This window comes from Coccinella septempunctata, chromosome 3, assembly GCF_907165205.1.
Source record: "Coccinella septempunctata chromosome 3, icCocSept1.1, whole genome shotgun sequence".
NCBI classification, from domain to species: Eukaryota; Metazoa; Arthropoda; class Insecta; order Coleoptera; family Coccinellidae; genus Coccinella; species Coccinella septempunctata.
In genome coordinates this window covers 12,821,619-12,889,519 of record NC_058191.1, presented here as the reverse complement: position 1 = coordinate 12,889,519, position 67,901 = coordinate 12,821,619, and the positions used below count along the sequence as shown (strand labels likewise).

General features: G+C 36.6%; 6 protein-coding genes and 3 long non-coding RNA genes across 9 annotated transcripts; 1 reads left to right on the top strand and 8 right to left on the bottom strand.

Moving 5' to 3' along the window:
* Positions 1–12,152: 12,152 nt before the first annotated feature.
* On the bottom strand, positions 12,153–15,722 carry LOC123308949 (histone H2B-like). Its single transcript, XM_044891780.1, has 2 exons — positions 15,672–15,722; positions 12,153–12,612 (listed from the first exon to the last, which is right to left on the bottom strand). Exons 1-2 carry the CDS (start codon positions 15,720–15,722, stop codon positions 12,202–12,204), a joined length of 462 nt encoding a protein of 153 aa, XP_044747715.1. The 3' UTR covers positions 12,153–12,201.
* Positions 14,766–15,511, bottom strand: LOC123308946 (histone H1B-like). Its single transcript, XM_044891778.1, has one exon. It carries the CDS (start codon positions 15,486–15,488, stop codon positions 14,823–14,825), a length of 666 nt encoding a protein of 221 aa, XP_044747713.1. The 5' UTR covers positions 15,489–15,511; the 3' UTR covers positions 14,766–14,822.
* Positions 15,723–24,094: 8,372 nt separating the features above from the next.
* LOC123308951 (histone H3) lies at positions 24,095–24,631 on the bottom strand. Its single transcript, XM_044891783.1, has one exon. The coding sequence runs from the start codon at positions 24,548–24,550 to the stop codon at positions 24,140–24,142; it is 411 nt and encodes a 136-aa protein (XP_044747718.1). The 5' UTR covers positions 24,551–24,631; the 3' UTR covers positions 24,095–24,139.
* Positions 24,632–24,788: 157 nt separating this feature from the next.
* On the top strand, positions 24,789–25,181 carry LOC123308960 (histone H4). Its single transcript, XM_044891793.1, has one exon. It carries the CDS (start codon positions 24,821–24,823, stop codon positions 25,130–25,132), a length of 312 nt encoding a protein of 103 aa, XP_044747728.1. The 5' UTR covers positions 24,789–24,820; the 3' UTR covers positions 25,133–25,181.
* A 1,112-nt stretch (positions 25,182–26,293) lies between these two features.
* On the bottom strand, positions 26,294–26,783 carry LOC123308953 (histone H2A). The gene has a single exon (XM_044891785.1). It carries the CDS (start codon positions 26,719–26,721, stop codon positions 26,347–26,349), a length of 375 nt encoding a protein of 124 aa, XP_044747720.1. The 5' UTR covers positions 26,722–26,783; the 3' UTR covers positions 26,294–26,346.
* An 8,111-nt stretch (positions 26,784–34,894) lies between these two features.
* LOC123308964 lies at positions 34,895–35,586 on the bottom strand. Its single transcript, XR_006537200.1, has 2 exons — positions 35,400–35,586; positions 34,895–35,337 (listed from the first exon to the last, which is right to left on the bottom strand). It is a non-coding gene; the product is annotated as an uncharacterized LOC123308964 (long non-coding RNA).
* An 18,246-nt stretch (positions 35,587–53,832) lies between these two features.
* On the bottom strand, positions 53,833–54,219 carry LOC123308969. Its single transcript, XR_006537205.1, has 2 exons — positions 54,173–54,219; positions 53,833–54,109 (listed from the first exon to the last, which is right to left on the bottom strand). It is a non-coding gene; the product is annotated as an uncharacterized LOC123308969 (long non-coding RNA).
* Positions 54,220–55,672: 1,453 nt separating this feature from the next.
* Positions 55,673–56,668, bottom strand: LOC123308967. The gene is made up of 3 exons (XR_006537203.1): positions 56,465–56,668; positions 56,267–56,385; positions 55,673–56,195 (listed from the first exon to the last, which is right to left on the bottom strand). It is a non-coding gene; the product is annotated as an uncharacterized LOC123308967 (long non-coding RNA).
* A 6,496-nt stretch (positions 56,669–63,164) lies between these two features.
* LOC123308957 (histone H2B-like) lies at positions 63,165–63,588 on the bottom strand. The gene has a single exon (XM_044891789.1). The coding sequence runs from the start codon at positions 63,555–63,557 to the stop codon at positions 63,186–63,188; it is 372 nt and encodes a 123-aa protein (XP_044747724.1). The 5' UTR covers positions 63,558–63,588; the 3' UTR covers positions 63,165–63,185.
* Positions 63,589–67,901: the final 4,313 nt, after the last annotated feature.

Genomic DNA, 67,901 nt, shown 5'->3' with positions numbered 1-67,901 from the left:
CCGTTAATACATTGTTGATCCAGAATTTGATTATATCATATTTCAAGGCTAATTTTAGGCTAATTTATTACCCTAGTGAGAAATTTTTTGCACACCAATTATTGGAGAAATTGGGAGTTTCGTTATCCCAACCCGTCGCTAGCCGGACAAAACCGTTAATACATTGTTGATCCAGAATCTGATCACACCATGCTTTCAAGATAATTCATTACCCTAGTGAGAAATTTTTTGCTCTCCAATTATCGGAGAAATTGGGGGTTTCGTTAACCCAACCCGTTGCAAGCCGGACAAAACCGTTAATACATTGTTTGTCCAGAATCTGATTATATCATATTTCAAGGCTAATTTATTACCCTAGTGAGAAATTTTTTGCTCACCAATTATTGGAGAAATTGGGGGTTTCGTTAACCCAACCCGTCGCAAGCCGGAGAAAACTGTTAATACATTGTTTATCCAGAATCTGATTATATCATATTTCAAGGCTAATTTTAGGCTAATTTATTACCTCAGTGAGAAATTTTTTGCTCTCCAATTATTGGAGAAATTGGGGGTTTCGTTAACCCAACCCGTCGCAAGCCGGACAAAACCGTTAATACATTGTTTATCCAGAATCTGATTATATTATATTTCAAGGCTAATTTTAGGCTAATTTATTACCCTAGTGAGAAATTTTTTGCTCACCAATTATTGGAGAAATTCGGGGTTTCGTTATCCCAACCTGTCACTAGCCGGACAAAAACGTTAATACATTGTTTATCCAGAATCTGATTAAATCATATTTCAAGGCTAATTTTAGGCTAATTTATCACCCTAGTGAGAAATTTTTTGCTCACCAATTATTGGAGAAATTGGGGGTTTCGTTATCCCAACCCGTCGCTAGCCGGACCAAACCGTTAATACATTGTTGATCCAGAATCTGATCACACCATACTTTCAGGCTAATTTATTACCCTAGTGGGAATTTTTCTGCTCTCCAATTATCGGAGAAATTGGGGGTTTCGTTAACCTAACCCGTCGCAAGCCGGACAAAACCGTTAATACATTGTTTATCCAGAATCTGATTATATCATATTTCAAGGCTAATTTTAGGCTAATTTATTACCCTAGTGAGAAATTTTTTGCTCACCAATTATTGGAGAAATTGGGGGTTTCGTTATCCCAACCCGTCGCTAGCCGGACAAAACCGTTAATACATTGTTTATCCAGAATCTGATCACACCATACTTTCAGGCTAATTTATTACCCTAGTGAGAAATTTTTTGCTCTCCAATTATCGGAGAAATTGGGGGTTTCGTTAACCTAACCCGTCGCAAGCCGGACAAAACCGTTTATACATTGTTTATCCAGAATCCGATTATATCATATTTCAAGGCTAATTTTAGGCTAATTTATTACCCTAGTGAGAAATTTTTTGCTCTCCAATTATTGGAGAAATTGAGTGTTTCGTTAACCCAACCCGTCACTAGCCGGACAAAAACGTTAATACATTGTTTATCCAGAATCTGATTATATAATATTTCAAGGCTAATTTTAAGCTGATTTATTACCCTAGTGAGAAATTTTTTGCTCACCAATTATTGGAGAAATTGGGGGTTTCGTTAACCCAACCCGTCACTAGCCGGACAAAAACGTTAATACATTGTTTATCCAGAATCTGATTATATCATATTTCAAGGCTAATTTGAGGCTAATTTATTACCCTAGTGAGAAATTTACCAATTATTGGAGAAATTGGGGGTTTCGTTATCCCAACCCGTCACTAGCCGGACAAAAACGTTAATACATTGTTTATCCAGAATCTGATTATATCATATATCAAGGCTAATTTTAAGCTGATTTATTACCCTAGTGAGAAATTTTTTGCTCACCAATTATTTCAGAAATTGGGGGTTTCGTTAACCCAACCCGTCACTAGCCGGACAAAAACGTTAATACATTGTTTATCCAGAATCTGATTATATCATATTTCAAGGCTAATTTGAGGCTAATTTATTACCCTAGTGAGAAATTTACCAATTATTGGAGAAATTGGGGGTTTCGTTATCCCAACCCGTCACTAGCCGGACAAAAACGTTAATACATTGTTTATCCAGAATCTGATCATATCATATTACAAGGCTAATTTTAGGCTAACTTATTACCCTAGTGAGATATTTTTTGCTCTCCAATTATTGGAGAAATTGGGGGTTTCGTTAACCCAACCCGTCGCAAGCCGGACGAAACCGTTAATACATTGTTTGTCCAGAATCTGATTATATCATATTTCAAGGCTAATTTATTACCCTAGTGAGAAATTTTTTGCTCACCAATTATTGGAGAAATTGGGGGTTTCGTTAACCTAACCCGTCGCTAGCCGGACAAAACCGTTAATACATTGTTGATCCAGAATTTGATTATATCATATTTCAAGGCTAATTTTAGGCTAATTTATTACCCTAGTGAGAAATTTTTTGCACACCAATTATTGGAGAAATTGGGGGTTTCGATATCCCAACCCGTCACTAGCCGGACAAAACCGTTAATACATTGTTGATCCAGAATCTGATCACACCATGCTTTCAGGATAATTCATTACCCTAGTGAGAAATTTTTTGCTCTCCAATTATCGGAGAAATTGGGGGTTTCGTTAACCCAACCCGTTGCAAGCCGGACAAAACCGTTAATACATTGTTTGTCCAGAATCTGATTATATCATATTTCAAGGCTAATTTATTACCCTAGTGAGAAATTTTTTGCTCACCAATTATTGGAGAAATTGGGGGTTTCGTTAACCTAACCCGTCGCTAGCCGGACAAAACCGTTAATACATTGTTGATCCAGAATTTGATTATATCATATTTCAAGGCTAATTTTAGGCTAATTTATTACCCTAGTGAGAAATTTTTTGCACACCAATTATTGGAGAAATTGGGGGTTTCGTTATCCCAACCCGTCGCTAGCCGGACAAAACCGTTAATACATTGTTGATCCAGAATCTGATCACACCATGCTTTCAAGATAATTCATTACCCTAGTGAGAAATTTTTTGCTCTCCAATTATCGGAGGAATTAGGGGTTTCGTTAACCCAACCCGTCGCAAGCCGGACAAAACCGTTAATACATTGTTTATCCAGAATCTGATTATATCATATTTCAAGGCTAATTTTAGGCTAATTTATTACCTCAGTGAGAAATTTTTTGCTCTCCAATTATTGGAGAAATTGGGTGTTCCGTCTACCCAACCCGTCGCTAGCCGTACAAAACCGTTAATACATTGTTTATCCAGAATCTGATTATATCATATTTCAAGGCTAATTTTAGGCTAATTTATTACCTCAGTGAGAAATTTTTTGCTCTCCAATTATTGGAGAAATTGGGAGTTTCGTCTACCCAACCCGTCGCTAGCCGTACAAAACCGTAAATACATTGTTTATACCGTAAATACATTGTTTATCCAGAATCTGATTATATCATATTTCAAGGCTAATTTTAAGCTGATTTATTACCCTAGTGAGAAATTTTTTGCTCTCCAATTATTGGAGAAATTGAGGGTTTCGTTAACCCAACCCGTCACTAGCCGGACAAAAACGTTAATACATTGTTTATCCAGAATCTGAGTATATCATATTTCAAGGCTAATTTTAGGCTAATTTATTACCCTAGTGAGAAATTTTTTGCTCACCAATTATTGGAGAAATTGGGGGTTTCGTTATCCCAACCCGTCGCTAGCCGGACAAAACCGTTAATACATTGTTTATCCAGAATCTGATTATATCATATTTCAAGTCTAATTTTAGGCTAACTTATTACCCTAGTGAGAAATTTTTTGCTCTCCAATTATTGGAGAAATTGAGGGTTTCGTTAACCCAACCCGTCGCAGGCCGGACAAAACCGTTAATACATTGTTTATCCAGAATCTGATAATATCATATTTACGGGCTAATTTTAGGCTATTTTATTACCCTAGTGAGAAATTTTTTGCTCACCAATTATTGGAGAAATTGGGGGTTTCGTTATCCCAACCCGTCACTAGCCGGACAAAAACGTTAATACATTGTTTATCCAGAATCTGATTACATCATATTTCAAGGCTTATTTTAGGCTGATTTATTACCCTAGTGAGAAATTTTTTGCTCTCCAATTATCGGAGAAATTGGGGGTTTCGTTAACCTAACCCGTCGCAAGCCGGACAAAAACGTTAATACATTGTTTATCCAGAATCTGATTATATCATATTTCAAGGCTTATTTAAGGCTAATTTATTACCCTAGTGAGAAATTTTTTGCTCACCAATTATTGGAGAAATTGGGAGTTTCGTTATTCCAACCCGCCGCAAGCCGGACAAAACCGTTAATACATTGTTTATCCAGAATCTGAGTATATCATATTTCAAGGCTTTTTTTAGGCTAATTTATTATCCTAGTGAGAAATTTTTTGCTCACCAATTATTGGAGAAATTGGGAGTTTCGTTATTCCAACCCGTCGCTAGCCGGACAAAACCGTTAATACATTGTTTATCCAGAATCTGATTATATCATATTTCAAGGCTAATTTTAGGCTAATTTATTACCCTAGTGAGAAATTTTTTGCTCTCCAATTATTGGAGAAATTGAGGGTTTCGTTAACCCAACCCGTCACTAGCCGGACAAAAACGTTAATACATTGTTTATCCAGAATCTGAGTCTATCATATTTCAAGGCTATTTTTAGGCTAATTCATCATCCTAGTGAGAAATTTTTTGCTCACCAATTATTGGAGAAATTGGGAGTTTCGTTATTCCAACCCGCCGCAAGCCGGACAAAACCGTTAATACATTGTTTATCCAGAATCTGATTATATCATATTTCAAGGCTAATTTCAGGCTAATTTATTACCTCAGTGAGAAATTTTTTGCTCTCCAATTATTGGAGAAATTGGGAGTTCCGTCTACCCAACCCGTCGCTAGCCATACAAAACCGTTAATACATTGTTTATCCAGAATCTGATTATATCATATTTCAAGTCTAATTTTAGGCTAACTTATTACCCTAGTGAGAAATTTTTTGCTCTCCAATTATTGGAGAAATTGGGGGTTTCGTTAACCCAACCCGTCGCAGGCCGGACAAAACCGTTAATACATTGTTTATCCAGAATCTGATAATATCATATTTACGGGCTAATTTTAGGCTATTTTATTACCCTAGTGAGAAATTTTTTGCTCACCAATTATTGGAGAAATTGGGAGTTTCGTTATTCCAACCCGTCGCTAGCCGGACAAAACCGTTAATACATTGTTTATCCAGAATCTGATTATATCATATTTCAAGTCTAATTTTAGGCTAACTTATTACCCTAGTGAGAAATTTTTTGCTCTCCAATTATTGGAGAAATTGGGGGTTTCGTTAACCCAACCCGTCGCAGGCCGGACAAAACCGTTAATACATTGTTTATCCAGAATCTGATAATATCATATTTACGGGCTAATTTTAGGCTATTTTATTACCCTAGTGAGAAATTTTTTGCTCACCAATTATTGGAGAAATTGGGGGTTTCGTTATCCCAACCCGTCACTAGCCGGACAAAAACGTTAATACATTGTTTATCCAGAATCTGATTACATCATATTTCAAGGCTAATTTTAGGCTGATTTATTACCCTAGTGAGAAATTTTTTGCTCTCCAATTATCGGAGAAATTGGGGGTTTCGTTAACCTAACCCGTCGCAAGCCGGACAAAAACGTTAATACATTGTTTATCCAGAATCTGATTATATCATATTTCAAGGCTTATTTAAGGCTAATTTATTACCCTAGTGAGAAATTTTTTGCTCACCAATTATTGGAGAAATTGGGAGTTTCGTTATTCCAACCCGCCGCAAGCCGGACAAAACCGTTAATACATTGTTTATCCAGAATCTGAGTATATCATATTTCAAGGCTAATTTTAGGCTAATTTATTACCCTAGTGAGAAATTTTTTGCTCTCCAATTATTGGAGAAATTGAGGGTTTCGTTAACCCAACCCGTCACTAGCCGGACAAAAACGTTAATACATTGTTTATCCAGAATCTGAGTCTATCATATTTCAAGGCTATTTTTAGGCTTATTCATCATCCTAGTGAGAAATTTTTTGCTCACCAATTATTGGAGAAATTGGGAGTTTCGTTATTCCAACCCGCCGCAAGCCGGACAAAACCGTTAATACATTGTTTATCCAGAATCTGATTATATCATATTTCAAGGCTAATTTCAGGCTAATTTATTACCTCAGTGAGAAATTTTTTGCTCTCCAATTATTGGAGAAATTGGGAGTTCCGTCTACCCAACCCGTCGCTAGCCATACAAAACCGTTAATACATTGTTTATCCAGAATCTGATTATATCATATTTCAAGTCTAATTTTAGGCTAACTTATTACCCTAGTGAGAAATTTTTGCTCTCCAATTATTGGAGAAATTGGGGGTTTCGTTATCCCAACCCGTCACTAGCCGGACAAAAACGTTAATACATTGTTTATCCAGAATCTGATTACATCATATTTCAAGGCTAATTTTAGGCTGATTTATTACCCTAGTGAGAAATTTTTTGCTCACCAGTTATTGGAGAAATTGAGGGTTTCGTTCATCCAACCCGTCACTAGCCGGACAAAAACGTTAATACATTGTTTATCCAGAATCTGAGTATATCATATTTCAAGGCTAATTTTAAGCTGATTTATTACCCTAGTGAGAAATTTTTTGCTCACCAATTATTGGAGAAATTGGGGGTTTCGTTAACCCAACCCGTCACTAGCCGGACAAAAACGTTAATACATTGTTTATCCAGAATCTGAGTATATCATATTTCAAGGCTATTTTTAGGCTAATTTATTATCCTAGTGAGAAATTTTTTGCTCACCAATTATTGGAGAAATTGGGAGTTTCGTTATCCCAACCCGTCGCTAGCCGGACAAAACCGTTAATACATTGTTGATCCAGAATCTGATCACACCATGCTTTCAGGATAATTCATTACCCTAGTGAGAAATTTTTTGCTCTCCAATTATCGGAGAAATTGAGGGTTTCGTTAACCCAACCCGTCGCAAGCCGGACAAAACCGTTAATACATTGTTTATCCAGAATCTGATTATATCATATTTCAAGGCTTATTTTAGGCTAATTTATTACCTTAGTGAGAAATTTTTTGCTCTCAAATTATTGGAGAAATTGAGGGTTTCGTTAACCCAACCCTTCACTAGCCGGACAAAAACGTTTATCCAGAATCAGAGTATATCATATTTCAAGGCTAATTTTGGGCTTATTTATTACCCTAGTGAGAAATTTTTTGCTCACCAATTATTGGAGAAATTAGGGGTTTCGTTATTCCAACCCGTCGCTAGCCGGACAAAACCGTTAATACATTGTTTATCCAGAATCTGATCACACCATACTTTCAGGCTAATTTATTACCCTAGTGAGAAATTTTTTGCTCTACAATTATTTGAGAAATTGAGGGTTTCGTTAACCCAACCCGTCGCAAGCCGGACAAAACCGTTAATACATTGTTTATCCAGAATCTGATTATATCATATTTCAAGGCTTATTTTAGGCTAATTTATTACCTTAGTGAGAAATTTTTTGCTCTCCAATTATTGGAGAAATTGAGGGTTTCGTTAACCCAACCCGTCACTAGCCGGACAAAAACGTTAATACATTGTTTATCCAGAATCAGAGTATATCATATTTCAAGGCTAATTTTGGGCTTATTTATTACCCTAGTGAGAAATTTTTTGCTCACCAATTATTGGAGAAATTAGGGGTTTCGTTATCCCAACCCGTCGCTAGCCGGACAAAACCGTTAATATAATTCATTGTTTATCCAGAATCTGATCACACCATACTTTCAGGCTAATTTATTACCCTAGTGAGAAATTTTTTGCTCTTCAATTATTGGAGAAATTGGGGGTTTCGTTAACCCAACCCGTCGCAAGCCGGACAAAACCGTTAATACATTGTTTATCCAGAATCTGATTATATCATATTTCAAGGCTAATTTTAGGCTAATTTATTACCTCAGTGAGAAATGTTTTGCTTTCCAATTATTGGAGAAATTGGGAGTTCCGTCTATCCAACCCGTCGCTAGCCAGACAAAACCGTTAATACATCGTTTATCCAGAATCTGATCACACCATACTTTCAGGTTAATTTATTACCCTAGTGAGAAATTTTTTGCTTCACAATTATTGGAGAAATTGAGGGTTTCGTTAACCCAACCCGTCGCAAGCCGGACAAAACCGTTAATACATTGTTTATCCAGAATCTGATTATATCATATTTCAAGGCTAATTTAAGGCTAATTTATTACCTCAGTGAGAAATTTTTTGCTCTCCAATTATTGGAGAAATTGGGAGTTCCGTCTACCCGACCTGTCGCTAGCCGGACAAAACCGATAATCCATTGTATATCCAGAATTTGATTACATCATATTCCTTCCAACGTTAAGCTAATTTATTACCCGAATAAAAAAAAATTTCTCCTCCAATTGTGGGAGAAATTGCAAGATCTGAAAGTTCAAAGTAATGCCACCAAGATTAAATCGATAATCAATTGTTTTTGAAATATATGATTACATAATAATTTTAGGCCCATTTATGCTCTCATCATAAAAACAAGTACCTATAATCGAATAAAAAAAATTGAACGAATATTAGTATCATTTAGATTGCGTTTAATGATCCAATTAGAAATAAAGAGCACAATTTTTGCTTTCGGCAACTATTCCTCGGAAAATACAACAGATAAGTTCATGGAAAGTTTGTGAATAAATTGATTTGAATAAAAACAATTGAGCACATTTGTAGCCAACACAATATTCTGATTTCTTGTTGGTTCAATATCGGTAAAAATATTTCATTGATCAATATTGATCAAAAGGTTGAAAAATAGACATTACAATCAGCATACTATGAGTAATTTTTCAACTGAGGATAATTTTTAGGAAGCATATTTATATTTTGTCCCAATGGAAAAGCTAGCATTCTGGGCATTTATTTTCTCTTCTAATCTAAAATGCTTCTTGGGTATTATTTTATCTAGATGAGAAAAGAATTGACATACATTTATTGATTTGAAATGAATAATTCAACTCTGATATAATAAATCGATTAATACATTCGAAGTTACTATACCTGTGAAATTTCACTTTATCTGTCTTTTCAACTCATTTCGTACTATTAATTGCACCCTACGAGGACACCATTATTACACCATTCATAATAGAAAAGGGATACGACATTCAAAGTTGATCTAAAATTGATGAGAAAATTCTGAAAATTTCGATAAATACAAAGTGCAAACGAATGTTTTGCCCATACTAGCTCTATCTTCTTTCGGCCGCACCCCCTCTCTCTCTACGCCGTGTCCATGTGTTTAATATGTCTATGCCGTCTACCCGACCTGTCGCTAGCCGGACAAAAACGATAATCGATTGTTCATCTAAAATCTGAAGCTAATAAAACATTTAGCAGAAATCTGACAATACCATAATTTTAGGCTTTCATTTGAACCTACTGCGGATTTCCCTAGAATGGGTTTTTAAAAAAAAAAAGGTTCTGCTAGCTTTACCGTCAAGCTAGCAGAACCAAACCGCTAATACAATATTTATCCAGAATTTGATCACACCATCCTTTCAGGCTAATTTATTACCCTAGTGAGAAATTTTTTGCTCTCCAATTATTGGAGATATTGAGGGTTTCGTTAACCCAACCCGTCGCTAGCCGTACAACACCGATAATACATTGTTCATCCAGAATCTGATTATATCATGTTTCAAGGCTAATTTTAGACTAATTTATTATTATTATTATTATATTTATTATTATATTATTTTGCTCTCCAACTATTGGAGAAATTGGGCGTTTCGTTAACCCAACTCGTCGCTAGCCGGACAAAACCGATAATCGATTGTTCATCTAAAATCTGATTACATCATTTTTTCGGGCTAATCTTGAGCTAATTCATTAACCTAGTGTCTATTTTTTTGCCCCCGTTTCTCCAATAATTGGAGAGCAAAAAATTTCTCACTAGGGTATTAAATTAGCCAAAAATTAGCCTAAAAGGATGGTGTGCTCAGATTCTGGATAACTATTGTATTAGCGGTTTGGTTCTGCTAGCTTGACGGTAAAGCTAGCAGAACCTTTTTTTTTTTTTTTAAAAACTCATTCAGGGAAATATGCAGTAGGTTCAGATGAGAACCTAAAATTATTATGTAATCGTATATTTCAAAGACAATTGATTATTTATCGTTTCAATCTTGGTGGCATTACTTTGAACTTTCAGATCTCGCAATTTCTCCCACAATTGGAGGAGAAATTTTTTTTGTTTGGGTAATAAATTAGCTTAAGGTTAGCCTGAAAATATGATGTAATCAAATTCTGGATAAACAATGGATTATCGGTTTAGTCCGGCTAGCGACGGGTTGGGTTGACGAAACCCCCAATTTCTCCAATAATTGGAGAGCAAAAAATTTCCCACTAGGGTAATAAATTAGCCAAAAATTAGCATTAAAGGATGGTGTGCTCAGATTCTGGATAACTATTGTATAATCGGTTGGGTTCTGCTAGCTTGACGGTAAAGCTAGCAGAACCTTTTTTTTCAAAAACTCATTCAGGGAAATATGCAGTAGGTTCAAATGAGATCTTTAAATGGGCCTAAAATTATTTTGTAATCATATATTTCAAAAACAATTGATTATCGATTTAATCATGGTGGCATTACTTTGAACTAAAATTAGCTTAAAATTATGGCCGCAAAAAAAATCCAAAATTCGAAAGTGGTTCTGCTAGCTTAATGGGGGCAATTTTGTTAAGCTCTCTGATATCTATGCATAATCTGCTTTTTCTCTCTTCATCCTTTTTGTAGGCTAATGTGACCGGTGCTGCGAACGGGCTATAGGATTCCTAAATAATTTCTTTTTTTAAGAGTTCTGCAATTTGTGATTCGATTTCTGTTTTATCTTCTATGGTACACCTATACGGTCTTTTGTTACAATATTTTTCTATTTGTAAATCAATTCTTGCCTCATAATCTTCAACAAAGTCATATATCAGGTAATTGGATTTCAATAAATAAACGACTTTTAACAACGCCGACGTTTCGGAGGTCAAGTTTCTCCTTTCTCAAGGCTGAAAATATACATGAATTTACAAGTGAAAATTTTTAATCATACAATGGTTTCCACATTTACCTAGTTGAAAACTAGGTAACTTAACTCAAGTATGTGGATTGTAGGTTAAGAAATTACAAAATTAGATTTATTGAAATCGGTAGGTTCACGTCCTTGGGTTGACATGCTGAATTGTTTCACAGGAGTAGGACTGGTAATAAAACGACCAAGTGGAACTAAGCCAACGTTTCGTCCATATATTTGGACTTCCTCAAGGCTACAGAGATAAATACAAAAAAAATGTCATCAGTAAAAGCACTACGTTAATGTATAAATAAAAACACAAAAGAGTGACAACAACGTGAAAAACAAAATGAAACAACAATCTTACCAAGTTCGTTAGATCAAATATATAATGGATGTTACAATTGGTTGCAGAGATACTTTGCTGAACAGAATAAAACTAAGGCACATCGAAATATACATTTATTCGAAGAAGGTTTTGTTATTGCGATCAATCTCACCGTCTGGAGGGACTGTCATGAGAGTCGTGTTTCGAATATTTCGCCAACTCGCGTCGTATGTTCGCGCACTTAAGGAACGCAGAATTCGCCGTATTAGCTTTAAAGAAGTTAATAAGGGTTAGGATTATGTAATTATATACATATAAAACTCACCACATCAGAATACTTGTGAGAATGACATACAGATGTTATAAAAAATATTCCGTGAATCCAAAGCAACATTCAAATTCGGAACGATCGCACAAATGAGTCCACTGGTAACATTAGTGGTCCAGGCGAGGCGTGCCGAATTTTGTTTTGTATTCACGGAATTTTTACCGAAGATTTAAAGTGGAATCAATTTCTCAAAAATAGCGTTGAATAAATTCGAACCAAATCTTGAAACCACAAAGTTTTCGAATTGAGACGCCTTTGTTGTATTTCAGATAATGTTAGACTGAAGGAAATCAACTTACATAGAGCGGAGCAATTTGCCGATCAAATCTGAGGAAAATAGCAACAGACAAGTTACTAATTATTAGGAAGAATTAATTGGTGGTTCTGAAAAGAACCTATTGGGTTAGAACGTATGTGTTCCACTTCATTTTGAACTGGTGTACTTGGTGACTGCTTTGGTGCCTTCGCTGACTGCGTGCTTAGCCAGCTCGCCAGGTAAGAGAAGCCGTACCGCAGTCTGAATTTCCCTGCTAGTAATCGTAGAACGTTTATTGTAGTGAGCCAGTCTGCTTGCTTCAGCAGCGATACGTTCGAAGATATCATTCACAAAACTGTTCATGATACTCATGGCTTTGCTAGAAATACCGGTATCGGGATGCACTTGTTTCAATACCTTGTAAATGTAGATGGCGTAACTTTCTTTCCTCTTCCGTTTCTTCTTCTTGTCACCCTTGGAAATATTTTTCTGGGCCTTGCCCGCCTTTTTAGCTGCTTTTCCGCTAGTTTTCGGAGGCATGACTGTCGATAAATTGATGAAAAATAGTGTTCTCTTACCGATACAAATTATGAGATAGGAAAATCTTACATCTTTGGCTCCGCCCCTGAGTTATATACATTATATATATTTGATAATTTTTTACTCAATACCTACCATTTGAAAATTCAATTAAGCTAAAATGTTCGTAGATACTAAAATTTCAATGAATCTGTTTTCAAATGATATTCAATTAACAGATTTCTGCAGAATGCAGAGGATTTTCTGCGAATTCAGCAATAACAGTACCTAATATAAACTGGACCTGTACTTAATTACCCTCGTACCCTTTTTCACAAATGTTTCATTCTATAACACAGATGCCATAAAACTGAAATCTTCAACTTTGTCGTCATCCTCTATAACAGTTACGGTTCTTTTTATGGGGCGGCTTCTTTCAAAGAGGTTAATCTTTGCTTCTTTGACGCCTCCTGCCGAATATCTGGAATATTGTTGGGACTTATTCGATCCTCAACACATGATAATTGTTATTTTCATATTCAGTTTCTTTATAACTGAACTACAGTACAGAAATTATGAATAAGATGAAATTTCCAAAATGACCTTCATAAATATCAAAATGCAATTAAAATTAGCTTAACCCAAAATTTTTGGTATGTTATCTGGAAACATGCTCCGGAAACCACCCCAGTTCAATATTCCAATACAACAATTTTGGCTTTTCCAAACTAGTTGGTTTATAGTAAGGTGACCAGACGTCCGTCATTGTGACGGACAGTCCGTCAATCGTTCAAGAAGTCTGTCACTGGAAAACGTCCGTCATAATCTTGTATTCAATTCAGCATTTTTCTCAAGAATATTCGAGATGGATAATGAAAAAAGTAAGTGATCTTTCAAAAGAATTTCCATTCCTTAAAAAAAAAACAAAACTTGATTCTGAAGTCCAATGTACGAATGTTTGGGTCAATTAACCCTCTAATACCCAACTCCGCCTTCAGACTGGTTGCATATATGTGGATACAAAATTATTCCCTGTGAGCAGTTTAGTTCAACTGCCCATGTCCGCCTTCAGTATAGGTTCATTTTGTGAGAACAGGTGTTAATGTAAATCAGTTTACTATTTGCGAAAGAAAGATGTAGATTACACATAAGCTAACTTGAAACTATACGGAAATAATTTTAAAAAGGAAAAAAAAAATTGGGCATTAGAGGGTTAAGCACTGCATTTGGAGAAAGAAGAGATATTGTACGGCATGTTTCAAGTTACTGATCAAATACTTCAGACATTCAAATTTGGTTGGTTCATAGTACTATGGTCTCTAGAAATCTTATAAAAGCAAAAAGTTTCATTTTTAAGTTTAGACTCAACGATTAGTGTATGTGTTACTTCGAGTTGAGTAGACACGTGAAATAGGTACCTTGTACCGTGAACTATACTTAGGGTTGACACCTTTCCCGGAATCACGGGATTCTCCAGGTATTTAGCCCTAAAAATTCGAATCTCCCGGCCCCCGGAAGGAATTTCAAATACACATGATTCTCCCGGAATATCAACTTTCTCGAATATTATAATCTTCAATTTTGTCTCTTTCGACATGTGGCTTCTTCTTCCTATCAGAGGGTAGAGTCTATTCGGCGCTGCTTTCGTTTTGTCGATTGCTTGTTTGATATGACTTCCTTGATATTCTATCCGGTGATTCTATCCGAGATCGTACTACCCATCGTATTTTAGCCTCTAACCAAAGCTTAAAAATCACACATAATTTTGTAAATGGCATGCGCAGGTTGAATTACAGTTCGTTGCTTCCATATGAATGCAGATGTTCATGGTCAATTAGTCAAATAACGAGTTCAATTTCGAAAGAACCGTTCAATCTGAACCGAACCTCGGAATGAGGTTCGCAATTTTTCAATTGCGATGACTATGTTGAGTACTTCGGAACCGAGAGAACATTTATGAAGATATTTAATTTCTGCGGCGTATTGATTTTTTGATCAAAATCGCTATCATTCGATAGCTTGAGTGAAATCTTGAATATTCTGAATCTGAAATTATTCGGCAAAATTCCCGACCGTCAAGTGATTTTTAGAATTCGCGACTTATATTTAATTTTCCGAAAAAAATTACCTACCGTGTTCGATGGAAACATCTTTTCTGACATCGTTTCTCTAGCGAGTGAAAATCTATAAAAGTAATATTTGATAAAAAATTCTAGAGGCCCTGAAAAGGACCGGTTTAAAATTTATTTCCTTCCAAAATTAGATTCGTTTTACTTTTTCTTTTTGGGAGACGTAACTTTCTTCGGAGCCGTTACTGATTTGACCGTTTTTGGTTTCGGTGCTTTGGGCTTCTTCGTCGGCGATTTGATTGCCTTCTTAGCTTTAGAGGGAGATTTCGTTAATTTTGGCTTCTTCTTTTCTGTAGCAACAGCCGCTCTCTTTTTCGACCTACTCGCTGTAGATGTAGACCTGGCAAGTGATTTGTTCTTCTTGTCGGCTGCCGTTGTAGGTGATGCATTCTTATTTGCTCTATCGGCCGACTTGACCGATTTTTTCGCAACTTTCTTCGACGCGTTTGTTGTAGATCCGCCAGCGGCCAATTTGAAAGAACCAGACGCTCCTTTTCCTTTGGTCTGAATCAAGGAACCGGACTGTACAGCGGACTTAAGATATTTTCTTATGAACGGTGCAAGTTTTTCAGAATCGACCTTGTAATTCGAACCGATGTATTTCTTGATAGCTTGCAACGAGGATCCGCTCCTTTCTTTCAATCCTTTGATGGCACTGTTAACCATATCGGAAGTTGGAGGATGGCTGGGTTTGACATGTTTCGACTTTGCCGAGGTTTTTTTCTCGGCTTTTTTTAGCGTCTTACCAACAGCACTAGCGGGCGTAGTTGCCTGTCGCACTTCAGACTCGGAGGTTGCTGATGACATTGTATGACCTTAACACTTTTGGTTTGGATCACTTCGGGTAGAGGGATCTATATTAACGAAGTTGACGGAAATTTGACGGGTGATTGGCTCGTAAATTATTGCTAGGGACTTGAAATTGCAAGTTTTCTGCGTAATCTCACGGAATTTGAAGTTTTTTATTTGTACTAATTATTGGGTTCATCATTGCATCGTATTTCGGAGGAATGCGATATGGGAAATAGGCCGATATGCCATTTTTGACGGACCGAAACGATTCTTCCCAGACTTGCCGAAGTCGCTCTTGTCATGGTTCCTGGATATTCTCATCATAAGTTGTTATTTCGAAATTTGATTCTCCTTGATCGAACAGTCCATGATAAATAGAACATATTCTTTTATTCATTGACCATCAAAATCCGCATTTTTACTGGAAGTAGCGAAATGTTATTCGACAAAAAAATTTCTAATACTTTGTCGAATCGAGCACTGTATTTCTATCGAGAGAATTCGAAAACTATATGAGATTCTAGGATTGAACGCCCCCACTAAACGAAAAAGATCAAGAAATCGCCTAGATCAACTTAAACCACTTCGGAGCCAGCTCAAACCTCTCCGAAGCCAGCCCTAAACAAAACTTCAGGAAATTGCAACAAAAGATGCCAAAGAAATCAGGGGTGGAAAGAAAATATAAAAGGGGAAAACCATCAAGAGAATTTCATTAAAGGTGAATATTGGCACAAGGAACATGAAATTAAAACACTTATTCTCTCAGCGACGTTTCGGAAATTTTATTTCCTTCATCAGGCTACTACAAAAGGTAATTGTTACCAAGCATTCAGGTGGAGTCAAAAAACAACGAAAAGGTTGTAAAAAAGTGGTCAAAATATAAAAACTAAATTATGAATAAAATGTGAATAACCCAATGACTGAAAAGAAGGAATCAAATTTTTTTCGCGATAAATTATGTAAAAGCGAAACATCGAATAAAAACTGACATACATTCGTATTATAAATATCATCTCTTTAATAGATCTTCTTAGAAGATTTTGTTCTCTACATAGCACTTGAAGATTATCTATTATCCTATCTGAATTATCGAACTGAAATTCAACATGTGCATCTGAATTCGAAAACTGTGTACAGTTTCGAGATTTGGGTCGAATTGATCCAACATTTCCTTAGAAATTGAAATCGAACTTTGTCGGATCGACCTCTGAAATCTATCAGAAGCGACGAACTAAAATTCAACATATGCGTCACAATTCGAAAACTATGTATAGTTTCAAGATTTGGCTTGGATTAATCCCACAATTCCTTGTGAATTGAAATCATACTTTGTCGAATCGACCACTGAAATCTCAATTCCTATCAGAACTATCAAACTGAAATTCAACACGTACATCTCAATTCGAAAACTGTGTACAGTTTCGAGATTTGGGTCGATTTGATCCAATAGTTCCTTAGGAATTGAAAGCATACCTACTTTGTTGAATCGACCACCGAAATCTCCATTCCTATCAGAACTATCGAACTGAAATTCAATATATTCAATATCTCAATTCGAATACTATACACAGTTTCAAGATTTGTCTCGAATTGATCCAACAGTTTTTGGGAAATTGATTTCACACTTTGCCGAATTGATCACTGAAATCTCAATTCCGATACAAAAATGTTTCAATGACAAAAAGGAAATAAAGCAACCAACAAAGCTCTGTGATTTGCCCAAATCTTCAAGAACAGAATCAAAACAAATCCTCTTTCTGAGAGGTGTTGTTGCATCATTGCAGTGTCGAGTGAGAGCTTGACCAGAGCAGACGTATTTCATAGTGCTGTAAAAGTGAAAGTGCCCACTAGCAAAGCTACGGAATTTTTTATTCCGTCTGTGAAGTTTGGGTAGGTTCTATACGTGTATGTGTTATCGGAAGTTTAATTCGTTAAAATTTTCAAAGTTGGTATTCATCTGCCAGAGTCCAGGTCTAGATCGGTGGTTCTGCAGAAAGCATCAGGTGAGCTTATTTTTCGTATCTGTTTCCTGATTTTTCTCGCGTAGAAAAATCTCTGGTGAGTCGTTTTGTTTTTATGCATGAGATATTTTTTTTTCTTGAAAAATTTTATTTCAAATTTCTTTGAGTAGTATAGTAATTATAAATTAGATTTTAAAATTTCTGACCTTTCGGACTGCGATTCCGTAATGGAAGAAGACCCGTTAGAAATCGCTAATATCGTGTCCGAACACGCTATTTTGAGACAGGAGAACGCAAGTTCAAAAGCGAGAGTGAATGAGCTAGATAGATGCATATCTAGCTTAGTGGCTGAGATTAAAAATCTCCGGGAGAGTCGAGTTGCAGGAGGGTAATAAGGAAAGTCCTAACTCCAAAGCACTCAAACGTGACGTGTCCAAAAATGTCCGAGAAGTGACCTTACCGGTTCAAAAGCAGAAGATTGAGGTGGTCAAAACCCCTAAAAACAAAATTTCCCCACCCTCCAAAAGAGTGAGAGCTCAATAAGAAGAGAGTCGTGACACCCCCAGCCTCCAGTGGAGGAGAAAAGAGAGAAGGTCTCCCCAGTTACCCTCAGAGAAACGTCAGAATGGACGTCAATTTCTAACGGGTCAGTGCGAAACGGCATTAATTTTAGCATAGCGACAGCAGTAAAGGACGGAATTATGATCGTCCCACAAACCCCCCAAGATCCCCGCAGGATGACCGAATTCCTCCAAAAAATCAATAGAGTTTTACACTCTCCAACGAGAAGAGGAGAAGGAAATTTACGCGGTAGTGAGATACCTACCGATATATGCAGATATTCCTACGATCCTTGAGAACCTCAAGGATCAAGGAATCGTTGATGCCGAGGTCATAAGGTTGACCTCGAACATTTCTTAAAAGCCAATGCCCTTACTACTGGTGAAAACTCAGAATAAGGGCATCTTCGAAATCAACAGGCTGTACAACATGAATTGTGTTGTCGAACCAAAGAGAAAGACAGCAGGGCCTGGATAGTGCTATCGCTGTCAACGGTATGGACATGCCCAGAGCAAATGCGAATTCCCATGGAGTTAGGTGAAATGCTCCGGTAATCACAGCTCCAAGGAGTGTACGCTTACCAGGAAGAATGACGAACGTAATGCTTCTTCCTTCCGAAAAACCTCCTCAGCACGATGATGCAGAATCTGGAGAAAGAGATTGAGAAGAAGATGCAGCAAATTATTGAGAAATCGCAGGAATGGAATAGTAGAGTGGAAAATACCAACGGGAGAAGACTGAAGATTTATGCTGAAAAACTTAATGCAGTTGTGATACGACCTGATATACCGACCTACATACCAAGAGTAAATGGACTACCTGATGTACTGGACATTGTCGTAATGAAAGACATCACTGAAGAAATCAGCATTGATACAATAGAAGACCACAATCCCATAGAAGAATTCATAGTGGGACATGGCCCAAGAACCGAAGAAGAGACACAAACCAATGATCGCACAGACTGGGAGAAATATAAGAATTCACTTCCGGATAAAATCACGTAAATTCCTCAAACAAACACCCAGGATGAATTAGATGAAGCAGTTGAAAAATTGGAAAATCGAATAAAAGAAGCCTACGAAGAAAGCACCAATCTCTTGGTAAAACCAGTTAACATGGAAATACCCCAAGGGATATAAAGGAACTTATAAAAAAGAACTCAGACTCAGAAAAATCTACAGAACAACAAAAAGATAAGAAGACAAGAAGAAATACCGAATACTACCCGAAGAGATGGAAAACTGCAGAAATGATAGTTTTCAACAAGCCTGTAATGGAACGGAAATTTCCCCAAAATTATAGACCAATCAGCACTAGGAAAAATCGTCGAGAGGGTTATCGCTAAAAGGCTGAATGAGGAAACAGAAATGTTGAAGTTAATTCCACCCGAACAATTTGGATTTCGACGAGAACATTCGACTGAACTCCAATTGCTACGGCTCATAGAATACCGCACCGAAGGAATGCAGGCCGAGCAGGCCACAGGATTAGTTCTGATGGATATCGAGAGATATTTTGATAGAGTATGGAACGAAGGCATTATCTACAACATGAAAAAAGCAGGATATTCGACCAAGCTAAGCAAGATTCTCAGGAAGTATCTGAGGAATAGAAACTTTAATGTGAAGATAGATGGAGCAACCCCTCAAACCAGACAATTGGAAGCGGGAGTGCCTCAAGGATCGGTACTTGGACCTCTGCTTTACGTAATATACGTTTATGATATCCCGAAGAATGCTAGAAATATGCTCACCTTGTACGCAGATGACACAGGAATAGCGTGCAGACATCGACGCTCAGAGATCATACACCAGAGACTGCAGGAAGCCATAGATGAAATACTCAAATGGTGCATCAAATGGAAAATCCAAATCAATGGAAGAAAGACTCAAGCAATTTTACTGCAAAAGAGAAGATTGAGGATGGAAGAAAACCTTGAAGTTGATGGAGAAGAGGTTGAATGGAAAAATGAAGTAACATACCTAGGAGTGAAGCTTGACAGAGGACTAACTTGGAAAAAAAAACCACATCAAATGTGCAGTTGATAAATCAAAAGGCGCAATGAGTAGACTTTATCCAATCATAGGCAGAAGAGGTCATGTGAATAAGGACATCAATTTGACGATGATTGAAACTATCGCGCGACCACAACTCACTTATCGATCGGCGGCATGGGGCTTCGCAGCCAAGACGCACATCAAGAGAATACAGGCCACTGAGAATAAACTCCTTAGAATGGCGATGGATGAACCCTGGTTTGTTAGGAACAAACAAATCTACAAGGACTTGGAATGGGAACCAGTTACAGAATTTATGAAGAGAAAGGCGGAAAGGATATTCGACAAAGCCAAACAACATCAAAATGAGGAACTACAAAGATTAGTCGACTACGATCCAACGGAAGAAGCTAGAAGGTCAAGAACCTACCACCGAAGACTGAGAGATCAGTTAAGGATTTAAATGTAACCAAAGAAGAGCTTAACGTATAAAAGCTATAGGCAGCATACAACTATCAACACGACTATGATCGTGTGAGAGTCCAGAAACCATAAGAGTCAACTGGTCAATAGGCAAAATGCCCGGAACCTACGAAGAAGCAGTTAAGGGTTTTTAGTGGGTCTCGAGCTCAAGAGAGTGAGAAACCCCACACTTGTTCCCCCTCAGGAGAGGGCGGTTCGTCTGATTTGCAGATTATCTCCCTGCTACACCAAACAAAAATTTTTTTTGTGATCTTCCTCCTTCATGGACTTAGTCCTCAAAGCCCTCTAATAATATATATCTAGTTTTTTATCGTAATCTAATCGTTTCTTCAGAGAAATTTCGTCCATCAAAATCACACATTCCTTTTCGAATATTTCCATAGTTCTCACCTTATATTTAACTTTTTTTAAAAAGATAATTATATAGATAAACAATATTATAATGATATAGTTTTTACTGCAGGGTTCAACTCTTTCAATGCTTTCGCCAATTGGTTATTTATGGGCGATTGGATGCTGGATATTCTCGATTGAATTCTTCGAAGTTTTTGTTGAAGGACACGCAACTTCTCGTTTTTCTTGATAAGAAGAGCTTCCAGAATTTTATTTTCTCTTATGAGTTGCTTCAGTCTGCTTAGGCTTCTTAACTTTCCTTGATGTGTTTTTTACGAGTGGTGCCTTTGTAATTTTGACATCTAAAGGTGAAATAATAAATTTTTATTGCTTTATACATGGCTCAAATAAGGCCGGCGAAGCACAATTTTGGAAGAATATTTGCATAAAATATGCCTTTGATAACAACAGAGTTGATGATGTATTTTACCGAATATTTCCGAACTACTCTGAACCAGACTATTCCGGATTATTTCTATTGTATTTTCTTGAGAAATTCATATAATTCGAAGGAAAGAAAACAAATACAAGTAAAAGACGAGAATCTTCTTAAGTACGTCTGTGAATAAATGTCAAAAACTTTGAGACTCGATTCCTCGATGAAAATAACTAAGGGTACATCCTATAATATTTTTCCGAAATCACCCACCGTTCCAAAACACTAGAGAAGGTGTTGACGATATAATTTAACTCTGTACATAATAATAAGATACATAATGTGAAGCACTATGTTATTATCGATTATTATTATCGTGTTCTTATTCACCACCTGATTTTTCTGCAATAAGTTTTTTGTATGATTCTTTATTCAATTCTGAAGAAAATTTTTTCTGGAAAATTTCGATACATATTATCATTGAGAATACTCAAAGATATTATTTCGTTTGAAAAAGCAAGCTTTGCCAGGGATGTTATTCTTCTTACAGAATATTTGGAATGGTGATTACGGCCTTCTCGACAAGAGAGCAATAAAGTTTCAACTTTTATGACACTTTATGGCCCACCGGTTCAAAAAGGTCCGGTAACAATCGAGCAGATTGGAATATCTTGATGCTGCCTTATTTGTTTGTTCTTGTTAGAGGTGAAGAATTATTCTGTTTTAATTGCTTGATGTCTTATATGAAGTGATTCAAAATTCAAGGTTATATGATTGTTTAGTAATCCGTTCGAATATAGGATTGTTCTCATCCTCTTCGGTGAAACTTTCAACTCAAAAATTCTATAGAGAAAGAAAGTAAACCTTTGAAAATTGTGTATTAATTGAATACTCAAAGCTATGAATGAAATTATCTTATGATCCTAAAATCGATATCAATTGGAATTTCTGATGAACAATCTGAAAAAAGGTATCATTTTATTTTCGAATTTTGAAAGTAACTAAAAAGTAGAATTTTTGTCACGAAAATAACCTTAATTTGCTTCAGAGTAAGATTTTTTGTCTTGAATTGATTGTACAAAACACATTGTTGAATATACGGGGTGTTGAACGATTCGATAGGTCCAATAATTTTAGGGGTATATTTCCTCAATCATTTTAGTGCAAAAACTTCATATAAAAATAGGTACGCAAAAGCTTAGTTACGGACGATTTTCAAATTTTGTGCGGGTATCAAAAAACATTGAATTTCTCTTCAATAATTGTTCAGTTATGCGATTTCCAGTCAACTTTTTCCTTACCGAATATATCGAAGAACTAACAACAGAGAATCAATCATTGAATGGTCGAAAATAATTCAAAATTCGATGAGTTGCTCATAACTGAATTATGGATTCGAAACAAATCGATATCGAATTTTCAATAAAGAAGTGTTTATTCCACGTTCAGCTTTGTGCTGAACCAGGCACAAAAATGTTTCATTCCAGCTCTGTCGGTCCCAAAAATTCTGACCACTTGGGCTGAAGAAAGCAGATTTCTTCTAGAATAAAATGCCCCAAAATTTCTCGACTGACTCAGCATCATATACTTCTCTTAATATCCAATAGGCACCGCCACTTTACGGCGGTAAAGTTTCGGCTTCAATCTGACGAACTGGGTTGTTCCTCTAAGGGGGTTAATACTCAAGGCTGGTACATACAGTCCGACACCCAAAACGTTATTTTCACGTAAATTTTAGGAGGATGTTATAAATCTTGTATGTATTGAATTTTCTGCAAGAGTCGAGTACCACCCGTCCTTTTGTTATTATAAAATTAACCCTCGTAAAAACTGGTCGCCTGTTTGGCCATAAAGCTCAATGCAGGAGCTAAGTGAATTGTAATTGGCTACTCAGAAATGGATGGGTGGAGTTTGATGAGAGGCGGGTGAATTAATCTCATTTCCTTCAAAAATCCAGGATAATTGAAAAAAATTCAAATTTTTTTTTCGTTATCATGAAGGTCTTTTTAAGAAAATACTCATGTTGATTATTTCGAACCATCACTTTTGCATTCGAACTTATACTCGTATATAAATATGTACCACCATTTTCAAACTGAGTTTAACAGAAAAATATTAATTTTTTTTTCAAAAACGAAACGTGAGTCTCTTTGTTCATTCCTTCTGATTATACATGTTAAAAATGAGATGAATTCATCCCTCCGTTTTTGAATTAAGATGGATATGAATTGTGAAGCATAGGGCAAATGAAAGTGTTGTACAACCTTGAACTGTCAGTAAGGACTCATACAACAGGTATGAGTTCCGCGTACACTTAGCCATGAATTGTTATGAATAGACCGATTTATAGGAACCTAAAATTTGAAACCATTTCAAGATTTCATTCGAATTGATTCAACAGTTGGTGGTTTTATAATTTGTCGAATCGAGAATCGGCAATGTTTCAATCTCGAAAGCTAGGAAATTTCCCGATATTGAAATCTATTGAGAATCGGCAAACTACAATTCGGAAAATTTTTAAGAATTCGTCTGATGAAGGATTCTGATGTGACTCCGAAACATTACGAAATCTCATCAAAAATTCCCTTTTCCGTTCAGTGTCAGTCAGGCAATAATTTCTAGCATTTGAATTGCTCGCGACACATGAGTGCGTGAGCAAATCGATTACATATTACAACAGATTGTGTGACAGAGACTCCGAAAAAAAATCAGAAAAAGATTTAAAGAAATTGCTTTCACACTTTGTCGAATCGACCACTGAAATTTCCATCCGTATCGGAAGTATCGAACTGTATGAGCATGGCGATCGAAGTATCGTACGAGTAAAAAAAAATCATCTTCGAGTTTTGTGGTTCTGAAAAGAACCGATATGTAAGATTCCCAAATCGAAATTTAGGCACGTTCACCCCTGATACGTCTAGCAAGTTGAATGTCCTTCGGCATGATAGTTACTCTTTTGGCGTGGATCGCACACAAGTTGGTATCCTCGAAGAGTCCAACCAAATAAGCTTCGCTAGCTTCTTGAAGTGCCATTACGGCGGAACTTTGAAATCTGAGATCAGTTTTGAAATCCTGAGCGATCTCACGTACCAACCTCTGGAAGGGCAATTTACGGATCAGCAACTCGGTACTCTTCTGATAACGTCGTATCTCACGTAAAGCAACGGTTCCCGGACGGTAACGGTGAGGTTTCTTCACACCGCCTGTGGCTGGAGCACTTTTACGTGCAGCTTTGGTGGCTAATTGTTTTCGCGGAGCCTTACCCCCGGTCGACTTTCTAGCAGTCTGCTTAGTACGAGCCATAATGTAAGATAATGAACACTCTCCCTATTTCTCTACACGATCTGATCCGCGGCACGGATGAATAATTCTATCCGTCCCCACCACCGTCTGCCCATATATATAGACTACGTCGCCGTTCCAATGCGTATCTAAAAATCTATTGGATGCTACGAAATTTCTGTGGTGGGGCGGCTGTAGTTTATAAATACTGGTCGGAGAGTAGTTATCTGTTATTCGGTTTTCGTTAACGTACTGACTCTGTACTTCGACTTTTCCAAACGTTCAGCAGACATGACTGGTCGAGGTAAAGGTGGTAAGGGTTTGGGCAAAGGTGGAGCCAAGCGTCATAGGAAAGTACTCCGAGACAACATCCAAGGTATCACCAAACCAGCTATCAGGAGATTGGCTAGGCGTGGAGGTGTCAAGCGTATTTCTGGTCTCATTTACGAAGAAACTCGTGGAGTGTTGAAGGTGTTTCTGGAAAATGTTATCAGGGACGCTGTCACATATACCGAACATGCAAAAAGAAAAACCGTTACCGCCATGGACGTTGTATATGCCCTCAAACGTCAAGGACGTACATTGTACGGTTTCGGCGGTTGAATGAGTTATTATTCAGGTCGTAGTATAACGGTCCTTCTCAGGACCACAACGATAAAATGGTTCGTTTTATCCAATATCAATGTCTATTGCTGCCAAATTGTCTATTCGTATCATTTACTATTAAGGAGCAGGTACTTTTGTTTCGGATTTTGTATTCGAAGTCTCTCCTGGAAAACTTGCAATTGAAGAATTTATCGATGTCCATTAAGAGTTCATGATAATAGAAATGTGTCTTTCAGTTTTAATTTTGCCACGATTTTTTATGAGCGAAAATTGAGAGACATTTAATGTATATTCCTCACCTGTTGATATTCATAATCAAACCCGTACAAATGAAAGGGCAAGCCTCATATTTAGTTAGATACTTCCGATAGAAATTTAGTTTTCAGTGGTCGATTCGACAAAGTATCAAACCAATTTCTCAATTTTTTTTGGGGTTTTCACTCGGTCTGAAACAAAATAAATTAAAGAATTGAAATAATCGATTTGCTCCTGCCTGAATTCTTGCACTAATGTGTCAGGAGCCAATCAGATGGAAGATTTTGTTGACCTACTGACAATGAACGAAAAATTAAACTTTTTGGTAAAATTTCGTTTTTTTTGGAATCTATATCAGAATCCTTCATCTGACGAATTCTTGAAAATCTTCAGAAGTTTAGTGTATCTCTTGACATTTGTCGCTTAGGCAAAGTATGAGACCAATTTCCCAAAAACCCATTCGAACCAAATCTTGAAATCGGACATAGTTTTCGAATTGGAATGCGCTTGTTGAATTTCTGTTCGATACCGTCATTTGGAATGTTCTTTCTCGTGGTCGAGTATCAGATCAATTTCTGAAATATTGTATGATCAATTCGAACCAAATCTCATAATCCCACAGAAGTCTTCGAGGTGAACCGAAAGTTTTTGGGCAATTGATAACCTACTGTGTAGAATGGACCGTTGAAGTATGCATTTGTACTGAAAGTAGAAATTCAGCGCGTTGAACCGGAAGATTTGTACTTGAAGTAGCGAACTGTAATAATACAACAAGGCATCTCAATTCAAAAACTACGTGTCATTACGACATTCAGTTCTTCTTGAAATCTGCTGGAGGGGACTGAGATCGAGTTACCTCATCGTCGTTCAAATATCATAGCGAACTTCTTTAGCGATACTGTGTTGCGGCCCTGAAAAGGGCCTTTCGACAGAGAGTTGATCGTGCTGCGAATTATTTACGATTTCTTTTCGGTCTTTTTCGGCAAAAGTACCGCTTGGATATTTGGTAAAACTCCGCCCTGGGCGATAGTGACTCCAGAGAGTAACTTGTTCAATTCTTCGTCGTTTCTAATGGCCAACTGAAGATGGCGTGGAATGATCCTAGTCTTCTTGTTGTCTCTAGCGGCGTTACCGGCCAATTCCAATACTTCAGCAGCGAGATATTCCATCACGGCTGCCAGGTAAACGGGTGCTCCCGCTCCTACTCGTTCGGCGTAATTTCCCTTTCGCAACAATCGATGGATACGTCCAACGGGAAACTGTAATCCCGCTCTATTTGAACGAGACTTCGCTTTACCCTTAACTTTACCACCTTTGCCACGACCCGACATGATCAATGAATTTATCAACAGTTGCTAAACGTAGTTCGATAAATTTTCGTGATGAATTTTATTGCATTTTTTTTTTTTTTTTTTTTGATGTAGCAGGGGGAAAATCTGCAAGACAGACGAACCACCCTCATCTCCTGAGGGGGAACAGTGTGGGGTTTCTCACTCTCCTGAGCTCGAGACCCACTAAAAACCCTACTGCTTCTTGAATTTTGGTTCCGGGCATTTGCCTATAAACCGTTCATCTCTTGATCGGTTTTCTTCTCGCACACTATCGTGCTGGGATTTATGTGTTTATCCTCTATTGGATTAACACTTTATTGAATTTTTCAATAAGTTTCTGTTGTTATTTTAATCTCTTTTTAATTGATCTCTTGGTCTCCTTCGGTAAATTCGCATTCTCCTTTTGTCTTCCTCTGGGTCGTAGTCCACTAGTCTCCTGAGTTCTTGATTCGGATGGTTTTTCGCTGTTTCGAATAATTTCTCTGCTTTTCTGTTCATGAATTCCGTTATGGTTTCCCATTTCAGGTCCTTATAAATCTGTCTATTCCTGACAAACCAAGGTGCATCTATTGCACATCGTAGCAGCTTGTTTTCAGTGGCCTGAATTCTTTTGATATGGCTCTTTGCCGCGAAACCCCAGGCAACTGATCCATAAGTCAGTTGAGGCCTAGCAACGGCTTTGATTATCTTCAATTTTGTCTCTTTCGACATGTGGCTTCTTCTTCCTATCAGAGGATAGAGTCTATTCATCGCTGCTTTCGTTTTGTCGATTGCTTGTTTGATATGACTTTTCCAAGTAAGTCCTTTGTCAAGCGTTATTCCTAAATATTTGGCTTCATTTTTCCAGTCGATTTCTTCGCCGTCAACATCCAGTTTCGTTGTGGGTCGCAGTCTTCTCTTCTGTAGTAATATTGCTTGGCTCTTTTGTCCATTGAGCTTGATTTTCCACTTTATGCACCAGTCATTTGTTTCGTCAATCGACTCTTGTAGAACTCGTTCTATTATTTCAGGGTTTCGGTGTCGAGTTGCTATGCCTGTGTCGTCAGCATATAACGTTAGCATGGTTCTTGGATTTTTCGGAATATCGTGGATGTATATGTTGTACAGAAGTGGCCCAAGTACTGATCCTTGGGGTACTCCAGCCTCTATATCTCTTGTTGAGGAGCATTCTCCTCCCACTTTCACGTAAAATCTTCTATTTTTGAGATAATTCCGTATCAACTTGCATATTTTGATCGAATATCCAGCACATCTCATCTTATATATTAATCCTTCATGCCATACTCTGTCGAATGCTCTGGCGACGTCTAGTAAAACAAGACCTGTAGCTTGTTTATTTTGGAATCCCTCTGTTATGTACTCTGTGAGCCTCAATAATTGTTGTTCTGTTGAATGCTCTCTTCTGAATCCGAACTGTTCTGGTGGAATTAGTTCCAGATTTTCGGTTTCCTCATTTAGCCTCGTGGCGATAATTCTTTCTACTACTTTTCCTAAAGCCGACAGTAGACTTATCGGTCTGTAGTTTTGTGGAAACTTCTTCTCTTTGAATGGTTTATTGAATACTATGACTTCTGCTGTTTTCCATTTTTCTGGGTAGTGTTCTGTCCTCATAATTCCATTCGCGATATTTGTTAGAGCGGCTATACCTTTTCTAGGTAATTTCTTTAACATAACATTCGTTATTTTATCGCTTCCGGGAGCTTTCCTCTTCTTCAAACTTCTTATTATTTCCCTGATTTCATTTGGCGATGTTGGCTTGTCTATTTCAGCAGTCGCTGGTAATTCATCCATTTCTTCATCATTTTCTTCAACCAGTTCTTCCAAATCTTCATTATCGTCGTCTATCCTGTAATTTATTCTCGATTCTCGTTCGATCGAGTCCGCCAATGCATCTGCCTTATCAGTATTGGTATAAGCCATTCCCCTTTCTCCGTGTAGGGGTGGAATTTTAGTCTTTTCTCCTCGTAGGCTTTTTTGCATTCTCCATGCAGAATGATCGATTGTATTCAGTTCTTGCACCCTTTTGTTCCATCTGCTTGTTCTTAGATTTTTCAGGGCATTTTTCAGAACTTGGCTATGTCGGTTGAGGTTCCTTCTATTCAGATCATTTTTGTTCATCCTATATATTCTTCTTAGTCTTCGATTTTCTTGTATAAGATCTTTTACTTCTTTAGGCGTATCGCCATGCGGATGACTTGGAGCTGGTCTCTTCACTCTTCTCGTGCTTTTTTCGTAAGCTTTCAATATAATCTCTTCCAGTTTATCAACCGCACATTCCAGATCGTCTGGAGTGTTTATTGTTGGAATTTCTGTTATTTCCGATTGTATTAAATGGCTGTATTTAGTCCAATTGGTATATTCTCTTATTTCCAACAGTTTTTCTCTTGGTTCTTCTCCAATTGTCAATTCCACGGGATTGTGGTTTGAGGTTCCATCTTCCAAAGTTTCAATCGAGAATTCTTGACTTATATTTTTCAATATCGCGATATCTATTACATCTGGTATTCCTCTTCCAAAAGCAAGATATGTCGGTAGCTCTGGTCCAATAACTATGGCATTTTGTTTTTCGGCGAAATCCTTGAGTTTTTTGCCATTTCTATTCTCTGTTATGCTATTCCATAATGGGGATTTACAGTTGAAATCTCCGATGGAGATTTTCGGGTTTGATCCTTCCAACATGTTGTTTATCTCTTCTTCCAATAGATTGTTTTGTGGTGGCTTATACGCCGAGGTTATTTCGACTCTTTGCCGATTTAATTCGGCAACAATCGTCACTTTTTCTGTTTTTCCTTGTGTTTCGTCGGATCTACTTTTAAAGTAGTGTTTCAGATCTGTTCTCACCAATATTGCTACTCCTCCTCCGGTGTTTGTAATTCTGTCACATCTATATGTTTCATAATTCATGAAATTCAGTCTTCTGTTCCGGTTTATTCTTGTTTCCTGTAGGGCTATAATATCAGGTTGTCTTTCTGATATTATTTGTTCTATCTCGGCTTTCCGAGTGTTGATCCCGTTTATGTTCCACGAGATTATCTTGAGGGATTTCTTCCTAGTATCCGTAAGGTCCATTAATTCAGTTTACTGAATAATGCTTGGAGTTTTTTCTCCATTTCCCTCTCAATTTTCAACATTATCTTGTTGAAAATTTTTTCTGTGAAGATATCTAAATCATCGGCTGATTCAGATATCTTTTTCTTATCTTGTTGACTGTTCACAGCTTGTTTCATTGTAAGCTTTTTCTGTCCTTCTTTTTTCTGGACGGGTTTCGGAGTCTCCCTCTTCTTTTCCTGCTCTGTAGGTTGGGTCTTCGCTACTTCCTGAATTTTTTGTTCAGAAGTTGTTGTTTTTGTTACCTTCTTTTTCTGTTCAACTGATTTTCGGGAATTTTTCTTTCTGGTCACCAACTTGAACTCGCTACATCCTTTGTAGCTAGCTGGATGGCCCTCTTCTCCACATAAGACGCATGTGGCATTTCTCTCTTCACCTTTTCTGGTGAGTGTGCAGTCATTGCTGCTGTGGCTTCCTGAGCACTTTACGCATCTCCACGGGAAGGAGCATTTGTTTTGTGCATGCCCGTACCTTTGGCACCTAAAGCACTGGCTTGGACTTTCAGGCCTCTTTTTATGCTCAACCACAATACAGAGGTTGTAGAGTCGCTTCACTTCGAATATTTCCTTTTTCTGGGTTTTAACCAGGTAGAGAGGTATTTGTTTCTTTGTCTTGTTCGATGTCATTCTGGACACCTCAGCGTCTGTTATTCCCTGGAATATCAGGTCGTCCTTAATCAACGCAAGATCAGCGTCGATTGGTAAATGCCTAATAACGGCATATATCTTCTTCTCCTCCTCCATTTGGTAGGTAAAAAATTCTTTACCACGCTGCTCGAAGAATTTCGTGATTTTTCTAAAATCATCTACGGTTGACGCGATGATTTTTATACCGTCTTTAACTGTAGTTGCACGGTTGTAATTTATCCTTTTTGTGTAGAGAGCTTTAGATATCTCTACCCAATCTGAGGTGCCCATCATCGTGATGGGTGGAATTTTATCTTTTTTAGGCACTTCCATTGCCTTCTTGACCGTCTCCTCATCAGAAGAGGAGCTTTCTTTTCGCGCGCGTTTAGTTGGGGGCGCGTTTGGGGCCTTCGCGACTTGGGTTGTATCATTTTTCCTTGTTTCGGGTTGTGAAACAGTTCCTATAAGGGAATTATTCTTGGAACCCTGTACCGGCTTTGTGATTGCGGCGTACGTGGGAGGTTTCGTCATATTGTTGCGGGTCATTTCCTCCCTCAATAGGCGCATCTCACCGACCAACTGTGACACAGTTTCAGTCAGTTTGACTATTTGAGCTTTCAACTGCCCATTTTCTTCTCTGAGCTTTACAAGCTCCTCGTGTTCGCCTTCGCTGAACTCTTCAGCATCGGTCGCTTCCATGTAGGAGCCCTCATTATCTGAGGTTTCCGACATGGTTTTATAATCAAAAATCTCAAAATAATAAAATATTCAGAAATCTTCACTAAAATAGTCTAATATAAAACTATGGTATAAAGTCGAATGTTTTATACGCTATGATAAAAATCAGAAAAGAGATACGAAAAATAAGCTCACCTGATGTTTTCTGCAGTACCAACGAGAAATTCTCTGGACACTTAGGATGAACACCAACTTTGAGAATTTTAACGAATTAAAATTCCGATAACAAATATAGAACCTACAAAAACTTCGCAGACGGAATCAAATATTCCGTAGCTTGGTTAGTGGGCACTTTCACCTCCGCTTTCTCTTTTACGGCACTGTGACACTTCGACTTTCTCGTCCGCTTTCTCTTTTATAGCACTAGGAGCACTGTAGCACGTCTTCTCCTGTCAAGTGAATGACTCGGAATGTTTTATTGCATTACAATCGTGCTTGATATTCATGCTATTTTCATTCCGCCAATTAGCGGACGCCATCAGATAGACGCTCTAGAAGGGGCGGGTCCGTGTTCCGTCAATCTAGAGATTGACGCTAGAAATTTTATGATACTTAGTCGAGTCGACCGCTGAAATCTTCATTTAACAAGAGATATAGATGCTGGAGTACCCCAAGGATCAGTACTTGGGCCACTTCCGTTCAACATATACATTCTCGATTTTCCCAAGAATCCAAGAACCATGCTTATATGATGTGACGACACAGGCTTAGCAACTCGACACCGCAACCTAGAAGTGATAGAACGAGTTCTACAAGAAACGATCGACGAAGCAAATGACTGGTGCATAAAGTGGAAAATCAAGCTCAATTGACAGAAGCCAAGCAATATTACTACAGAAGAGAAGACTGCGACCTACAACGAATTTAGAAATTGACGGCGAAGAAATCGATTGGAAAAATGAAGCCAAATATTTAGGAATAACGCTTGACAAAGTACTTACTTGGAAAAGTCATATCAAAAAAGCAATCGACAAAACGAAAGCAGCGATGAATAGACTCTACCCTCTGATAGGAAGAAGAAGCCACATGCCGAAAGAGACAAAATTGAAAATTATTAAAGCCGTTGCTAGGCCTCAACTGACTTATGGATCAGTTGCCTGGAGTTTCGCGGCAAAGAGCCATATCAAAAGAATTCAGGCCACTGAAAACAAGCTGCTACGATGTGCACCTTGGTTTGTCAGGAATAGACAGAATTTTAGGGACCTAAAATGGAAAACCATAACGGAATTCGTGAACAGAAAAGCAGAGAAATCATTCGAAACAGCGAAAAACCACCCCAATCAAGAATCGAAGGTTCGAATATGGCGGACGAAGAAGACGCGATGTCGGATGTGTCCGATGAAAATGACCCGAGACTCAGAGTTTTATAAATGTTGTGCAACCAAAAGCTGCAAGTTCAAAGTCTGCATACAATGCTTTCCGATTTTTCATCAAGTATGTGCGAAAATAAATACAAATTTGAAATTTTTGGGTGGAAACAAAGTTTTATGTTGCGCCGTGACAGGTGAACAAGAAGAAACGGAGGAAACAAAAACATAACAAAACGCAATGGAAATAAGGTACCTCAAACAGTCACTGTTAAAAACAAGAGACAAAAATGAAATTCTGAAACTTAACAACAACCTACTGATGGAAAAAATCAAAATGCTGGAAAATGAAGAACCCAAAATAGGGGTAAACATCAATGAAAACAACGCACCTACCACAAACAGACCGTTCGAAGAGCCAAGGACAGATACATCAAACAATAAAACAACAGAAGCCTACACATACGCTAAAGCGACTATGTCCGCAACTAGACAACAGAGGGGGTAATAGTTCCGAAAATACAGATCAGAACAACACTCCGAACACAGAGGCGAGTAGTTCCTAAGAACTAAGATGTCTAAAACACTGGTGTGTGCACTTGTCACTTTTTGCAAGTATCAACATTTCAGAAAATCGGGGATATGGGATCAGTTTCGTGGCGGCGCCACCATGTCATTTGCTTGGTTCTATCCTTGTTCCACCAAAGGAAGTCCAATGATACTCTCTCGTTTTATTTTGTTTTGCGTTGATATAGAATGTCGATCAACGTATATCAAGGATCAAGGAATATTTGTGCCTTATAGTTCAATTTTCGTTGTAAAAACAAATCTGTCAATATTTCAACACTATCGAATAAGGGTTCGAATGAGGATTTACTGTTCTTCTTCAAGATAATTTCTGTTTGACAACTTGAATTCGTGAGGGGGGTAATTCAATATGATTTTAATAAAACACAGTTAATTGGTCAAATATCCAATATATTCAGTTGACGGAAAGGAAATTTTCACTATATCTACTCAGGAAGAATATTTGAAGTAACATAGGTACTCGAATAGATTTATGTTTTTCTGATTCTCAATACATGCTCACAATTCACATTACATATTTCCAATACAGTTTCTTTGAAATATTGCTGAAGTTTCCATAAAACTTAGCTATATCAGTCCCGAATGTTCGTTCATCTGATTTGGTTCTGCTTCAAATTCCAACAACACCGAATTCTTAGCTGTAACTCTCGATTGTCCATATGGAAAACTGAACTTACTGAACGACATGTTGAATAAATGAATGTTCTACACCCCTTTCTCGAAACTAATACATTTTCACACACCAACAATCGCTTATAAATACAACATATTCGTACGTCGTAGGAAATTATTTTCAAATATCAAATGACAATGCTCTGTCAAATTCTAAACAGCGCTACCTACAGTGAAAAAAACGAAACTGATCCCATATCCTCACGAAATTAAAAACAAAATCGAATCAGTGAATACACCAGAGTTTTAGACATCTTACTAAGAACGTATAGCCCCAAGGAAGAAATACTAAACATAAACTGGAACAACACAAAGCAGACAAATCGAAGGTGACGAATACACAGGAGTAAATCGTCGAAGGAATACAAGAACTTACCACGGAAAAAATATCGGCACAGGACAAAATTCGAAAGGATTCTCGGGAGAAGAGAAAAAGTTTTGGCTTTATATGAACAGAGTTAAGAGAAACACAACAGAGATAATGATAAAAGAATACCTTTCCAATAAACAAGGATTTGAACAGGCGGAAATTACAGTGAGAGAGAGATATCGTAGAGCGAAGAAAGGGCGAAAAGATTTTTAATAACAGCACCATTTGAAAAGAAAGAGGAAATGTACGAATCCGACTTTTGGTCAGCAGGAGTAGGCATCAAAAGATTTGATATCTCCAAGCATAAAGACATGATGAGGCTGGAATAGTCCGAGAGCTGGCGACGAAAATCGACAAGAGTTTTGTAATGGCTCATATCTAAATATTAGTTAGTTTTGGTGGTGTACATGAGTCAGCGCCCACTCTCAAGGTCAGGTAGTGGAACATCTGGCGGCGACGCTCTTTGATTTATGTAAAATTACAATATCCGTACTTTGAGTGACTGCTGACCGCCTCTGTTCTATTGATATGTGGTCTGACTATTTCATTCTCAAATAATGCATGATATTTGAACAATAAATGCATTTTCACCCATTACAAATCTCTTGAAACGACATCGTTACGTGCTACGGTATTTTCTGTCTTAAATTCAGTTTCTGTGATAATACAACGAAATCAATAATTTTGTAATTTACAATATCAAATTTATTATGAGACACTCAATCAGGGTTGGGTTTGACGCCTTAATAATAATAAAACTCAGGTTTCATAACTGCATACTAACCAATCTATTGACTACAGGATTAACCTTTACATGCAAAAAAATCCTTAATACTATAGGGTAAAATTTTATGAACAATTTTGAAAATTTTTGTACAAATGGCTATTGAAAACTAAGTAAGTGAAATAGCGGCACTTAGAACAATGTTCACTATTTGTTATCAATACTGAAGTGACAACTGATAATTAAAGAAATGAATGCTACTATAACCAGGTATGATAAGGAACTTATCTTAAATCAGGATGACCTCCCCTCGCAAGTGAAACGCACCAAACCAAGTATGGAATGAATCTTTCCTAGACAAGCTATGATCCATAAAACCAATATGACCCAGGAGGTATGCACCATTCACCCCAAAATTTCCTTTCCAAAACTCGAACGGGTTTAAATAAGTCCAAAGGTGAAAATTACAGTACGAAAAAAAATCTGAGGATGAAATTAGAAAAAAAAGATTTACTAGTTTTGAATTTAATTTGCATGTAACTTACCCTCGTAGTCGAGGATTTTTTCACTCAATTGCAGTTGAATAAAATTCGACTTGGCTATCCAAATTTAATTGCTAACGCCTTAATCAGCAGAATTAATTCAGCTATAAAAATACTCAAAAATGCTGTTCAATAAACTCTACTGTTTGTCGAAATTTTTAAATTCACTGCGCAACGGCTACGATGGAAAAAGAACGAAATTCGAAATGAATCTAATGTAGAACTCGACTCAAGAGATAAGCGATATAAAAAAATTGAAGAAAAAAATTTAGTTGTTTACACATATTAATTCTAATGCAAAATTGAATTTAACGGATCTTATAACATGACATCTACTGGGAATGCAACATACCTCCTGCGTTACAGAAATCTTTAACAAACATGATAAAACTGTAAAGAATAAAAATCGAACTGTATCATACCTCCCCTTCCCATGATAAAAAAATCGAAGATTTTTTTTCAAAAAAAGCAAACAAATAGTCGGTGTCATCAACATGAGAGAGGAAAATTCATCCCAACTATTGACCATCATCAAGAGTTCTATCAGGCTTAAGTTGAGACACATGCCAAAATCCCTTAGAAACTCCCGAATCATCTCTCAGTTCATAAGCATTAACCCCAAGCTTTTCTGATACTCTATACGGACCACAAAATTTATCACCTAACTTCGCTGAAAAATCTTTCACACTGGATCACAAAGAATGTGACTTCACCCAAACATAATCATTAACATTATATCGTTGAGGTCTATGTCTTAAATTATAATCGTGTTTGGTTTTCTCATGAGCTTTCACCAATTTATCCTTCACAAATAGTCTTAACTTCTCCATCCACAACATTTTTTCCGAACCATCCTCTACAGACTTGTTTTCCACCGTATCGAAAAAGGTGTATTATCAACAACTTCATGTTTTGCTGTTCGATATGCACAAGCTAATTGGGGTAAATATTTGTCCCATTTTTTGTGGTTTTCTTCAATTTAACTAGCTATCATCGTTTTTATGACTCTATTAGATCTTTCTGAAAAATTTGGTTCCGGGTGGTAAAGAGGATTATAAAATACTTTGACATGATATTCATCCAACAACTTCTTAAATTCTCTACTTTTAAATTGATTTGGCAACAGCGCCTACTCACAGCCTTGAGCCTTCTAAAGGAATAGCCCGGAACAACGCCACAGCGGCAACGTCGCCTGTAGGCACAGAAATTCGAAGCGTAAGCCATAGGCAAACTCTCTCTGCGTAAGCCATTGAAGTCTAAGAGAACTGGAAGGGCCTCTTAGGTACTGAAATACGACGAAAAGTGTGTCCAACTGAGACGGAAGATAAACCAATTGACAGAGCGCATCTTCCCTTTCAGTCTTCCTCAGTTTGCCTGCATGCCCTTCCAGTTCTTTTAGTGTTCAATGGCGTAAGCGTACGTCGAGAATGTCGAGATATCATTCAGTACAGCAGTTAGTTCGAAAGGTTTCACTCGTGGTGTTGTTTATGTTCGATAAATCGTTGAATTTTCGTGAAAAACCGGCGTGAAATAAGTGCGATATAGTTTGAAGTGAAGCGGATCTAGTCTAGTTCTGGGCGAATCTTCTTCCGAAATTTGGGTGAGATAATTTGATATCGTGATCAACTACTGTGGAAAATGGTGTGAAAATGTTGTTTTCCCTCCTGCAGGAGCAATGATGTGAGTTGTTTCAAGTTTCCAAAAGATGAAAACCTTAAGCTTATGCGTAAAAGCCTCGGTAAAAGCTATCCCACGAAAAAATTTCACTCCAAGCACTTATAGCGTCGCTCGAGCCTCGCTTATAGCTCGGTTCGCGAGAAACATTTTGAGGAAAGTGATATTACTAGGGATGAGAAATATTTACTTCCGGATGGAACCACTAAAATGTTATTATTGAAAAATCCAAAACTACAACCAGACGCTTTCCCAAAAATTCTTCTAAATTTGCCAAAATCTCTTTCGAAATCAACCACAAAAGTTGGGACCGGTCCCCAGCTTAGAAGGAATGAGATTATTAGTTTAGTAGACAGGATAATGAAATAGAAACCTTCATGAGTTCAGATATTAGTAAAGATTTTGATGACCTTGATAACAACTAGGTATCTATTCCACTAAAACTCAAGTATCTGGATTGTAGGTTAAGAAATTAGAGAATTAGATTTATTTTTATATACTTAATTTTGAGAAATCATTATCTGTAGATGCTTTAGTTCAAATGGATAGGAGCCTTTTGAACCATTTGAAATTTTAAAATTGTTCATAAAAAATTTTCATGTCATGATTTAAAATGGATTCGTTCTTTTGATCATATCCTCAGTAGGTGGTCTCAACTTACAAATTTACTTGCTAGATATAAAAATCTAACTATGAGATTTCAGCAACTGTAACATCAAGATTTATTGAAAAATTCTTTATTTTCTTCAGAGGCATTTTCAGTGGATAGTTTTAATTAAAATTTTAATAATCTCAGACAAGTAGAAATCATTACAGATCAATTGAGAAAATCATTAGGAATAAAATTAAGTACTCATCAAGTACAATAATAATGTCATTTATGTTATATTCTCAGTCAGCATCTTGTTTCGAATCAATGAGAAAATTTTTGATTTGTCCTACTAAGAGGTATTTGAGATTAATTTCAACTTCTTCGCTAATTCTCACAGTGGTAATAAAAACTACCTCTCGAATGTATCCTGTAATTTGCCATTATTAGATCGTGTCGTCGGTCTTTTAGTTGAAAATAATCAACACTAGGTACTATGAGTCAAAAATTTCATTGATTTATTCAATTGTATATTTGTTGTGCTCAAGAATTTATATTTTGTATGGCGAGAGATGACCCTACACCTTCTCGTGGTTCTTGCTGAACAATAAATTGAATAATGTATTTGAGAAATATCTTTCAATTTCAAATTTATTATGAGATTCAAGTGCCGAAGTAACTCAGATATTCGATTTATTGACCAACTAGGGTCTGATGTTGTTTATTAATGTTAATTCTTTCAACAAATCATCAACTCAATTACTACGCTATCGTTTAAAATTCGAAATAATACAGTATATTAATAAAAATCCCATAAAAGTTTACGACCTTCCTCGTTCGTCGCAGACTGCATAGACATCCATCTTTGTCTATCTCATCGAGATAATGTATTTGTTGTCCTTTATTATCAACGCACATTTCAGTCGATGTTGCCAACTTGTGCAATTGAATCCAAACGCTTTAAATTTAAAATACCCATTTTTATTTTTCATTTTTAAGTTCTTAAAACAGTTTTTTTTTGGAAAGGTTGAAATATTTCATAAAAAAAACATAATTTTCGTCAGAAGGAGTATTCCCTATTCAGGCCACTGAAAACAAGCTGCTACCATGTGCAATAGATGCACCTTGGTTTAGGGATGGCTGATCCAAACAATTTCATGGATCAGTTCCGACCTGATCCGGTCCAGAGAAATTACTAGTCCAAAGATCAGTTCCAGTCCAGTTTCTAGTCCGGACATATTCGATAAATCGATAACACCAACAATACTCGGTGTCACGATGGAATCATTTTTTTTTTAGTATCGTGACTCTGAGTTGTTGAGATCTTCTTCCACAGCTACAGCTTTTTGTGGATACTTGGATTACGGGGTACTGACAGCGTTGCCATTTGTACGAAAATGATCGTTTTGTACGATATTTGTTTACTCAGTAGCTACCATTTGAAAATACAATTAAACTAAAATGTTCGTAGATACTAAAATTTTAATGAATCCGTTTTTAAATGATATTCAATTAACAGATTGCTGCAGAATGCAGAGGATTTTCTGCGAATTCAGTAATAACAGTACCTAATATAAACTGGACCTGTACATAATTACCCTCGTGCTTGTAGGCAAACTATTTCACAAATGTTTCATTCTGTGACGCAGATGCCATAAAACTAAAATCTACAACTTTGTCGGCATTCTCTATAACAGTTACGGTTCCTTTTATGGGGCGGCTTCTTTGAAAGAGGCTAATCTTTGCTTTGACGCTTCCTGCCGAATATCTGGAATATTGTTGGGGCTTCTTTGATTCTCAACACATGATAATTGTTCTTTTCATATTGAGTTTCTTTATAACTAAACTTACAGAAATTATGAATAAGTTGAAATTTCCAAAATGACCTTCATAAATATCGAAATGCAATTAAATTTTGGCCTGTTATCCGGAAACATGCTCCGGGAACCACCCCAGGTCAATATTCCAATCCAACAATTTTGGCTTTTCCAAACTAGTTGGTTTATACTACCATGGTCTCTAGAAATCTTATAAATGCAAAAATCCGGAAACCACACCAGTTCAATATTCCAACAATTTTGGCTTTTCCAAACTGGTTGATTTATAGTAAGGTTACCAGACGTCCGTCATTGTGACCGACAGTCCGTCAACTTTGAAGTTATAATCCTTTCTACGTGCGTCAAATAATTTTTTGTTATATTGGTGGTATTTTATACTATTTTCCAATGCAGTCTTTCTATCTCCCTTCAAATTATACTTCACTCCTACTTTCAATTCCTGAATATTGATCGGTTGAAATTTTTTTATGTTTCCCTCTTTCAAAACTGTTTGATAATTTTATGATATCTGAGCTCATTTGTGTTTTAGAAGTCAGAATAAATGCATATCTTGAAAAGTGATCCACTAATAAATGCAGATATTTTTTGGTTGATCTACTTCCGCCAAATCCAACAATTTTATCTATAGATACTATTTCGAATGGCTCTTTTGATGGACCTAGTTGTGAAAGCAAGCCATAATTATTCTTAATTCTTGTTTTATTCTTTATGCGGGACTCGCATCAGGTTGAACATAGGTTTTTTATATTATTCAAGAAATTTAGTTATGTATAATAAGGTGAAAGCATGGATATCATTTGATTAATCCCAATATGACCCATGTTGGAGTGAATTTTTTTTATTAGATCCCTACTGAATTCTTCCGTCAGAATTATTTTTTTCTGTTTTGTTTTTCTTCTTGAAAAAAAAAACACCTTTTCTTTCTATTAAACTTTTATCTTTTATCCTGAAATTCACTCATGTGAAGTTGGTGCCGACTTTTTCGAAAAATACTTTTTTTTTGGAGTTCTGGGTAGATTTGAAAGAGTTCTGGAGTTCCTGATGAAAATTTTGAATAGTTCCGGCAAATCGTGGATTCTAATGAAAAATACAAATTGGTGGCGCTAACTTCACGCGGCGCCGTCTTTTTCGAAAAAATGATTTCTGATGTTGTTTTTCGTTGAAGAAGGAAGAGCTTAGAATTCTTGACGAGTTCTGCGAAAATCAAAAAAAAAATTAGAACACAGGTTTTTGACTCTAGAAAAAAATCATTTTGAGAGAAAAAAATTGGAGATATTTCAGTTCTGATCAGAGTTCTGAATAGCCCTCAAAAATATGTCAAGTGACTTTTATCGAAAAAACAAAACTTCTCAATTCATCAGCAAAAATAACGTCAGAAATTTGAATATTTCCTATGTTGGCAATCCTTGATCGCAGAAGAGTTCTGAATAGCGCTCGAAGAGTTCTACAAAATATGTCGAGTGACTTTTATCGAAAAAACAAAACTTTCCAATTTATCAGCAAAAATAAGGTCAGAAATGTGAAAACCAATATTTCCTATGTTGGCAATCCTTGATCACAGAAGAGTTCTGATGAGAGTTCTGAATAGCGGTCGAAGAGTTCTACAAAATATGTCAAGTGACTTTTATCGAAAAAACAAAACTTTTCAATTTATCAGCAAAAATAAGGTCAGGAATTTGTAAATTTATCTCGTACTACTAATTTCGTAAGCACCGAGTGGGAGGGGTAAGAGGGGAAATCGGCTCATTTGAAGGTTCCGGAATTCTCTGTTTCTCCGAAAAGAGCCGCCCGTCCGTGTCCGCGGAAAATGTCAAACGAAAGACGAATAGCCGGACCATAGGCGCGTAATACTCTCGACTAGGAAAACAGATAGGAAATACGAGAAAAAAGCTTCAGAAATTCGAGATTTTTCAACACGAATGTAAACGCATCCAGCTTCACCCGGGGCCTGTTGCCGTTTCTTATCACACAGTAGATAAGGTCAATTTTCGCACAACAGCCAAGGGAGCAGCACATCAGCTGACATTAACGTAACCTATGTACCTAACTTCAGTCATCAGCTGATCCTTTTATATTTCAGTTAGACCTAAAACTGCAATAATATCAACTTCGAGTCTTATTTTCACTGCCTAACAATTTTTCCCCATTCCAGTTATGTAAAGTAAGTTCAAAATGAGGATCTTTCAAAATTACTACATTGAGAGATTATGTTCAGTTTAGTAAACAATTGCATTGACTTAGTTTATGAAGGAAGATATAGAAACATCTTGAGTAAGTAAAGGGTTTATGCACTCTCTGGTGGAAGTTTTCAGGTTTCTTTCTAATAAAAGTCTGTTCAAGGAGAATCATTACATAACATTATCTATCCAAGGAAAATTATTCAACGTTATGATATATTCTGTATCCTAAAATCTAAATTGCATTGATGTTGAAAATCACAGGTCATGGAATATTTGACTGTAATGTTCTAACATTCCAAATTGATTCATGATCAAGAGTATTGTCCTGATGGAACCAGCCGGCCAATCTCTCTATGTTTAAGGAAGGAAAAGACTCATTTCATACCAAGGATTATAGATCAAGTTTTTATAATCCCTGATTTCATTATTGATTTTCATATTACTATGACGCTCACATTCCTCCTGTTTTTCAAGTTCAGAATGGCCGGCCAAGAAAATTGGTGGATAAAGGAATATATCAGAATGTAGGTACTCAGAAAAAAATTTTGTTTCATTCTGACAGCCGCTCTTTTTCTATTCAGAATTATTTAAGGATTCCTTCTCCAGAAGATGAATAAGTCCAAAACATCCGGACTAGGAAATTGATCGCTTAAGTACATAGAGGGATAATTTTATGTTCATACTACAGCTCCGAGGATCAAAATGAAATATTCAGTCTACAATTTAGCGCCTATTCCTCATTTTTCAGGTTCAGAATATCAGGCCAAGAAAATTGGTGGATAAAGGAATGTATCACAATATACTTAGAAAAACCACCTCCAACGATGAAAATGAACCGATATATTCTTTACGATGGAGCGCATGTTCCTCTTCTTTTCCAAAATTTGAAATGGCCATCCAAGAAAATTGATGGAATGGGTCCATGGGGAAATAAATTTTCTTAGCCATTTCAAATTTTCAAAACAACAAAGAGGAACATACTCTCGATCTTAGAATGTCAGAAAGAAATATAAATTCTGATACATTTCTCATCAATTTTATTGGCCAGCGGTTTTACACATTCGAAATATTCGAGATATTCTCCATTGTCTACACTCTACAGCAAAGTGTTGGTTCATTTTAATCGTTGGCGCTGGGACAGGATTATGTTATCTTGTAAGGCTTCAATCGTGTTCGGTTTATCCACATACACTAGAGACTTTACATAACCCCACAAGAAATGATCCAGAGGCGTCAAATCGCATGATCTTTAGGCCTATTCACAAGGCCATTTCGATCTGTTTTTTGCCCCAATTGGCCGAGTTGAACTTGAATCGATTTCAAGCGAATAACCCGTAATAACCGCGGTTATTGCTGGTTTTGCCCTTGGTTATGTCCCTTCACGAATTCTAACCTCACTTCAATAACCAGAAGTTTAACCCAGCTCTCGAGTATGGTTATCTCCGGTTATCTGCGGTCCAAAATGATGACGTTGAAGGGCTAGTTTATGACGTCACGATGTTATAACCAATAATGACCAAAAGCCCTTGAATGCAATTGATCATTGTTGGTTATTGTTAGTAATTACCAATGATGACCAGGTTATTTGCTTGAAATCGATTTTGGTTGACATGTGCTTTCATCAAGACGGTGCCACATGCCACACAGCTCGTGAAACAATGAACATGTTGAAGGATGAATTTGGTGAGCAGCTTATCTCTCGAAATGGCCCTGTGAATTGGCCGCCAAGATCATGCGATTTGACGCCTCTGGATTATTTCTTGAGGGGTTATGTAATGTCGTTAGTAGTATGTGGACAAACCGAACACGATTGAAGCCTTACAGGATAACATAACACCTGTAATTCTCGGAATACAGGCAGAAATGCTCGAAAAATTTGACCTTCCGAATAAACCTTTTGAAACAGAGCAGCGGACAACATTTACATGAAGTTATCTTTGAAATGTAAATGGTAAAGGCCAAGTTATCAATTCCAATAAAAATTTTGAATATATGTTGCAAATTGAGTGTTTTATTCGATTTTTAATAAAACTACGCTTAAAAAATTACCTTTTATTTTAGCAATGCACCATGAAAACTTAATGGAAATTAATAATTCAAAATTTACGTGAATGTTCTATTCAGAAAATTTAATTTCAAAATATCCTAGAATCTTTGAGTATTCAACCCAAGGCTAGAATAACCTTCTTAAATCTTCAGATAACCCGTATTCTTCATAGTTCAGGTATTTTTCTATCGATACCCTAGGATTCCAATACTAGAAATGGGATGCAATAAAACTTCATTCTGTTGTCGGCAAGTGTCTCTGAAGCAATAATATCTGAACTGCTATACGGCTTCTTTCGAAAATGGGAGAATACAAAACAGATGATGAAGTTTTAACACCATATTGCGGATTTTCTTGCACCAAAATATTCTTCAAAAGCTTCATTTGAGACTGAACTTCTGTTCTGCCTTGAAGTTGTAGATTGTAGAAGAAGACGAGCAAATTCAAATCTATCTTGAGTTGATATTTGGTTCAATACTAGGTATATACCTACTCACTTGAAGCTTGTGAAAATTTCGAAAGTTCGATTCGAGGATATCAGTGAAATAACGGAATAACCGTCTCAATTTTTTGTTGGTGTATATTTTCTGTTAAGAGGCCTTTTCAACGGACTCAAAAGTAAGTATATTTTTTCATCATGCATATTCATCTAAATTGCTGCATTAATTTCCTTCATTACTTACCCACTTGCCCTATCGGGTAGACACGATTTATTTTTATTTCCCCGTTTGAGTATGTCATCGACTAATTAACATCAAATATCATAGGACGCATCTCAAAAACTAAATCCTTTTGTGAGCCTTCTTATCAGTAAATTCCGAAATTTGAAAAAATTTCGAGTTCAATATTAGGAAATATAAATTTTAAAATTCCCGAACTTATTTTTGTTGATAAATTGAAATGTTTTGTTTTTTGGATAAAAGTCACTTAACATATTATTTAGAACTCTTCGAGAGCTATTCAGAACTCTAATCAGAACTTTTCTGCGATCAAGTTTTGCCAACATAGAAAATATAAATTTCCAAATTCCTGACCTTATTTTTGCTGATAAATTGAAAAGTTTTGTTTTTTTGATAAAAGTCACTTGACATATTTTGTAGAACTCTTCGAGCGCTATTCAGAACTCTTATCAGAACTCTTCTGCGATCAAGTATTGCCAACATAGGAAATATTGGTTTTCAAATTTCTGATCTTATTTTTGCTGATAAATTGAAAAGTTTTGTTTTTTCGATAAAAGTCACTTGACATATTTTGTAGAACTCTTTGAGCGCTATTCAGAACTCTGATCAGAACTGAAATATCTCCAATTTTTTTCTCTTAAAAAGATTTTTTTCGAGAGTCAAAAACCTGTGTACTATTTTTTTTTAATTTTCGCAGAACTCTTTCTAAAAACTATCAAGAACTCAAGAACTCTTCCTTCTTCAACGAAGACAGCATCAGAACTAATTTTTTCGAGAAAGTGAACTTAGCGCCACCAAATTGTTTTTTTCATTAGAATCCACGATTTGCCGGAACTATTCAAAATTTTCATCAGGAACTCCAGAACTCTTCCAAATCTACCCAGAACTCCAAAAAAAAACTGTATTTTTCGAAAAAGTCGGCGCCAACTTCACATGAGTGATACTCTTATTGTTTTTTTGATCCATTATTACATCTTGAAGACTAACACAATTTACTGTTCTCAATATTTCTTCTTGATTTTTTTCTGCTTCCAACACTGCATTCCTACTGAGACAGTCTGCTTCTAAATTGTACTTTTCAGGGTTGTATTTTATCTCCATATCAAACTGTGACAGAAATAGAGTGAGGTCGCCAAATCCACCAATTGTATCTATAGATACTATTTCGAATGGCTCTTTTGATGGACCTAGTTGTGAAAGCGAGCCATAGTTATTCTTAATTCTTGTTTTATTCTTTATGCGGGACTCGCATCAGGTTGAACATAGGTTTTTTATATTATTCAAGAAATTTAGTGATGTATAATAAGGTGAAAGCATGGATAGCATCTGATTAATCCCAATATGACCCATGTTATAGTGAATTTTTTTTATTAGATCACTACTGAATTCTTCCGTCAGAAAAATTTTTTCTCTTTTGTTTTTCTTCTTGAAAAAAACACCTTTTCTTTGTATTAAACTTTTATCTTCTATCCTGATATTCTTATTGTTTTTTTGATCCATTATAACATCTTGAAGACTAACCCAATTCACTGTTCTCAATATTTCTTCTTTATTATTTTCTGCTTCTAACACTGCATTCCTACTGAGACAGTCTGCTTTTAAATTGTACTTTCCAGAATTGTATTTTATCTCCATATCAAACTGTGACAGAAAGAGAGTGAGGGCCTTATTCTTCATCTGGTCTCGTTTTTATATTCAGATCCAGAAGTGGTTAATGGCAATAAAAACTTAGTTGAATGTGTTGCCAATAAAGTACTGCTTCTTTGACTGCTAGTGTTTCTTGGTATATAGCTTTCTTTCTTTTTTGTGCCTCATTTAACTTATGAATTATGGCACTTTTTGGTATATATTCATTATAAAAATTTATTTTGACCGGAGCTGCGAACGGGCTATAGGATTCCTCAATAATTTCTTTTTTTAAGAGTTCTACAATTTGTGATTCGATTTCTGTTTTATCTTTTATAGTACACCTATACGGTCTTTTGTCACAATATTTATCTATTTGTAAATCAATTTTGGCCTCATAATCTTTAACAAAGTCATATATCTGATAATTGGACTTTAATAAATAAACGACTTTCAACAACGCCGACGTTTCGGAGCTCGAGTTTCTCCTTCCTCAAGGCTGAAGTATACATGAATTTACAGGTGATAATTTTTAATCATACATTGTTTTGTACATTTACCTAGTTAAAAACAATTTAGGTGGAACTATCCATATATAAATTACTACAATAAGTCGATGTATTCATATCTGCTCAAACATGCACGGCGATCAATTCAAATTTGCAGGTTGAATCAAAGAATATTATTCTTTATGTTACATAAAAGCCACGAATTTGGTGTTGTCCCTAATCTAATGTTCAATAGAATCAAATATAATATAATCTAATTACAATAAATAAACGTCACAGAACCAAATTACTATAAAGTTACAGATAACGACACAAACAATATATTATAACAATTGAAATCTCTCGATTACCAAGTACAAAGAAACATATTATTCCAACCAACAACATCAAATCAATAAGCTGAGACCTTGCACATCTTCCCTATGGTTTACTGTTTTATTTGTTTTTATATGTATCGTATCATTTCACTTATATTATGGCTGTATTGGCGACATTCATTATACAGAATTGACACTCGCTCAAAGTTGAATTTATGACCTGTCTTAAAAGAATGATCAGCTAAAGCGGCTTAATTCCTATTATCAAAATTGTTAGTGTCACATTCATGTTGTCTAATTCTTTCTTTCGAGTACTGCTTCGTTTGGCCAATATAGCAACTATCACAATTATGACAAGGAATTTTATATATTAATTCAGTTCTAAGCTGGTCTGGTACTCTATCCTTCAAACGAGTAAAGAATATTTTCGCGTGGTCTTTACGATATAAAATGCACAACTGCAGCAAAAATTCTCGAAAATGTGATTTATTTTATTACTTAATTTAGGGAGGTAAAGAAATCTAAAATATTTGACACCCCTTCCGGGACTGTGGATGTCATGTCAATCTTAGGTCTCAAGTGATTATCCAACAACCTGCTGATCAAATATAATAATAATAATAATAATAATATAGTTTATTCTGAAAACTACAGGATAAACATCTTTCACAGAGGCGTAAGCCTGTACGTGAGAAATATTTCAACCAAAATAATTTACAGTATCCTCAATAATGTTAGACTAACTTGGAAAAGTTTCTGAGCGTCATTTAAAGATATTGTTCTATTTTGTGGGTGATCAAAATTTTGTCTTCATTTACTGCTTACTTTGTTGTGATATCATTGTTGTTTTATAAACATGTCAAAGAAGCTTCTTCCTTTTTCGAATATCCACTTCTTCATTTCTTTCTTATGGCTATAGGAGTTCTTAATTGTTCTCAGTTTTTCAGGAGTGATGGAATGTAGGCGGGGTCCTAGATACGTATAACATCTTTGTCCTATGCGTTTCTCGGCTCTAGGAACAAGATATTGATTTATTTTATTTCTTGTCCCATAATCATGTTGATGTTTCGAAATATGTAGTTTCCCTGACCTTATAATGAGAAGCATCTCTAGGGCAAACAATTGATGGGGGTCCATAATTCTGGACATCTTGTATAGTTCGTCCGATGGAAAGAGAAGTGGCCTTTCGTAAATGATCCGCAATATCCACTTTTGGATAACCTCAATTCTTTTGATTTGGTTGTCATATGCTCCTCCCCATCCAATTATTCCGTATTTTATTTGTGATTGGCATAGGGCGAAGTAAATCTGTCTTAAGTTTGCTATATTCAAATATTTTTTGAGGTATCTGAACTTAGGAAGTAAATATCTTAGTTTTTTTACCAAGTTTTCAATGTGTTTGTCCCATCTGAGTTGTCGGTCTATTGTGACCCCTAAGTATTTTATATGTTCGGCTTCAGGAATTAAAGTATCTTTGTCAACCTCAATATTACCCATCATTGGAAGACCCGATTGATAAGAAGAAAACGGTAGATATTTTGTTTTTTCTAAATTGATGGTTAGCTTGTTTTCTTGAAACCACTGTTTTATCCTGAGGAGATCTTTTTCGGCCTCTAACTTCAATTTCCCCCAACTCTCGGCTTCATACAATACTGCAGTATCGTCTGCGAAGCTGATAACCTCTCCTTTTTTCTTCATTAGTAGTAGACTGTTCACATAAATCGTGAATAGTATTGGCCCTAAGACTGTTCCTTGTGGTATTCCAAATTCAACCGTCTTCTTTCCACTATTGTGGTCTTGTAATTTGACATATTGTGTTCGGTGTAATAAGTAACTTCTGATAAGATCATATGCTTTTCCCCTAAAGCCGATTAGATGGAGTTTTCGGAGAAGTTTTACATGAGAGATGGTATCAAAAGCTTTCGCCAGATCTATAAAAACACATAAACCTACTTTACCACTATCTAGCCAGTTATATGCAGTTCCTGTTATTCTTCTGATCGCATCTTCCGCTGATTTACCAGCTCTAAAACCGAATTGATTATCTGATAAAATTTTGTTTTTTTCTAAAAAATTAAGGATACGAGCTTTCAATATTTTTTCTATAATCTTAGCTACATTGGATGTTAGGCAAATCGGTCTGTAGTTCGATAGGTTGCTTTCCTCCCCTGACTTGAGAAATGGCTTGATTATACCTATTTTTAAAACACTCGGAAACTGTCCAGTTTGGAAGCATTTGTTAACCAGGAGCATGAGAGGTTCTGATATTTCATCCTGGATGTTTTTTAAGAGTTCATTCCTTATACCGTCATCCCCAGGTGCACTTTCATTCTTCAACTCCATTATCATCTGCTTTATTTCACTCTTACAAGTTGGGAACAGAAATAATGTTTTATTGGAATAGACTTCTCCTTCCTCCCGCGTTTGAACTTCTTTCACCTTCTCGGCCAGGTTTTTTCCAACTTTACTGAAGTATTCACTAAATTCCTCCACTATATCCTCCTTTCTTGTAAGTACTTGTCCTGTCGAATCCCTGATCATCTTAATTTCCTTATCAGTTCTCGATTTGCCACATAGTTCATCCACGCACGCCCATAAAGATTTGGCCTTCGTAGTTTTACCAATGATTTTGTCATTTATGTAGTTTTTTTTCGCTGTTATAATCAATTTTTGTAAAACATTGCGATATTTGGAGTACTGCAGCCTTAACTCAGTATTAGATTGGTCTTTCATCAGTTCTTTGTATAACCTATTTTTTTTATTTATTGCCGTCAGAAGACCATTAGTGATCCATTTTTCTTTCCCTGATTTTCTGTTTGTAAGTTTTATTTTCGTTGAGTGTTTTTCTGTGTATCGCCTTATTATGTCAATAAAATCTTCCGTGAAAGAATTCACATCTCCTTCTCTGATGAGTTCGTTCCAGTTGACTAGACCTAGTTCATTTCTCAATTCAGGATAATTTATATATGTTTTGAAACAGTCGGCCATTTTCTTTTGTGTATTTTTGAAATCAAGACTTAATAAAGTTGTATAATGATCTGTTATATCCGTACGGATAATGTATCCTCTATTCTGATCTATTACAGGATGATGACAGTTCAGGAAGAAGTGATCCAAGCAACTACCACTGGAAGGTCTGGTCACATCGTTTATGTAGGATTTAAATCCAAAAGAACTTAACATGTTCATATATTCTTCAATATTTTCATCATTCCCTAAAATATTAATGTTGATATCGCCCACAATTACATGGTAATCGCATGATCTAGTCCCCTCGATGTAGCTCAGCAACTCTCTATTGAAACTTTTTATACATACCTTCGGCGAACGATATATTCCAGTTATTTTTACTGTCTGCTTTGGTAGTTTAAGATCCAATTCTATGACATTTTGTTCTCCTACAGGTATTATTTTGTGACTATATTGGATGTCTTCTCTGACGTAAACAATAACGCCGTCATTCCTATTGTAGTTCCCGTTGTTATACACACATGAATATCCTTTTATCTTGAAAAGTTCCAAGTCCGGTACCCTGAAAGTTTCTGTCAATACAATAACTTGAAAATCTCCGGAATACTCCCCCAGCAATAGCTTGAATTCATCAAAATTTTCTTCCATACTCCTTATATTATTATGTATTATCTTGAAGTTATCTCTCTCACCCATATAATCATTCAAACCGCCCTTCGGTTCCAAGTATTCAGTCTTATGTGTTATCTCATGGAAATCTCTCAGAAACTGATCCATTTCAAACTAAGAAGAACAAACCACAACAAAAGAAACCCAAAACCAATTTAACAATAAATGATAATTACTTTATTTGAGCAACAATAGACAAAACAAACAAAAAATAGCTTATCTTCTTCCCAGTCTTGTGTTAACCACCTCTCTTGCTTTTGGTTCCCGTGTTACCAGCCTTCTGAGTCTTCCCCGCAATTCCTGAAGAACCTGAAGAATGTGATCTCGTTCTCCCAAGCTCCTCAAAGTCTTTCGCTTTATTCAGTACTAGATTTGATATTGAAATTTCCTTATTTATCTTCGTGTCTTCTCCCTGATGTATGTGTTCGGACTCGGTAACTGTTGGTTTGTGAGAGGCTATGAGGGTCGGATGATCAGGCACGATGATCAATTCCTGGGTCTTTTCATCTGAGGGATTGGGTTTTTCAATTATATTTTTGGAGATATTCAGAGATTCCTCCGACTCTTCTAAACTTTTTAGTTGTTCGATGGTGTGCTTTTCACCGTTTACGTATAGACAATCAGATCGTATGAATGCTCTTTGTTTATTGGTTTTCGCTTCAGCCAATTTTTGCCTCAAGAATTTGAAATTTTCGCGATCTTCCTCGCATAGGTCCTCGTTAATATAGACTCGAGTGCCTTTGAGTTTCAGCCTATTTTGAATCACCTTTGATTTGGCTAGGTAAGATAAAAATTCAATTTTTATCACTGATTTCTTTTTATTGAGCCTGAATATATTATTCACTTCTAACTCAACCAAGTTTATATTCAGCAGGGAGTTTAATTGAGCAATCACGGAATGCACTAGGTCTGCGTTGTCTAGAGCTAGTCCGGTTACAATAATATTGTTCTTAATAGAATTACGTTTAATTTTAAGTAGCTCACTCTCAACTTTACTGACTCTTCCTTCGCAATGTTGTATTCTCCCTTCCGTGTTCAATCCAATTTCTTTGATTTCTTCCCTCAGCTTCGCTAGTTCTTCTTTAATTGTGGAAGTCTGATTTGCAAATTCACTCCTCAGGAACTTCGACAATTCCGCATTCACGGCCATCCTCTTCTTGAGAATTATAAGCGTGTGTGGTATGCTTTACAATTCTATTTTATCAGCGACACAGATGCAGGCAACAAGATTCTGATATAAACAAACCGACTAATCAATTAATTAGTCTTTTGTATCTGTGAAAGGATTTTTTTTTCAGACAATTTTTCCGCTACTCTGTAACCACCACTTCAAACTTCTTGTGTGTACAATTTACAATAATTATCTGAGGTTCTTGTTTTGGAAACATGAAATTAATTAGTGGAATCGAGAGAACGACTCTTCACACGGACACGGACATATGCAGTCTATGCATATGGGTAATTATTGTTTTTTAAGATACTCTTTATTTTCGAAATGTTTTCTTGTTGTTATTTTTCATTACTCAATTTTTAAACTCTACTTATCAAGTTATTCATTACATTCAATTTTTGTTGCATACTGTGGTTACTTAAAAAATTAAGGCAACGGTTACTATTGATGGACTTAGTATACCAATTTGTAATGATATTGTTCCCATCCCTTATCAACAAAAGATCTAAAAATGGTATTAATATGATGGTATCATCTACATACATTTTCATAAGTGGTACATCAAAGTTTAAACGACTCTTCACAAACTCAAACACCTCATTCATGACTAAGTTGGCCAAAATAGGACTAGTGGGTGATCCCATGGCAGTACCTTCTAGTTGTTTGAAAAAAACACCAGCATGAACAGAATATCCACTATCAAAACACACTTCAACTAGTGTGATGAAGTCTTTTATCCTCGTCGCCAAATTATGTGATGTATTTGAATGATATCTATCGCTTTGCAACAATTGAAAAACGACTTTTCTATGACGTATACTTCAATATCCGTATACTACAATACGACTGATTCATTTTTGCATCAGATCGCAATCGGAACATATTTTGACTTAGTGGGGAGTTTGACGCATGACAATATAAAATATGAAATTGTAACAAATATAGGTATTACAATAATGAATAATTTAAATCTGCCTTGATTATTTGCATTGGAGTCATTTCTACACTTGAATGATTGGAATTATTATAACTTGATAAAGCAGGAGCTAATTTATTTTGAAAAGTAGACAAAATTGAAGATTATGTATTATAAAGCCGTTGCTAGGCCTCAACTGACTTATGGATCAGTTGCCTCGGGTTTCGCGGTAAAGAGCCATATCAAAAGAGGGGGATTCTCCTCAATTTGGGTTATCAATGCATATGCAAGTTTAAACTGAATAATTATGAGTTTCATTCATGATTTTTCCAAATGCACCGCGAAAACTATTCAAAATCATTCTTCAAATATGGGGTTTTAAAATTTAAATCTCTTTGTTTCTGGTTTTTGATTTGGCAACAGCGGCTACTCACAGCCTTGAGCCTCCTAAAGGAATAGCCCGGAACAACGCCACAGCGGCAACGTCGCCTGTAGGCACAGAAATTCGAAGCGTAAGTCAGGGCCAAAATTGAAGTCAGCCCGTGGCCGGAATCGACTTCTGCGCATGTGCAGAAATATTAAGAATAAAAATACCTGATTGGCTCTGTCTCTTTCTGATACATCGATTTATGAACTTACAGGAATGAAATGATTTTACTTCACAACCATTCGAATATTTTCGACCTTAACCTTACAATATATTGATAATAATATGAATCGGGTTCAAACTCAGGTTTGCATTACGTAGTAATTTGTATTTCATCGTTGATTTCTAATAATTAGAAATCAAAATTCATGAAACTTCATCATTTTGCAGCACTAGACGTTCGGATTCATAACAATAGTGAAATATTATGTGTTTTCCACAGAAATGCGGAGTGCCGAGGTTAACAAAAATTATGGTCAACAAAATTGTAGGAATGTGAATACATTTTTCTAGGTTGTTCACTGTTGTATATTATCTGCATTGTATCTAGATAAGTCTGTTATTGTCTTGAAATTCAGTTGGGAGTTGAGGTAATAATTCTAGTTCAATTTATGATTGTTTTTTTCGGCACGAAATAGTGAAACATCTAAATCGACATCTATATCTATAAAACTCAACTGTAGTTACTAATATCTACCAGTTTCACATCTTCTAAATATTCTTATTGCCAAATTGATTATTGTATGGATTCTATTGAAGCATGGCTCTTTTAATGAGCACTCTGTACTTTTATATATAATATAACTACATATTACATTAAAAGTTGACCCAAAAATATTTTTTATTGAGTATTGAGTAGATTTACAAGAGGGGAAATTCAGGAGGTGAGATAAGTATGATGTTTATATGTACACGTAATAATTGATACTGGTATGAAACAGTAATATAAAACGCACTTGTTATGATGTCATTCTTGAGTTTACTGAGTATGGACAATACTATTCCTTTTCGGCACTTCATTATTATTTCACAAATCATAATAACATTGGTTGAATAGTTTTTATGCACTTATTTGGTTTGATCTCTTTTCGTTGATTCATCTGAAAATTGAAAAAAACGCATACATACTCGATGAATTTAATATTCATTAACTTTCGCCTCACATAAAATTCTTCTCAAAATTTGTACAACAATTTGAAATGAATCATCATTCGAATTCATTCAATCATTCAACGTCAAATAGGAAAACAACCTAACCAATATTTTGATTGTCATTTTCGAACTTCTAATTCGCGCATGCGTACAAGTGGATTCCTCCCAACGATTTGGCGTCATTTTTTGTCGTAGTCTAGAACGAGTGTTATCAATATTGGTATAATAGATATATATCCTATTCGGCACTTATTATTTCACAAATCATAATAATATTGAGTGAATAGTTTCGATGCACTCATTTGGTTTGATCTCTTTCCGTTGATTTATCTGAAAGTTGAAAAAAATGGATAAATTCTCGATGAATTCAATATTCATTAACTTTCGCGTCGAATAAAATTCCTCTCAAAATGTGTACAAGAATTTGAAATAAATCATCATTCGAATTCATTCAACGTCAAATATGAAAACAAACTAACCAATATCTTGATTGTCATTTTCGAAATTCTAATTCGCGCATGCGTACAAGTGGATTCCTCCCAACGATTTGGCTTAACTTTTTGTCGTAGTCTAGAACGCGTGTTATCGATATTGGTATAATAGATATATGCCAAAATCTCTCTGCGTAAGCCATTGAACTCTATAAGAACTGGAAGAGCCTCTTAGGTACTGAAATACGACGAAAAGTAGCTTTGTTTTGGTTCGCAGTTTAGGCGGTTCTGAATCGGTTCAAAGCAGTGGAGCAGCAATGGTGTGGGAAGCTACACGCATGCTACGCGCGAGCTTACGCTGAATAAATAAATATGCCACTGTTTTGAACCGTTCTGGAACCATCCTAAAAGCTAACCAAAACAGGCCTAGAGTGTCCAACATAAGCCTAGTTCCCAGAGCTTCGTAGTGTCGCCAGCGACAATCCCCACTCCTTCCTACATTCTCACATGACGTGTTGTGTTCTCCGCTGTCATAAACAGCTGATTGTCAAATACGATTGAAAAAGTCTATTCTATTTTGAATTTATATTACATATATCTTTTCAAAAATGAATTTTCGAGTTGCTCACACCATAATGTCCGAAGTAAACATGGTGTTCGAACTAAAATTATGTAAATTTTACATTAGTACAGAGGCCATGAAAGTATTCAATAACTTGGGCAAGTCGAGCAGTATTTTGGGAGGAAATGAATAATTATGCCATCAGTTTGTCTCTGATGCCATCTTCTTGCATATGGATGTGGAGGCCAAGGAAATAGATACAGTATAAGATAAGAAGTTTTACTCAAATGACTCGAGCCAAGAGACGACTAAAATTATTGGATGCTATTGAAAGAGCTATTCAAATATATGGGTTATATTCTATACTCAATATATTTATGCTGTATGTGTTGTATATTTTTCTACTGGATATAATTTTATACTGTTCCTATTTTTGAACCAATTATATTTTCATATTGTTTCTGTTTTATATTTAGGTATAGTAAATACACCTTTTGTATAGAACTGTGCATCTTTTCGAGATTATTTAATACAACCACATTACATCATATTATGTATATACATTTTAAAAAACTATTCGATCCATGTGTAAATTGCTTGTACAAACGCTGAACGAATGGTCAGGAACAATGGTCAGCCCAACACTTTCCGCATGGATCGGATCCAATATATTTCACAATCCTCATAGCAGCATTTTATCATAAAAATGGTCATTTTTCCCTTCTCTACATGTACACCTATTCATCTGTACTGACCCTTTTGTGAAAAACTTCTCACAGAATATTTTGTTTCAAACAGCAAAACCCAGATATAATGCGAGCATTTGTAGGCTTTCATTTGCTGATTTGTTTAAAAACTGGTCGTGAAAACTAGAAAAACCACAATATCATAATATTCCATCAGGACTGTAACCTCGTATATCTCTTTCTTAAATGGCAAATGGATCAAAACCTCCAATCTTGTTTATTTTGTGGGAGTAACGTTCAGCTAGTTTTTGATTTGTTTTGGGAATTTCAATGAAATGGGCACTTTTTGTATTCACTGAAAGAAAATTGGATTTAATTCAGGAAATCTTGACATATTTCTCATTTCAAAACGTGAAATTAGCTTACTTTTCATGGTTCATTAGGAAGTTAAATACCTATCTCCCGCAGTGGCCTAGTGAATCCACCTTCTTCTCCTTATTTTATTTCGCCTTTCGCCACGAATATACTTGTAGAAAAGCTCCATTCTGAAATAAACAATAAATATGAAATGAAAGAATATTTCCTTTCTCCGTGATAATTATCATTGGTGTTTCATATATTTACCTGAATTTAGATGGAAAATATACCATGATTAAAAAATACTGAAAAGAATAGCTAAAATCAAAAACAACTGTTTTTGCGGCTGACAGATAGGTTATATTTATTGTGATTGTCGCAGAAATTCCAGGTGTAGTTGGAATATTTCAACTACAAAAGGGGCGTGTCGCGACACTTCTCGACAACCAGAAATGAAAAGGAAGGGGTCAGGGGAAGTTTTGTTTATATGCTCTGATTGGCTGGAGAACTGTCGCTGGCGACACTACGAAGCTCTGATATCTAGGCTTGAGACGGAAGATGTAGAGCAACCCATCTCTTTCTAATGGTTCGGCAACCAATCGAATAACCGCATCATACGTCGGACGCAGCAGCAGTCGACTCGGCACTCGAACGCCCCGCCTCGGGTTGTTTTTGTTTACATCGTTATAAACCAATTGACAGAGCGCAGAGAGATATAGATTTCTCTACATCTCCCCTTTCAGTCTTCCTCAGTTTGCCTGCATGCCCTTCCAGTTCTTTTAGTGTTCAGTGGCGTAAGCGTAACGTCGAGAATGTCGAGATATCATTCAGTACAGCAGTTAGTTCGAAAGGTTTCAGACGGTGTGTTGTTTATGTTCGATTAATAGTTGAATTTTCGTGAAAAAGCGGCGTGAAATAAGTGCGATATAGTTTGAAGTGAAGCGAATCTCGTCTAGTTCTGGGCGAATCTTCTTCCGAAATTTGGGTGAGATAATTTGATATCGAGATCAACTAGTGTGAAAAATGTTCTGAAAATGTTGTTTTCCCTCCTGCAGGAGCAATCATTCTTTTCCTAAAACAGAAATGATGTAAGTTGTTTCAAGTTTCCAAAAGATGAAAACCTTAAGCTTGTGGGTAAAAGCCTCGGTAAAAGCTATCCCACGAAAAAATTTCACTCCAAGCACTTATAGCGTCGCTCGAGCCTCGCTTATAGGTCGGTTTGCGAGAAACATTTTGAGGAAAGTGATATTATTAGGGATGTGAAATATTTACTTCCGGATGGAACCACTAAAATGTTATTATTGAAAAATCCAAAACTACAACCAGACGCTTTCCCAAAAATTCTTCTAAATTTGCCAAAATCACTTTCGAATTCAACCCTCAAGCTTAGAAGGAATGAGATTATTAGTTTAGTAGACAGGATAATGAAATAGAAACCTTTATGAGTTCAGATATTAGTAAAGATTTTGATAACCTTAATAACAACTACCTATTCCACTAAAACTCGAGTATCTGGATTGTAGGTTAAGAAATTAGAGAATTAGATTTATTTTTATATACTTAATTTTGAGAAATCATTATCTGTAGATGCTTCAGTTCAAATCGATAGGAGCCTTTTGAACCATTTGAAATTTTAAAATTGTTCATAAAAAATTTTCATGTCATGATTTAAAATGGATTCTTTCTTTTGATCATATCCTCAGTAGGCGGTCTCAACTTACAAATTTACTTGCTAGATATAAAAATCTAACTATGAGATTTCAGCAACTGTAACATGTAGATTTATTGAAAAATTCTTTATTTTCTTCAGAGGCATTTTCAGTGGATAGCTTTAATTAAAATTTTGATAAACTCAGAGAAGTAGAAATCATTACAGATCAATTGAGACAAATCATTAGGAATAAAATTAAGTACTCATCAAGTACAATAATCATGTCATTTATGTTATATTCTCAGTCAGCCAGCATCTTGTTTCGAATCAATGAGAAAAAATTTTATTTTACCTACTAAGAGGTATTTGAGATTAATTTCAACTTCTTTGCTAATTCCCACAGTGGTAATGAAAACTACCTCTTGAATCCTGTATATATAAATATTCTTTTGAATGTCAGCAATACATTTTTAGTTATCAAACAATATAGCAGATGTATGAATCCTCTAATTTTCCATTATTAGATCGTGTCGTCGATCTTTTAGTTGAAAATCATCAACATTAGGTACTACGAGTCAAAATTTTCATTGATTTATTTACATAATTGTATATTTGTTGTGCTCAAGAATTTATATTTTCTATGGCAAGAGATGAACCTACAACTTCTCGAGGTTCTTGCTGAACAATAAATTGAATAATGTATTTGAGAAATATCTTTCAATTTCAACTTTATTATGAGATTCAAGTGCCGAAGTAACTCAGATATTCGATTTATTGACCAACTAGGGTCTGATGTTGTTTATTAATGTTAATTCTTTCAACAAATCATCAATACAATTACTTCGCTATCGTTTAAAATTCGAAATAATACGGTATCCCGCGCTATCGCATCGACCCATGTATCCCTACGGTTTGCGTTCGATTGCGGCGTTGCCTAATTGTGTTCCAGGCTATCTCTATAAACGGCTGTGGCCTACTACGAAATAAAAAGAACAATGTCCGATCACTGCTAGCTTAACGTTAAGCTGGCAGAACCCAGAAGCTAATAAAACATTTAGCAGAAATCAGACAATACCATAATTTCAGGCTCATTTTAGGCGCTCATTTGGACCTACTGCGGGTTTCCCTAGAATAGGTTTTAAAAAAAAAAAGGTTTTGCTCGCTTGAAGGTACAGCTTAATACAATATTTATCCAGAATCTCATCACACCATACTTTCAGGCTAATTTCAGGCTAATTTGTTACCCTAGTGAGAAATTTTTTGCTCTCCAATTATCGGAGAAATTGGGGGTTTCGTTAACCTAACCCGTCGTTAGCCGGACAAAACCGTTAATACATTGTTTATCCAGAATCTGATTATATCATATTTCAAGGCTAATTTTAGGCTAATTTATTACCCTAGTGAGAAATTTTTTGCTCTCCAAATATTGGAGAAATTGGGGGTTTCGTTAACCCAACCCGTCGCAAGCCGGACAAAACCGTTAATACATTGTTTATCCAGAATCTGATTATATCATATTTCAAGGCTAATTTTAGGCTTATTCATTACCTCAGTGAGAAATTTTTTGCTCTCCAAATATTGGAGAAATTGAGGGTTTCGTTAACCCAACGCGTCGCTAGCCGTACAAAACCGTTAATACATTGTTTATCCAGAATCTGATTATATCATATTTCAAGGCTAATTTTTGGCTAATTTATTACCCTAGTGAGAAATTTTTTGCTCTCCAATTATCGGAGAAATTGGGGGTTTCGTTAACCTAACCCGTCGTTAGCCGGACAAAACCGTTAATACATTGTTTATCCAGAATCTGATCACACCATACTTTCAGGCTAATTTATTACCCTAGTGAGAAATTTTTTGCTCTCCAATTATTGGAGAAATTGGGGATTTCGTTAACCTAACCCGTCGCAAGCCGGACAAAACCGTTAATACATTGTTTATCCAGAATCTGATTATATCATATTTCAAGGCTAATTTTAGGCTAATTTATTACCTCAGTGAGAAATTTTTTGCTCTCCAATTATTGGAGAAATTGGGAGTTCCGTCCACCCAACCCGTCGCTAGCCGTACAAAACCGTTAATACATTGTTTATCCAGAATCTGATTATATCATATTTCAAGGCTAATTTTTGGCTAATTTATTACCCTAGTGAGAAATTTTTTGCTTTCCAATTATTGGAGAAATTGGGGGTTTCGTTGACCCAACCCGTCGCAAGCCGGACAAAACCGTTAATACATCGTTTATCCAGAATCTGATTATATTATATTTCAAGGCTAATTTATTACCCTAGTGAGAAATTTTCTGGTCACCAATTATTGGAGAAATTGGGAGATCCGTCTACCCAACCCGTCGCTAATTCGCTAATTTTAGGCTAATTTATTACCCTAGTGAGAAATTTTTTGCTCTCCAATTATTGGAGAAATTGAGGGTTTCGTTAACCCAACCCGTCACTAGCCGGACAAAAACGTTAATACATTGTTTATCCAGAATCTGAGTATATCATATTTCAAGGCTATTTTTAGGCTAATTTATTACCCTAGTGAAAAATTTTTTGCTCACCAATTATTGGAGAAATTGGGAGTTTCGTTATCCCAACCCGTCGCTAGCCAGACAAAACCGTTAATACATTGTTTATCCAGAATCTGATTATATCATATTTTAAGGCTAATTTATTACCCTAGTGAGAAATTTTTTGCTCTCCAATTATTGGAGAAATTGGGGGTTTCGTTAACCCAACCCGTCGCTAGCCGTACAAAACCGTTAATACATTGTTTATCCAGAATCTGATTATATAATATTTCAAGGCTAATTCATTACCCTAGTGAGAAATTTTTTGCTCTCCAATTATTGGAGAAATTGAGGGTTTCGTTAACCTAACTAGCCGGACAAAAACGTTAATACATTGTTTATCCAGAATCTGATTATATCATATTTCAAGGCTAATTTTAGGCTAATTTATTACCCTAGTGAGAAATTTTTTGCTCTCCAAATATTGGAGAAATTGGGGGTTTCGTTAACCCAACCCGTCGCAAGCCGGACAAAACCGTTAATACATTGTTTATCCAGAATCTGATTATATCATATTTCAAGGCTAATTTTAGGCTCATTCATTACCTCAGTGAGAAATTTTTTGCTCTCCAATTATTGGAGAAATTGGTAGTTCCGTCTACCCAACCCGTCGCTAGCCGTACAAAACCGTTAATACATTGTTTATCCAGAATCTGATTATATCATATTTCAAGGCTAATTTTAGGCTAATTTATTACCCTAGTGAGAAATTTTTTGCTCTCCAAATATTGGAGAAATTGGGGGTTTCGTTAACCCAACCCATCGCAAGCCGGACAAAACCGTTAATACATTGTTTATCCAGAATCTGATTATATCATATTTCAAGGCTAATTTTAGGCTTATTCATTACCTCAGTGAGGAATTTTTTGCTCTCCAATTATTGGAGAAATTGGGGGTTTCGTTAACCGAACCCGTCGCAAGCCGGACAAAACCGTTAATACATTGTTTATCCAGAATCTGATTATATTATATTTCAAGGCTAATTTTAGGCTAATTTATTACCCTAGTGAGAAATTTTTTGCTCACCAATTATTGGAGAAATTGGGGGTTTCGTCATCCCAACCCGTCACTAGCCGGACAAAAACGTTAATACATTGTTTATCCAGAATCTGATTATATCATATTTCAAGGCTAATTTTAGGCTAATTTATTACCCTAGTAAGAAATTTTTTGCTCACCAATTATTGGAGAAATTGGTGGTTTCGTTATCCCAACCCGTCGCTAGCCGGACCAAACCGTTAATACATTGTTGATCCAGAATCTGATCACACCATACTTTCAGGCTAATTTATTACCCTAGTGGGAATTTTTCTGCTCTCCAATTATCGGAGAAATTGGGGGTTTCGTTAACCTAACCCGTCGCAAGCCGGACAAAACCGTTAATACATTGTTTATCCAGAATCTGATTATATCATATTTCAAGGCTAATTTTAGGCTAATTTATTACCCTAGTGAGAAATTTTTTGCTCACCAATCATTGGAGAAATCGAGGGTTTCGTTATCCCAACCCGTCACTAGCCGGACGAAAACGTTAATACATTGTTTATCCAGAATCTGAGTATATCATATTTCAAGGCTAATTTTAGGCTAATTTATTACCCTAGTGAGAAATTTTTTGCTCACCAATTATTGGAGAAATTGGGGGTTTCGTTATCCCAACCCGTCGCTAGCCGGACAAAACCGTTAATACATTGTTTATCCAGAATCTGATCACACCATACTTTCAGGCTAATTTATTACCCTAGTGAGAAATTTTTTGCTCTCCAATTATCGGAGAAATTGGGGGTTTCGTTAACCTAACCCGTCGCAAGCCGGACAAAAACGTTAATACATTGTTTATCCAGAATCTGATTATATCATATTTCAAGGCTTATTTAAGGCTAATTTATTACCCTAGTGAGAAATTTTTTGCTCACCAATTATTGGAGAAATTGGGAGTTTCGTTATTCCAACCCGCCGCAAGCCGGACAAAACCGTTAATACATTGTTTATCCAGAATCTGAGTATATCATATTTCAAGGCTTTTTTTAGGCTAATTTATTATCCTAGTGAGAAATTTTTTGCTCACCAATTATTGGAGAAATTGGGAGTTTCGTTATTCCAACCCGTCGCTAGCCGGACAAAACCGTTAATACATTGTTTATCCAGAATCTGATTATATCATATTTCAAGGCTAATTTTAGGCTAATTTATTACCCTAGTGAGAAATTTTTTGCTCTCCAATTATTGGAGAAATTGAGGGTTTCGTTAACCCAACCCGTCACTAGCCGGACAAAAACGTTAATACATTGTTTATCCAGAATCTGAGTCTATCATATTTCAAGGCTATTTTTAGGCTAATTCATTATCCTAGTGAGAAATTTTTTGCTCACCAATTATTGGAGAAATTGGGAGTTTCGTTATTCCAACCCGCCGCAAGCCGGACAAAACCGTTAATACATTGTTTATCCAGAATCTGATTATATCATATTTCAAGGCTAATTTCAGGCTGCTTTATTACCTCAGTGAGAAATTTTTTGCTCTCCAATTATTGGAGAAATTGGGAGTTCCGTCTACCCAACCCGTCGCTAGCCATACAAAACCGTTGATACATTGTTTATCCAGAATCTGATTATATCATATTTCAAGTCTAATTTTAGGCTAACTTATTACCCTAGTGAGAAATTTTTTGCTCTCCAATTATTGGAGAAATTGGGGGTTTCGTTAACCCAACCCGTCGCAGGCCGAAATTGGGGGAACCTATTGGGTTAGAACGTATGTGTTCCACTTCATTTTGAACTGGTGTACTTGGTGACTGCTTTGGTGCCTTCGCTGACTGCGTGCTTAGCCAGCTCGCCAGGTAAGAGAAGCCGTACCGCAGTCTGAATTTCCCTGCTAGTAATCGTAGAACGTTTATTGTAGTGAGCCAGTCTGCTTGCTTCAGCAGCGATACGTTCGAAGATATCATTCACAAAACTGTTCATGATACTCATGGCTTTGCTAGAAATACCGGTATCGGGATGCACTTGTTTCAATACCTTGTAAATGTAGATGGCGTAACTTTCTTTCCTCTTCCGTTTCTTCTTCTTGTCACTCTTGGAAATATTTTTCTGGGCCTTGCCCGCCTTTTTAGCTGCTTTTCCGCTAGTTTTCGGAGGCATGACTGTCGAGAAATTGATAAAAAATAGTGTTTTTTTTTTTTTTTTTTTTTTTTTGGTGTATCAGGGGGAAAATCTGCAAACAGACGAACACACCCTCTGCTGAGGGGGAACAGTGTGGGGATTCTCACTCTCTGAGCTCGAGACCCACTAAAAACCCTTAACTGCTTCTTCATAGGTTCCGGGCATTTTGCCTATTAACCAGTTGACTCTTATGGTTTCTGGACTCTCACACGATCATAGTCGTGTTGATAGTTGTATGCTGCCTATAGCTTTTATAGGTTAAGCTCTTCTTTGGTTACATTTAAATCCTTAACTGATCTCTCGGTCTTTGGTGGTAGGTTCTTGACCTTCTAGCTTCTTCTGTTGGATCGTAGTCGACTAATCTTCGTAGTTCCTCATTTGGATGTTGTTTGGCTTTGTCGAATATCCTTTCCGCCTTTCTCTTCATAAATTCTGTAACTGGTTCCCATTCCAAGTCCTTGTAGATTTGTTTGTTCCTAACAAACCAGGGTACGTCCATCGCCATTCTAAGGAGTTTATTCTCAGTGGCCTGTATTCTCTTGATGTGGGTCTTGGCTGCGAAGCCCCATGCCGCCGATCCATATGTGAGTTGTGGTCGCGCAATAGTTTTAATCATCGTCAACTTGATGTTCTTATTCATATGACTTCTTCTGCCTATGAGTGGATAAAGTTTACTCATTGCGGCTTTTGTTTTATCAACAGCACATTTGATGTGGTTTTTCCATGTAAGTCCTCTGTCAAGCGTCACTCCTAGGTATGTTGCTTCATTTTTCCATTCAACCTCTTGTCCATCAACTTCAAGGTTTTCTTCCATCCTCAATCTTCTCTTTTGCAGTAATATTGCTTGAGTCTTTCTTCCATTGATTTGGATTTTCCATTTGATGCACCATTTGAGTAATTCATCTATGGCTTCCTGCAGTCTCCGGTGTATGATCTCTGGGCGTCGATGTCTGAACGCTATTCCTGTGTCATCTGCGTACAAGGTGAGCATATTCCTAGCATTCTTCGGGATATCATAAACGTATATTACGTAAAGCAGAGGTCCAAGTACCGATCCTTGAGGCACTCCCGCTTCCAATTGTCTGGTTTGAGAGGTTGCTCCATCTATCTTCACATAAAAGTTTCTATTCCTCAGATAATTCCTTATAATCTTGCATAGCTTGGTCGAATATCCTGCTCTTTTCATCTTGTAGATTAGGCCTTCGTGCCATACTCTATCAAAAGCTCTCTCGATATCCATCAGAACTAATCCTGTGGCCTGTTTGGTCTGCATTCCTTCGGTGACGTATTCTATGAGCCGTAGTAATTGGAGTTCAGTCGAGTGTTCTCGTCGAAATCCAAATTGTTCGGGTGGGATTATCTTCAACATTTCTGTTTCCTCATTCAGCCTTTTGGCGATAACCCTCTCGACGACTTTTCCTAGTGCTGATAGTAGGCTGATTGGTCTATAATTTTGAGGAAATTTCCGTTCCTTTCCAGGCTTGTTGAAAACTATCATTTCTGCAGTTTTCCATCTCTTTGGGTAGTATTCGGTCCTCATCACTCCGTTTGTTATATTCGTCAAGGCTGCTATTCCTTTTCTAGGCAATTTCTTCAACATATAATTCGTTATCCTATCTTCTCCCGGTGCTTTCCGGTTTTTCAGTTTCATTATGATCTCTTTGATTTCTGTTGGTGAAGCCGGTTTTGGAATGATTTCGGTTTCCGGTGGTTCCATCATCAGTTCTTCGTTTGCCTCCACTTCTTCTTCTAGATCTTCATTGTCATCATCATTTCTGTAATTTATTCTGGCTTCTCTCTCAATTGTGTCGGCAAGTGCTTCGGCTTTTTCAAGTCTCGTATATACCATTCCGTTTGCTCCATGCAGTGGAGGTATAACTGTCTGTTCTCGTCGTAAGCGTTTTTGCATTTTCCAAGCCGAGTGATCTATTGTATTCAGTTCCCTTAATCTCTGGTGCCATCTGTTATTACGCAGTTCTGTTAAAGCATTTTTCAATATCTGACTATGCTTATTCAGTTTCTTCTTGTCTTCTTCTCTTTTTGTTGTTCTGTAGATTTTCCTGAGTCTTCTGTTCTTTTTTATAAGTTCCTTTATATCCCTTGGCGTATCTCCATGTGAATGTTTCGGAATTGGTTTCCTTATTCTCTTGGTGCTTTCTTCATAGGCTTCTTTTATATGATTTTCCAATTTTTCAACTGCTTCATCTAATTCATCCTGGGTGTTTATTTGGGGAATTTCCCTGATTTTCTCCTGAAGTAAATTCTTATATTTCTCCCAGTCTGTGCGTTCCTTGGTTTGTGTCTCTTCTTCGTTTCTTGGGCCATGTCCCACTATGAATTCTATGGGATTGTGGTCTGAAGTTCCGTCTTCTATTGTATCAATGCTGATTTCTTCAGTGATGTCTTTCATTACGACAATGTCCAGTACATCGGGTAGTCCATTTACTCTTGGTATGTAGGTCGGTATATCAGGTCCTATCACAACTGCATTAAGTTTTTCAGCATAAATCTTCAGTCTTCTCCCGTTTGTATTTTCCACCCTACTGTTCCATTCCTGCGATTTGCAGTTAAGATCACCAATTATGATTTTCGGGTGTCTTCCTTCTAGTAGCATTTTTAGATCCTCTTCCAGCATGTCCTTATCCGGTGATTTATAAGTTGAAATAATCTTCACTTGCCCTCGATTAGTATTCACAATAATCGATATTGCTTCTACTTCTTGTCCATTGAATATTTGGTCGAAATGGTGATCCATATTCCTTCTAGCCAGTATAGCAACGCCACCTGTGCTGTTAGGTCTATCATTTCTGTAAATATCGTAATTGGGAAATGCTATCCGAACGTTGGGGTTAAGTCTCGTTTCTTGAAGAGCTATGACATCCGGTCTCTTCTCTTCAATCAGTTCTTCGAATTCTGATCTGCGGGCTCTCAATCCTTCGACGTTCCAAGAGACGATTATGAGATTGTTCTTTATCGTCGTGTCAGCCATTAAATATTCTTAATAATTTGCTGCATCTTCTTCTCAATCTCTTTCTCCAGATTCTGCATCATCGTGCTGAGGAGGTTTTTCGTGAACTTATCCAGTTCCTCAGTGATTCCAGAAATTCCTTTTCTGGTTTCGGCTTTTTTGACGGTTTTTGCCTTTTCCGTCTTTTTCTCTGGTTTCTTCGTCTCTTTGACTGCTTCGGTTGCAGTTTCCTGGGGTTTCTTCACTTCCGAAGAGTTTGGGGATGGTCTCGGTGTATTTTGTGTTGGCCTCGAGCTGGTCTGGTTCGATCTTGGCGATCTCTTGGTCTTTTTAGTGACCAATTTCCATTCGCTACATCCCTTGTAGCTGGCTGGATGTCCTTGCTCTCCACAGAGAACACAAGAGGCATTTCGCTCCTCGTTCTCCCTGGTGAGCGTACACTCCTTGGAGCTGTGATTACCGGAGCATTTCACGCACCTCCATGGAAAAGTGCACTTACTTTGGGCATGTCCATATCGCTGACAGCGGTAACATTGTCCAGGCCCGGTCGTCCTTCTCTTAGGTTCAACAACACAGTTCATGTTGTAGAGCCTTCTCACCTCGAAGATACCCTTATTCTGGGTTTTAACCAGCAATAAGGGCATCGGCCTCTTAGTTATATTTGAGGTCATTCTTATGACCTCAGCATCGACGATCCCTTGATCCTTGAGGTCGTCAAGGATCGTCGGGATATCTGCATCCAGCGGTAGATATCTCACTACCGCATAGATTTTCTTTTCTTCCTCCCGTTGAAGAGTGTAAAACTCCCTATTTATTTTATGAAGGAAGTCCGTCATTCTTCTGTGGTCTTCCGCGGTTTGTGGAACGACCCTAATTCCGTCCTTCACAGTAGTCGCTCTGCTGTAATTTATTCCGTTTCGCATTAACGCGTTGGAAATTGACGTCCATTCGGACGTACCCCTCAGGGTAACTGGGGGGATTTTTTCTTTTCTCTCCACTGGAGTGGTTTTCTCTTGGGCTGGGGTTTCCAAGACTCTTTTCTTGTTTGCCTCTTCATTTGACGAGGAGCTATCCTTTCTCACTCTTTTGGCGGGTGGGAAAATTTTGGTTTGAGGGGTTTTGACCACCTCCATCTTCTGTTTTTGAACCGGTAAGTTCACTTCTTGGACATTTTTCAAAATAATGTTCTTCTTGAGTGCTTTGGAGTAAGGACTTTCCTTATTTCCCTCCTGCAACTCGAGCCTCTCCCTGAGATTTTTAATCTCAGCAACTAAGCTAGATACGCATCTATCTAACTCATTCACCCTCGCTTTCAAACTTGCGTTCTCCTCTCTCAAAATATCGTGTTCGGACAC

Bases quoted from the DNA above. Each gene is read 5' to 3' on its own strand.
- LOC123308957 (XM_044891789.1), bottom strand. From the start codon at position 63,557: ATGCCTCCGAAAACTAGCGGAAAAGCAGCTAAAAAGGCGGGCAAGGCC.
- LOC123308953 (XM_044891785.1), bottom strand. From the start codon at position 26,721: ATGTCGGGTCGTGGCAAAGGTGGTAAAGTTAAGGGTAAAGCGAAGTCT.
- LOC123308960 (XM_044891793.1), top strand. From the start codon at position 24,821: ATGACTGGTCGAGGTAAAGGTGGTAAGGGTTTGGGCAAAGGTGGAGCC.
- LOC123308949 (XM_044891780.1), bottom strand. From the start codon at position 15,722: ATGGCATATCGGCCTATTTCCCATATCGCATTCCTCCGAAATACGATG. The intron at 12,613-15,671 runs TGATGAACCCAA...ATAATTTGTATC, and splicing joins TCCTCCGAAATACGATGCAA to GGTAAGAGAACACTATTTTT.
- LOC123308951 (XM_044891783.1), bottom strand. From the start codon at position 24,550: ATGGCTCGTACTAAGCAGACTGCTAGAAAGTCGACCGGGGGTAAGGCT.
- LOC123308946 (XM_044891778.1), bottom strand. From the start codon at position 15,488: ATGTCATCAGCAACCTCCGAGTCTGAAGTGCGACAGGCAACTACGCCC.